At 34.8% G+C, this 72,089-nt stretch overlaps 3 protein-coding genes, 2 long non-coding RNA genes and 2 pseudogenes across 5 annotated transcripts in view; 2 read left to right on the forward strand and 5 right to left on the reverse strand.

Annotated features, from left to right (window-relative positions):
* Window positions 1-6,772: 6,772 nt before the first annotated feature.
* On the reverse strand, window positions 6,773-16,641 carry LOC120214417. Its single transcript, XR_005524863.1, has 3 exons — window positions 16,530-16,641; window positions 14,956-14,961; window positions 6,773-6,785 (listed from the first exon to the last, which is right to left on the reverse strand). It is a non-coding gene; the product is annotated as an uncharacterized LOC120214417 (long non-coding RNA).
* A 2,189-nt stretch (window positions 16,642-18,830) lies between these two features.
* On the forward strand, window positions 18,831-20,637 carry LOC120214393 (pectate lyase-like). The gene is made up of 4 exons (XM_039212302.1): window positions 18,831-18,939; window positions 19,052-19,792; window positions 19,893-20,031; window positions 20,267-20,637. Exons 1-4 carry the CDS (start codon window positions 18,836-18,838, stop codon window positions 20,489-20,491), a joined length of 1,209 nt encoding a protein of 402 aa, XP_039068233.1. The 5' UTR covers window positions 18,831-18,835; the 3' UTR covers window positions 20,492-20,637.
* Window positions 20,638-39,926: 19,289 nt separating this feature from the next.
* LOC120214379 lies at window positions 39,927-40,499 on the reverse strand. The gene has a single exon (XM_039212287.1). The coding sequence runs from the start codon at window positions 40,397-40,399 to the stop codon at window positions 40,007-40,009; it is 393 nt and encodes a 130-aa protein (XP_039068218.1). The 5' UTR covers window positions 40,400-40,499; the 3' UTR covers window positions 39,927-40,006.
* An 18,705-nt stretch (window positions 40,500-59,204) lies between these two features.
* LOC120214363 lies at window positions 59,205-64,951 on the forward strand (annotated as a pseudogene).
* A 1,926-nt stretch (window positions 64,952-66,877) lies between these two features.
* Window positions 66,878-67,902, reverse strand: LOC120214364 (annotated as a pseudogene).
* LOC120214394 (heterogeneous nuclear ribonucleoprotein 1-like) overlaps window positions 67,865-72,089 on the reverse strand; it is a 7,619-nt gene continuing 3,394 nt past the window's right edge. Inside the window, exons 2-3 of the mRNA XM_039212303.1 lie at window positions 68,303-68,466; window positions 67,865-68,180 (exon numbers count right to left, since the gene is read on the reverse strand). Of these exons, the coding sequence (XP_039068234.1) occupies window positions 68,013-68,180; window positions 68,303-68,413 (279 nt within the window). The 5' untranslated portion in view covers window positions 68,414-68,466 and the 3' untranslated portion in view covers window positions 67,865-68,012. The remainder of the gene's footprint in view (window positions 68,181-68,302; window positions 68,467-72,089) is intronic.
* Window positions 69,881-72,089, reverse strand: part of LOC120214395 — a 2,280-nt gene continuing 71 nt past the window's right edge. Inside the window, exons 1-4 of the long non-coding RNA XR_005524860.1 lie at window positions 71,763-72,089; window positions 71,065-71,141; window positions 70,649-70,755; window positions 69,881-70,134 (exon numbers count right to left, since the gene is read on the reverse strand). The exon at window positions 71,763-72,089 is cut by the window's right edge and continues 71 nt beyond it. This is a non-coding gene — a long non-coding RNA (uncharacterized LOC120214395). The remainder of the gene's footprint in view (window positions 70,135-70,648; window positions 70,756-71,064; window positions 71,142-71,762) is intronic.

The raw sequence follows: 72,089 nt of genomic DNA on the forward strand, positions 1-72,089 counted from the left end.
GAGGGCGAAGTCTTTCATGGGTAATCTCGTGCATTCTCCAACTTCTAGAAGAATATTGAGATTTTAATCTCATTCGAGAAGACACTTTGATTTTCATGAATGTTTCTAAAAATTCGGAACTTACAACTCTTTAAAACATATCAAAAATTTTTAATATCTAAGAAAATTTAGAAATATTCCTCAAAGTTCGAAAAATCCCATGATTATTATTATTTTTATAAAAAGATCAAAGATATGTTATCTCATTAGATGACCTCGAAACCTCCAACATCTAAAAATATATTAAAACACCGATTAATTCGAGACCATACCCCCTTTTGAAATATTGTGACAAAATTACTATATATATATATATAAGGTTTATTATTTAGGATATGTTATAATATTAAAAAAATTACAAAATAGGGCACACACACTTTTATTTTGGAATCTACGTTTTCTACAGTACATGGAACTCATCACGTTAAGATGACGAGTTCCAATAAAATATTTTTTAAACTTTTTACATCTATGTGATAAATTTTAATAAAAAAATTTTATTGAAAATCATCACATCGAGGAGATGAGTTTGAATTAAAAAAATATTTTGTATAACTCGTCATGTCAAAACTGTCGTAGATCCCAAAATAAACTTCTATTTGCCCTATTTTCCTAAATAATTTACCCGTTTTCCCTATTGGGCCAAAAGCCCCGTATAATTTGAGTTAAACTAGGAATCAACGGGTTTTTTTTTTCCCAATACCCATTTGGGTTTTTATTTAGAGTTATAGGGCACCCAACTTTTTTATTTTGTGGAATACAACAAATGCTAAGTGACGAGTTCCCTTGGATATTATTTTTTAAATGGATCCCGATGAGTGGGCCCCACGTGAGCATTAAATAATTTAAATTTTTAAAATTTAAAAAAAAATAATAACAGAACTCGTCACCTCGAATTCAAAAAATATAGCCGTTTATAATTGTTAGTCAACGGGCAACAACAACAGTTAGTTGAATCCCTTAGGTGTTTATAAGCGTTGGGATTGCGGTTATAAATAAGGGTTTGGGGTTTTAGTTTTTTACCATCCACTGTTTCGAAAAAAATTAAGCAACATTCTTACTTTTGAGAAAATCCCAAAAATGGCTTCACGAGAAGAAATGTTACGCCTCGATAATGTTCATGTTTCGTCGATCGAACTCTGGCCAAAAAAAATAGAACATTTGTTAATGCGGGATGACATTGGGAGATCCGCATCAGCGGATGATGATATTTTCAGCAATCCGATATATTTTCAGCCATATTTGTATGTGGCTTTAAGGAGTACCCAACGTTGAATGCGGCTCTGATCGAACGTTGGTGGCCCGAGATGCGCACATTTCATTTCCCTAGTAGTGAAGTGATAATTACTTTGGAAGATTTCACTTACCAACTCGGTGTTCTTGTGAATTGTGCCCCCTTCGTGAGACAGAACAATTACAACCCAATGATGTTGGTCTACGAAGTTTTGGGAAAACTACCATCATCCGAGGTCGTTGATGGCTATGATGTGGTTGAAGTTCGAATTTCAAGTGATTTCCGACTACCGAGGATGAGATTATTTTTACGTCCTGAGCATATCTTCTCCAACTGATCGGATGGTATTATTACCGGATAAATCTGACATTTGGCGCACATTCAGTACCTGCGATTATTAAGTGACTTAGTTGAGTGTCTCAATACCAGTTGGGGCTCGACGATTTTAGCCTTTTTGTACTGGGAGCTTTTCAAGGCTGTAATTGTCAAGCGAGGTCGAAAAATTGATGTAGTAGGTTGTCTAATATTACTACAATCTTGGGCTTGGTACCGATTCCCATTCTTAACGATAATTACACAGCCCTAGTTGAGTTTCCTCTGGTGGAAGGTAATATTGCAAGACTGTAATTTTTTTGACGTCATATTGGTTCCCTATATTGACGACGAGATCTATAGGTTATTGCCACTGAGATTTTTTAGGGGCTCAATTTATTGTGTCGTGACGCTGTATTACATTTTGCGATTGTTGAGTGGCATGTCGCTAATAGAGTATTGCGACAATTTGGGTCGCATCAGTCGATTTTTACGCAAATCGTTGATATGAACGCCCTCCATGGAATTGATATGCGTGGGAAACATACCGAAAATTGGCCGGAGAAGCACATTTACTACATTGAGCAATGGTATCAATGTCACCTATCGATCCCCCAAGTTATGAGATTACACCGCTAGACCTAGATTTCGACCATTCTCCCTATCTCTGAAATTACGAAGCAAATGGGAAACCATATCCCATGACAGCGCAAGAGAGGGAAGAATGAGACAACACCAGGCTAGATTTACCAAGTCCAAAAAAAATCATTGTCGTTTCTTCTACTACTTCAGCATCTGCAGCTGAAGATTACTATTATGTATCTCAAGCTAGTTTCGGTTTCTATCCTACATATCATACTTCAACCAAGACTCAACCGACTTGGGTCGGAGGTTCATAGGATGCAATGCAACACACTCAACATCTTCGACAGAACATGCGGGTGAGGATGAATAAGATCATATTGTATAAGGTCAACAACGTAGCAGCCAAGTTGATTCAATAATGACAATGATGGCGTCAAATACCATAAGGCCCTCATCATATTTTGAAGATGGATCTCAGAGTGTGTTAAGTACACCTCTTTTTGAACAACGAAACCAAGATGAAGATGATGACGACGACTATCAAGGCCGATGACCCTAGCATACTCGACGAGCCCCGCGCTATTATCATTTGACCACTCATCGGCATCGTCGGGAACTTAGAAAATATAAATAAATTTTCTTTCTAAAATTTTTTGTAAACAAATTATTTTTTACAATTATTAATTTACTTTGTATTTATTTTTTAAAATGCAATTACTATTTTTCTTTGTAACTATTTTTTTAAAATTTTTATCCGATGGAATTCATCACCTCAAAGTGATGACGAATTCCATGATGACCGTTGCCCAACCTTGTTTTTCCCCGGTGACTAACACCTATAAATGATTACTTTTTTTTAATTTGATTTAAAAAAAATTAAATTACTTTTATATTTTTAAAAAATATATGTGTGGTCCAATCATCTATGTCCATTAAAAAAAAATATCATAGGAAACTCGTCACCTAGTGATACTGTAGAAAATGTCTTATTCTCCAAACCTATTGGGCCAATTAATTTACCCGCATGAGGTATTGTGCAAAAAAAAAACACACCAGGAATCAACAACCTTGAATTTAAAGACTCCCATTCTCAAGATGGACTTCTTGAGCCAGTACATAATTTTTCATAAAAGGTTAAACTACATAACGGGCCCTTGTATCATAAGTATTGTGAGTAATTTAATATTGCTTTTGAAAATTGTGGTAAAAATAATTTTTAGATTGTTTGATTTAAGATTTTTTATGTTAAGATTGTTATCAAAATAAACTTTTAAAAATATATATATATATATTAGATATTGTTTTAAAATATAATAAAATAAATGATATAAACGAGACAAATGAATAATTTTGTTCCAATTTATTTCTGACCTGAAAGTAGTTTTCAACCAGCTAAAAAACTTTAAAAGGTACATGTTAATCTGAAAGTAGTTTTCAACACAAATTTATATTACAATGTGTGTAAATAAATATGCCTAATTAATATGTTAGTTGCTTTTTATTTATCGTTAATCTGAATATAAATCCTAATCCTAATTCTAAGATGATAATACATGCAACTCTCCATTCTAAACTCCAAACTCTAATTCTAAATATTGAATCTAGACACTTGCTCTACTATTATTATAGCTTAATTTTATTTAATAATTAACATAAAAGTGAGATAATTAGGTGTAAAATATTGTGAAATAATATATAATTAATCAAGATTTAAAAAATTTATCTCGGATGTTTATTTATCTTATAAATTTTATACATTGTAATGAAATGTTAGATTCTTAAAATATTATCGGAAATTCTAATCCTAATGTTATGAATATGGATGAAAAAAATCTCAATTAGATTCAAAAAATTAACTCAGCTCGACTTGAATTTTATACACTTGAATCGACTCAAAAAATTCAAATAAAATTTAAATGGTGAAGTATGACTCGTTAACTTGACTAACTTGAAATTTCTTAACTTGATTCAATTCGTCTCCATCAAATACTTACCCATAATTCTTTCTATCTCTAATTCCTCGTTAATTTTAAATATATTTTTGACAAAATATGAATCACATATTCTTCTGCCATGATAAAATATCTACGATGCATTAATTCCTGTTTTTAACATAAATTTACTATTTTTGCAATTTATTCCCTCATTTTTTTGTATTTTATTCATTTTTTAGTTTATATTGTAATTTCCTTTTGCAAACTCTTTCTATCATTAATTCTTTGACTTTTTTATTATGATTAATATTTTATCATCAAAATATTTTATTAAAAAATAAAATTATAAATATATTTTATAATGTTAAATGTAATTTGATTTATTAAATAATATTGTAATGTGAAAGGGAATATAAAGAAATATATGTTAATACGTTATATGAGATCTATTCATATGTTTATACACTCCTCATCGAAACAGGTTCGACGAAGCAACACTATTGGTGGTAGATCAAAACGTGTCCTCCATTCTGTCCTGACAGAATCTCCATTAACGTTAATGGAAAAAGTTGTCCAGTTAAGTTGAGCATTGAGATTTTCGAAGGTGATCGTGTCTTCATTGACGGTCGATCACCAGCTGAGAGGGTAGGGGAACAGGACAATTGTGTGGCGGTCGGTGTGCCCAGTATTGAAGAAACAATTAATGTAGAGGTGGACAACATGGATAATAGTGACAATCATTTTTCGGCTTTTATTCCTTGTCAAGCGGCGAATAGATAATGATGATGAGCATGTTTAGCCAGAGGAGAGGAATGATCAGCTGGTGTTGATTGTATCTAGTAGTGTAGGCCTTTTTGAAGTCCCAATTTTTGCTGGCTCTGGGCCGTCCATTATGTCTGGCCAAGATGACGGTGGCTTGACGGGGGGAGGGGGGGGTATTGGTGAGCATTTATCGCCTAGTATGGGTCCAGACATATGAAATAGTTCCAGGCTTCTTGATGTTCCTATTGGAGTCTAATTGTGTCGACAGATTGTCTACTGACGATATGGATAGGCCCAATCCTAATTCACAGCATAATAGGTTTCTATGTGCGAGCCCAAGTCTATTGGACAGCCAAAATGTCAGGGATAGCTTTGGTCTTAACATCGAAAATCTGAGTACGAAAAAAGCAAAGTCAAATGGTAAAAAAAAATAACTAAATGCTAAAAAGGGTAAGAAAAAGCGTAGGATCAGAGGTAACCCTGAATTAGGGAAGAAGGTGGTTATTCCATCAAAAAATGTTTTAATCGCCGATAAAACTTTCTCTTTGGTCTGTGCATGCTGTTGAAGCTAAGAATACCTTTGATTTTGGATTAAAGATTGGTGTCTGTTGAAGTATGAATGTATGTGTGCATACGTGGTAGGTAGCAACAGCTAATGCACGTGTGAACTATGAGTTAATTAGTTGTTATTTAGGTTAGTCAAGCTGTTAGAGGTTGGTTACGAGTCTGTTAATTGAGTCTGGTAAAGCTGGTATACAAGTTATCATGTATAAAAGGCTGGTGTACTACCTTGGTGAATAACAAGTTCAGTTACTTCACTTAGTATTCTGTTAGTCTTGAGTGTAAACTACAACATGGTATCAGATGCTGGTGATATGGTGGCGTGGTGAAGGTCTGCTCGTGGACGGCTGAGCATACGCTGGTGATATGATGCCTCCGGTCTCTCCACTTCCTAGTGGTGCTGTAAGCAGTTTCGATTGATTGGGACTTACTACGAAAGGGGGTTCACCAACAAACGATTGAGCGTTGTTCTTGATGATCGAAATTTTATTGTTGTGGAAACAACAAGTGTTGTTAACGGTGAGGTGCCATCGACTTGAGAAGCTGCTTTCTGGCTCGATTGCCCCTCTGCCTGCAACGGTTGTGCTCGATGATGGCACAATAGCTGAGAATGAGGATTATGAGGTTTTCGTGGCACAAGACAGTGCCTTGGCCTCGTGGTTGTTATCTACGGTTAATCCGTCCTTGCTGCCACAACTAGTGGGGGCAGAAACGGCTGCGCAAGTGTGGAACACTATAAACAAGATCTTTGCATGTAAATCAACGACGGCGGTGATGAATCTGCACTATCAACTAAAAGCAGTTCATCAGGGTGAATTAGGGATGCGCATGTACATATCTCAAGTTAAAGAGATATGTGATGCGTTGGCATCGTGTGGCAGCACGATGTCCGATCTTGAATGGCTTGTCAGCAGAGTATAGGCCGGTTGTAACGGTGCTGTCGGCTAGTCGTGATGCGTTGACGTTGGAAGGAGTAGTCTCGGTGCTTATTGATGCTGAGACTCAACAGAAAAACTTCACTCGCTTTGATAGTGTTGCTATTGCTGCTAATGTGGTGCAGGTAAAGAATGCCGTGGGTGATAGGTATGATCGATACGCTCGTCAAGACAGACAAGCACACAACCTATAACAATCAAGCTGGCCATGGTCAAGGGCGTGCCAAGGTCCAGTGTCAACTGTGTGGGAAAATGGCCACCTTGTCAACCGATGCTGGTACAGGTTTGACAAGTCATTTTCTGGTATAGATGAACCGGATGCGATAAGCTCGATCAAGGAGTGGTTGCCTACAACTAATATTGTGTCACTATACTTCCAATGCTTGTGCTTGTACAAGTAAGCCAAGTGCAAGTCCAGGAGGTCTGGAGAATCAAGACCGACTCAGACCACTTGCCAATGTAGCCGTAACAAGTTCTTCTCCTACCTCGTGGTTTGTAGATTCAGGAGCTACTCACCACGTTACTTCTGATGATGTTGAGGTTTTGGATGGATCAGATTACACAAGTGCTGATAAGCTAACTATAGGCAATGGTGATGGTCTTTCAATTGCTAAAGTTGGTCGAACTTCGGTTCACACTGCATCTTTGTCTTTAATACTAAGGTGGCATTTGGTTCGTTAGAATGTTTCTGATGGAATTGGAATCTGTGAAGGAATTGAAATCTGTGAAGGAATTGGAATCTGTCAGGAATTGGAATCCAATTCCATATTCTGTTTGGTTGGCAGGAAATTGAATTGGAATCCAATTCCATATTCTGTTTGGTTCGCAGACATGTCAGATGAATTTGATTTTAGTAATGTAAAATGACGAGATTGTCCTTCTTATTTTTTTTTGCTTAATTTTAGTTTGTTTTATAAATTATATGTAGTAATATTTTATAAAAATTATAAAAATATTAAATTTTAATTTTATTGATTGATTATTCATTTCAATAAATTATAAAAATCATGCTAATAAACATCATAAGTTAAAATCATCCCAATTAGGGAAGACCATGGGTCCCGTTGGGTCGGGTTTTTGGTCCACCCGACCAGACCCGAGAACAAGGGAACCTTCATCAGAGACCCGACCCGACCAAAATAAAGTTTCACCCGACCCGACCCGAAATAATAAAAAAAGTATTTTTATTCAATAAAAACAGACTTAATTGAAAAAAATTATATATAGAGGAGTATTATTGCAATTATTCATAAATATTTAAAGTAAAATTATATATTTTTTGGGTCGGGTAGGGTCGGGTATTTTTCACCCTAAACCCGACCCGACCCGACCCGAATATCATACTTAAAAAAACTGACCTGACCAAAATAAAGTTTCACCCGACCCGACCCGAATATATAAATTAGAAACCCGACCCGAAATAATAAAAAAATTATTTTTATTCAATAAAAAAATGACTTAATTGAAAAAAAATTATATATAGAGGGGTATTATTGTAATTATTACTAAATATATAATGTAAAATTATATATATTTTCGGGTCGGGTATTTTTCACCCTAAACCCGAACTTGACCCGACCAGAATATCACACTTAAAAAAACCAACCCGACCCGACCCGAATATATGAATTAGAAACCCGACCCGAAATAATAAAAAAATATTTTTATTCAATATATGAATAAGATAGCAAAAGATTGATGAGGGTAGTATGGTCAAATTTCAATTCCCTCCAACAAGGGAATTAAATTCCATCATAGAATGGATGAAATTCACTTTCCCTCATTTGATGGAAAGTTGAAGTCATGAGGGATTCCAATTCCCTTTGAAAACTTGAACCAAACATGGAAAAGTGGTGGAATTGGATTCCAATTCCCCCTAATTCCAAGAAATTCCTGCGAACCAAACGCCACCTAAGTAACTTATTACATGTGCCTTGAATAACTAAGAAATTAATATATGTGTCCAAGCTTGCTAGGGACAACAGAGTATTTTTGGAATTTCATGCTTGTTACTGTGTGGTTCAGGATGAAAAGTCGGGTGTTGTACTATTGCGAGGGAGAGAAGTTGGTGGCTTATATGAGTTTGATGATTTTCTGGCTCGGCGTGATAGAGATGTTGAAGCAAATTTGGCTCATAAGTCTAGTAGTAGCAGTAGTCAACATGTATTGTGGCATGATCGTTTAGGTCATCCGTCTCATAAGGTGTTGTTGCAAGTTTGTAAACACTGTAACATTTCTTTGCCAAGTAATATGAATAAAGAATTGCTTCATATATGTGTTCCATGCCATATGGGTAAGAGCCACAAGCTTCAGTTCAGTATGTCTGAAACTTAGTATGAAAACCCGTTTTAACTAGTTTTTATTGACCTATGGGGTCCGGGGCATATTGAGTCGAATGGATTTAAGTACTATGTGTCGTTTGTAGACGTGTGTTCGAGACACACCTGGGTGTACTTGCTGAAAGAAAAAGGGCAGGCAGTTCGAGCATTTCAGTTGTTTTAACAATTAGTGCGTACACAATTTGGTCAGGTGATTAAAGCGGTGCAGAGTGACTGGGGAGGTGAGTTTCGCTCCCTCTCAGCTGTGCTTACTCGGTGTGGGATTCAATATCGAGCGACGTTTCTACACACATCCCAGTAAAATGGGGTTGTGGAGAGAAAACACAGACATATCTTTGAGATAGCATTGACACTACTAGCTCGAGCCTCTCTACCCTTGAAGTTCTGGTCATTTACGGTTGTAACAGCTGCAAATTTGATTAATAGACTGCCAACTAAGGTGCTTCGAGGACATACGCCGTTTGAGAAATTGTTTGGGAAACCACCAACGTATGATCACCTAAGGGTGTTTGGCTGTAGGTGCTTTCCTCACTTACGGTTATTTCAACCCTATAAGCTTGCGTACAGGTCACTATCGTGTGTGTTCCTAGGCTACATTGTAAGTCATCGAGGATATCAATGCTTAACGCCTGACGGACGAGTTTATATGTCTCGCCATGTAGTCTTTGATGAGCAGGTGTTTCCGTTTGCTGAACATGTGGATAAGAAAAGGTTGACTGGGTTAGAGAGTTTTGGTACTGGGGTGTCACTGATGGTGGTCCCTGGTACTTAACGTTTCTGTGGTCGTGCCTCGCAGGTGTGTGTAAGGAGTAGTCAGGCTGGTCGTGATGGAACTGGGCATACACCAGTGTGCAGTGGGGTAGTGCCTGAAATTGCCTCCAGTAGCAGTATTGATCGGTCTAGCCAGAATGTTGCTACTAGTACAGGTGAGAGTGTGGCCAATGTAATGCCAGGATAGGTAGAGCAGCCTTATGAGTTGTTGATGGGTGAGTCGGTTTAAGCTGATGTATCTGGACAGTGTGAAGGTGGCACAGCGCGTTCAGTTGTTGGCAATGAACACCCGATGATCACTCACAGTAAACGAGGTATTTTCAATCTGAAAGTGCTCGTCACATAGGTTAAAGGAAGTGCTAGTGAGCCATGCACGATTAGTCAGGCTCTTAGAGAACCAAAGTGGAAAGAGGCTGTACTTGCTGAATATGATGCTCTAGTAAGGAGTGGCACGTGGGTGCTTGAACCTTTACCAGAAGGAAGAGAAACGGTTGGGTGTAAATGGCTATTCAAGATTAAGTATAATGCTGATAGATCCGTTCTGAGGCATAAAGCTCGGTTGGTGGCACGAGGGTATTCACATGTATCGGGTTGTGACTTCACTGATACATTCAGTCCGGTAGTAAAAGCCACCACGGTGAATGTTGTACTGTCACTGGCAGTGACTCGTGGCTGGAGCTTGAGGCAGGTGGACGTGAATAACGCTTTCCTCAATGGTGAACTTGGTGAAGAAGTCTACATGGTACAACCACCAGGCTTTGAACAAGTGGCGAGTGATGGCACTCGGCTAGTTTGTAAGTTGAAAAAGGCGTTGTATGGGTTGCGTCAGGCGCCACGAATGTGGTATGCAAAGCTGCATCGTTTCTTGCTAGAGTTGGGATTCTGTGGTACATCAGCTGATACATCATTGTTCGTGCGACAAATTGGTGGAATTCGTACGTTGATCTTGGTGTATGTGGATGATATTATAATTACAGGAGAGTCGAGTGGTGATATTGATGAGGTTGTTGGGCTGCTTGGTAAGAAATTTTCTTTGAAGGACCTGGGTGAACTTGGTTACTTCCTTGGTGTTGAGGTCAGTAGGTCGGCTGATCGACTAGTTTTGAGTCAGCGCAAGTTCATTTGCGAGTTGCTGGAGCAAACATGAATGCTTAGTGCTAAACCAGTACCAACGCCAATGGTAGTCTCGCCTAAGCTAACATGTGACGCTGGAAAGTTGTTTACAGATGCGTGCATGTACAGAAGTGTTGTTGGTTCCCTACTGTATCTGAGTCATACGAGACCAGATATAGCATTCAGTGTTAGTAGAGTGGCCCAGTATATGCATCGACCCTGTGATGGTCACTGGCTTGCTGTGAAACGGATCTTGCGATATTTAAGTGGAACAGTTGACTATGGCTTGGTGTTTCGACCGGCTTCTGTGTCCGAATCCTATTGCTTGACTGCGTTTGCTGATGCCGATTGGGCTAGCAACGTTGATGACCGCAGATCAGTCTCGGGCTCGTGCGTATTCCTTGGGTGTAACTTGGTGTTGTGGAGTGCTAGGAGATAGAAAATTGTGGCTCGCTCGACTACAGAGGCCGAGTATCGCAGCATTACTGATACAGTAGCTGAGGTAGTCTGGATTCGGTCTTTACTTTTTTATATGGGTAAAACGGCTACTACAGCTCCTATAGTCTGGAGTGACAATACAAGTGATGTTTCCATGAGCGCTAATCCGGTGTTTCATGCTCGATCGACACATATAGAGTTGGACATACATTTTGTACGCGAAAAGGTGGCTTGTGGAGTAATTCAAGTAAACTACGTACCTGCGGAGCAACAGGTTGTTGATGGGATGACAAAACCCTTACCAAAATCTGCTCATGCATTGTTTCGACAACAACTGCAGGTGGCAGAGAAGGAGAGAGTTGAGAAGGACGGGGAGAATGTTGAAGTATGAATGTATGTGTGCATACGTGGTAGGTAGCAGCAGCTAATGCACGTGTGAACTATGAGTTAGTTAGTTGTTATTCAGGTTAGTCAAGCTGTTAGAGGTTGGTTACAAGTCTGTTAATTGAGTCTGGTAAAGTTGGTATACAAGTTATCATGTATAAAAGGCTGGTGTACTACCTTGGTGAATAACAAGTTCAGTTACTTCACTTAGTATTCTGTTAGTCTTGAGTGTAAACTACAACAGGGTCAAGTTTGATGCCCCTGAACATGCAGTTGTGGAAAGGTTAGAGGCAATCAATGATCGTGAACAAGAATAATGTGTCAGGTGAGTTCGTTTTCGTTTGTGTTTGTCCTCATTATTTTAAATGAATGGTTCAATTACCACTTGGAACGTAAGAGGGTTAGGGACATCAGAAAAAGTGAGGGCTGTTAGTCGAACAATTTTGGCGAGCAAAGCTAGAGTTGTTCTTATTTAGGAATCGAAGCTACAAGAAGTTTATTCGTGGGTAGTGAACCGTTTAGGTGGGTCGAGATTAAGTGAATCCGCTTTGTATCATCTGATGGGGCATCGAGGGGCTTAATATCGCTTTGGGATCCCAAATTCATTGAGGTCGATAGGAAAGTTTTGCAGAAGAGGCTCATAGTTTTGGAGGTCGTATTCGTACATCAAACATGAAAGTTGCTTTGTTCAATGTGTATGCCCCTAACGAAATAAGTCAAAGGCAAGAATTCTTCAATTTGTTGAATGACATTATCGTACAACTTGGGATTCTTGTCAATATTGGGGGGCTTTAACTCTGTCAAGTTGGAAGTGGAAAAAAGGGGAGTCCTGCCAATTCGTCTTCAATGCGGGAATTTTATTGATTTGCTATCCAGGAGTCAATTTACTTGGTTTCGGGGGGACGATTCTGTCACGACAAACAGATTAGATATGTTTCTTATTTCACCAGAAGTTATGCTCTGTTATCCTAAGCTTTCTCAATCTACAATGCCTCGTAGTCTCTCGGATCATAACCCCGTGGTTATCAAAGAAGAATCTATGGTTTGAGCTCGATGTCCATTTAAATGGTTTTCCCATTAGGCGAATGATGAAGGATTATGTGAATTGGTTAAATTAGGCAGTGATAAATGTCGAAGAAAAGGCTCGTGTTTCCTTTTGAGAGAGTTGAATGGGGCGGCCAAGTTGTGGGCGTCCGTGGCGAATTCTAAGGATGAGGTATCTATCATAGAGATAGAAAGAAAGATCGAAGCCCTTGAAGTAGTGTTATCATCCTGGGTTGCCGATGAGGTTAGATCTCTTAAAGGGAAGCTATGGTCAATGTATAGGATAGTAGAAAGAGAGTGGCTGTAGAAATCCATACTAAAGCGGTTCAAAGAGGGTGATAAAAACAAATATTCTTTCGTATATTTACCGCTTTAAGAGGTAGTATCAATCATATTTCTCTTATCAGAGTTGGGAATTCGGTGTTGAATGACCAGAAACAAATTTTCAAAGCTTCCGTCAATCATTTTCGAGATAGTTTCAATGAAACTAATACAATCCCAATTAAAACTTTTGAAGTACAATTTTAGAAATTGGGGAGGTCTTCCAAAAGTGCCATTGCAGCACTACTTTTAGAAGAGGAAGTGTGGTCCACTATTAAGTCGTGTGATGGCATTAGGGACCCGGGGCCTGATGGTTTCAACATCAATTTCTATAAAAGGTTTTGGTCACTCCTCAAAAGCGAGATTATGGATTTTTTGGTGCATTCTACAAATGGAATTTCGATCGATAACTTTATCAATTATTCATTTATTACTCTTATTCCCAAGAAGAGTAATCTTGTTTGCTTCGACGAATTTAGACCTATCTCTGAAGTGATGGGCGGAGCTCCATTTGCCTTCACCGCTGATAAGTAGATTTTCGGTTGTTCTTTTATATCAATGAACTGATTGATGATTTGAGTAAGAGAAGAGATCATCTTTAAGGCAGACTTTGGTAAGGCATATGACTCGATGGGCTGGGATTTTTTGCTATTCATCATGAAGAAAATGGGTTTTGGTAGCAGATGGAGGAGATGGACACGTCTTTGTATTTCAACAGTCTCTATATCAATCTTGCTGAACGAAGTCTCATCAAGTTCTGTACCAAGAAATGGCTTTGTCAAGGCTGCCTTTTATCACCATTCTTGTTCAACATCATTGTAGATGCCTTGAGCGGGTTAATCAATAAAGTGTTTGTGCATATTAAGAGTGTTTTGGTGGGGTTTAGTGATCTTCGTGTTTCACATCTACAATTTGAAGATGACTTGATTGTGTTCTCTGAGGTTAATTTGGATCAAGCCAGAAATATTAAGACTTGTTCGAGTGTTTGAAGCCGCCTCGGGATTAAAACTCAACTCGAATAAGTCTAAACTTTTTGGAATAAATATGGAGGACAATTGTATTTAGAAGTGGTTGGATATTGTTAGGTGTGGTTAGGATCGTTTTCCTACAAAGTATCTCAGTCTCTCTTTAAGTCAATTGAGGGTTCGGTGGAGATTTGGAGACGCATTTTGGATAAATTCCAATCTATGCTCGATGGGTGAAGGGGAATCTTTTATCCTTTGGGGGGCGTATCACATTGGTTCAATTAGTCCTAGTTAAGTTATCGGTATACTATCTGTCGTTGTTTCAAATGCTGGCAGTTGTCACCTAAAAGCTTAATAAAATCATTGCCTAAGGAGCAATGATTAAGCGGAAGAGTGTATGTTTTCCTAAGGAGCAAGGTGGATTGGGCTTCTTTTATTTAAGTTTGAAAAATCGCACACTTTTGAATAAATGGTTGTGGAGGTTTGGGTGCGAACCAGATCATGGAGGAAGTATTAGAGGCAAAGTGTAGATTAGATCATTTTTTACCGATTCCGAAGATAGTTCAATTGAAAAAGCTTCACGTTTGTTGCATAATTTCTCATCTCCGCTAAATAATCCAGTTGTTTTGTTTGCAACAATGTTAGTGTGTCGTGGGGATAGAAGATTCATTGAATTTTGGGAAGATCATTGGACTGAGGTTCCATCTTTAAAAATGTCATTCCCCAGGATCTTTGGCGTGGGAGTTAAGAAAAAGGGTAAGGTGGCTGATTTTGGCTCATTTTCTAACGGGTCCTGGTCTTGGAATATAGAGGTAAGAAAGGCCTTTTTTGATTGGGAACATAGTATTGGGGAAGAGTTCTTGATTGTGATTAATAAAGCAATGGTCAGTCATTTTGACGAGGATCGATTGGGTTGGTTTGGCTCGCCTAATGTATTTTGTTCCTCTAATAGTTACTGATTGTATGCTGTTAGTAGCACCTCAGGTTCGGATAGCTGTTGGAAATTGGTTTGGGTAAATTTAGTGGCCTAAGGTCGAGGCGTTTGTTGGAAGGAGGTGTGGCATAGAATCTCAATCGTTGTTGAACTATTTAAACTAGGAGTCTCGATTCCCACTACTCTATGTGTGTTTTACCTTAAGGAGCAGAAACTGTTACACATTTGTTTTGCCACTTTAAGTTCGTGTGGAGGATTTGAAAAGATGGTGTCATTGGTAGAACATCTTTCTCGTTTGTCCTGACAATATGAAGGACTTTCTTACAATTTGGGAAGGTTAACCTATTAAAGATTCACGTAAATCGATTTGGAGGATAGCTTTCTTCAGAGTCGTTTAGACTATTTGGTTAAGTTGGAATAATTCTTTCTTTAACGGGAAAAGTTTTTCCGAAGTTCAGTTTTGAATTGGCTCTGATGAGGATTGACTTCTGGTGCAAGAGTGTAAAAATGAAGTTCTAGAAAAATAAGACATTTTAATTTCTCAACTTGAATAAATTAGATACAATACGGTTATATTATACACGTATTGATTAAGAGTCCTAGATAAGTTAGAGGTTATCTTATCTACAAAATAGGTTTCTAGAATTGGTGTTAAAGTAGAACTCTAATAAGTACATCTAAACGTAATATACTCACACTCCCCCTCAAGGCGGGGAGTAGGTGTTATAGAGACCCAACTTGAATGTAATCTCGTCGAAATTGATCCTTGAAAACGCCTTAGCCAAGACATCGACTAGTTGGTCTTTTGAAGAGACATAATTTAGTTTTACTGTTATGTCATTCACCTTTCCAACAATGAAGTATTTGTCGATTTTCACATGTTTGGTTCTGTCGTGACATATTGGATTTTTTTGCAATAGTTATAGTTGATTTACTCTCACTTTGAAGCTCAAAGTAGGTTCTGTCGCAAACCTCTAGCTCAGTCAAGAGTCTTTGTAACCAAATGCCTTCACAGATTCCAAGTGCCATCACCCTATATTCTGCTTCAATACTACTCCTGGAAACTACATGTTTCTTGCTTCTTTATGTCACCAAGTTTCCACACACAAACGAACAATAACTTGTAGTCGATCTCCTATTTGTTAATTCTTCAACCTAACTTGAATATGAGAAAATTTTGATTGTTTTATCTTTGTGTTTTCTAAAAATTAACCATTTCCTGGTGTCATCTTTAAATACCTCAGAATTCGATATACTGCCTCCAAATGTTCTCTAGGATCATTCATGTACAGGCTTACAATACTAACCGAAAAAGCTATGTCCAGTCTAGTAAGTGACATATAGATGAGCTTGCCTACTAACCTTTCGTATTGCTTCTTATTTACTGGACTTCCATATTTCTTTAACATGAAATTTAATTTCATGGGAGTTTTCAAAGGCTTACAACCATTAAACCCAGTTTCAGATAGTAGGTTCATAATGTATTTTCTTTGGATTATGACAATCCCCCTTCTTTCGATCTTGCCACTTCAATGCCTAAGAAATATATCAAGGTCCTTAAATCCTTGGTTTCAAATTCTCTTTCTAGTAACGTCTTCAATTTCTTGATTTCTCCTAAGTCATCATCTGTGATGATGATATCATCAACATAGACAATTAAGATTGCCTTTTCTTGTTTGGAGCAATCTTCACAAACAGAGTGTGATCAGATTAACATTGCTTGCAGTTGTCTTTCAAAAGTACATTCGTGAATCTATCGAGCCAAGCCTGAGGAGAATATTTTAGCCCATATAATGACTTCAACAACTTGCATACTTGTTGATTTCCAGATTGCATATGTACCCTTGGTGGAATTCACATATAAACCTCATCTTCAAGATTGCCATTGAGAAATGCATTCTTGACATCAAGTTGATGAAGTATCCGATCATTATTTACTGCTAAGGATAACAATACTCTTATAGTGTTGACTTTTGTAATAGGAGCAAAAATCTCTTGATAGTCTACTCCATGAGTATGAATGAACCTCTTTGCCACAAGTCTAGCCATATACCGCCCAATGTTGTTATCTGCCTTGTATTTGACTGTAAAGACCCATTTGCTGTCAGTTGATTTCTTGTCTTTAGGAAGATCAACAATATCCCATGTTTTTATTGTTTTCAAGAGCCGAGAGTTCTTCTTCTACCGCCTTCTTCTATTCAGGACTTTTTAAAGCTTCTTCTATGGTATCTAGAATGTGAATGTTGTCGATCTTAGATGTAAATGTCTTAAAACCAGACATTAGTTTATGATAAGCAACAAATTTATTAACAGGATGAGTTATACGCCTTCTTACTCCCTTTCTTTGAGCAATCAGTAGCTCACTAGTATCAACCAAAACATCCAAATTACTCTGATCACCCCTTTTCACCTTCCAAGGAATTTAAGCCTGGTTTTGTCTCTTGACAATGCATCAGCGGTGTGGGGACCATTGAGGTATGTTTGGGTCGTCTTTTGTATGTAAGAAGATTGGTTTGGGAAATAAATGGTGACACATATGTATTTGGTGTTTGGGTTGAATCCATTGGGTTAATGATTGGTGTAGGTTTTTCGTATCAGGTATGGTGGTGGTATTAGGTGGTGTTTGATTAGTTGTTTCAGGTGATGGATGAGTTTTGATAGGTTCATTAGGAGAGATATTAATAGGTAGTTCAACAGTAGGAGAGAGGTTGATGGGTAGTTCAGTATGGACCGAAAAAACTGAAATTCACACTCACTCTCCCCTGGATTTAGACTTAGAGAAAAAAGGTTTATGTTCAAGGAAGATAACATCCATCGAAGAAAATACTTTCTTGGTAGAAGAAGAGTAACACCAATAACCCTTTTGATAGGTTCATTCGGTCACCCTATTTTGTTGTGGTGTATCGACACAACGAGTGAGATGAACAATTCATTTTTCCCGAAAGAAAGACAAACCCCAACGAGTGAGAAAAATATTCACTATCATTATCAGACTTAAGAAAGACCTCAACGAGTGAGAAAAGTCTATGTGGTACGAGAAAAATTTTAAAAGAACATTTAAATGCTAAAATATGACTGGTCGACTGAAATAATTCAAAAGTTTTGATATGACTTAATTCGACCGAATACTCATTCCTAATTATGAATGAATTACCACATAATAAATTTCTACAATATTCCGTTTAATTAAATTAATCAATAGATGATATATATAAAATATTAAAATATCAACTATTGCGGTCAAAATTTTATTCCATTACGCATATATTAACTCTACGATGGTGATGATAAAGTCGATAAGATACTTTGCTGATATTACGGAACAATGAGAAAAGGGGAACATCATTTTCACATATTTCTCATTAGCTAGCTTGTTATAACATGTTTGCAAGTCAATAAAAGACGTCCAAATTTCCAAATTCTCAAGAAATGTAGGACAAAACATGTTCCATTAATCTAGTATGGATCTACAAATTATGGACCTATACTAACAAGCAAAATTAAAATTTAGATTATACATCACTGAGCACATTTGGCTAGTTGGTCAAACCGATCATCTTTGTTCCTTCATATTTTTCTTAGATTATGAGTTTTGGATCTGTTAGAAGCACTTTGCTTCTTTTCCCTAGAGTTATATCTTATGTTCCCTCTAAGTAGGATTAAGATTAAATTTCGAATTTGTCATAAAAAATTATTATACATTATTGTCTATTTTAATATAATTTATCCTGTATAAAATTTAAAATTAGAATTAATTAAATTATTTCAGTGATAAAGATCTCTGAATGAATATCTATATCTGTAGAATATGTGTACATTCATTGTAAATTGACTAATAAAATTTTGAATATATACTATTTTATAATTACTCAAAATTAATTAACAATTTAAAGTTTTTCTACTAAATCCAACCGTTTACAAAGTAACGGCAAGGAGGTATTCAATGAAATTGACTTTCATGATGAGATATTTGACTTTGTTGAGGCTTGATTAACTATTTAAACTGCCAATACGACTCCCCAAGACTTGAAAAAAAAACATACCCTGAAATTACGAGTGATTTGGACCCACTTGGTTCGATTAATCACGCCATACGTCCCGGCTTTTACCCTTTAAATAAACCATCCACCATGGAACTATGCGTATCCTCCCACTATATCCCAAATGGCACTTTCATTCATCTTTCTCTTAGTTTCCCTCCTGCGTCCAAATCTTTCTTCTTCCTCGCCAGTTCAAGACCCTGAGTTTGTTGTCGATGAAGTTCAGAAGTAATTCATATATATATATATATATATATATATATATATACATACACATATTCTTGTAATGTATATGTATTTTATAAGATTAATGTATACTTTGTAATGTATTCATTTTCAGGAGTATCAATGCTTCGAGGAGGAACTTGGGTTACTTGTCTTGTGGAACAGGGAACCCTATTGATGATTGTTGGAGGTGTGACCCGAACTGGGAGAGGAACCGTCAAAGGTTAGCCGATTGTGCCATCGGATTCGGGAAGAATGCTATGGGAGGCAAGAACGGTCAAATCTACGTTGTTACCGACTCCGGCAATGATGACCCTGTGAACCCTAGGCCGGGTACATTGAGGCATGCGGCGATCCAGGACGAGCCGTTGTGGATCATTTTCAAGAGGGATATGGTGATTACGTTGAAAGAGGAGTTGGTGATGAACTCTTTCAAGACCATCGATGGTCGAGGCGCGAACGTTCATATTTCGGGAGGACCGTGCATCACCGTCCATTATGCGTCGAACATCATCATCCACGGCATCAACATTCATGATTGTAAGCCAGGACAGAGTGCGATTATAAGAGACTCTCCGCAACATGCGGGGCATTGGAGACAATCGGACGGTGACGGTATTGTCGTCTTCAACAGCAAGCATGTATGGATCGATCATTGTTCGTTGTCGAGTTGCAATGATGGGCTCATCGATGTCATCCATGGATCCACGGCCGTGACCATATCGAACAACTACATGACCCATCATGATAAAGTAATGCTTCTGGGCCACAATGATGCCTATACTCAGGACAAAAACATGCAAGTCACTGTTGCCTTTAACCATTTCGGGGAAGGACTAGTTCAAAGAATGCCAAGGTCAGTGTTAAACTTTCGATTTTTCAATTAAAAAGAATGGTTCAATTATATTGAACCGGTCGGTCCGGTTTTTAAATGTATATATTATTCTAAATTGCAGGTGTAGACACGGATTTTTCCACGTGGTGAACAATGACTATACTCATTGGGAAATGTACGCAATTGGTGGGAGTGCAAACCCTACTATCAACAGCCAAGGAAATAGATTTCTAGCACCCAACGATAGATCAAAGAAAGAGGTAATTTCCAGTTACACTCGTACACACACACACGATGGACCGAGAGGGACGGCTAGGGATGTCGTATTTGGAAATGTCAAATTATCATATGCTTTACATATATTTTTATATATTTTGTTAATAATATATTTTCATTGTTTAAAATTTTATAAGTTCAATCTTTAACATAAAATCATACATTTGCTCCGGTATATACAATGGTTTGAGATCATGAAAATGTAATGGTTTTGTGTAGGTGACGAAGCATGAGGATGCACCGGAGAGCGAGTGGAGAGGGTGGAACTGGAGATCCGAGGGGGACATGATGTTAAACGGAGCGTTTTTCAGGCAAACCGGGCATGCAGGTGCATCTTCGACCTTTGCTAGGGCTTCCAGCCTAAGTGCTAGGCCATCTTCACTTGTGGCTACTATAACGGTCACTGCTGGTGCACTCAACTGTAGGAAGGGCTCCCACTGCTAGCTTTGAAAGCTTTATGACTAGCGGTTTAAGAAGAATTTTTATTTCTAGTTTTCCTTGTTTTTGGCTTAATTTTAAAGATGATTAAGAATGTAATGAGACGACAACCAATGCATGTTGCCTGAAATTAAATCCTATCGTTAATTTGTACCAGTTCACTGTATGATGGACCATAGCATGCAACTGCAGTTTAGCGTTGATTTTATGTAAGCCCATATATATGTCTAAAGAAAACCCTTTTTTCATGATACTGTCTTTATTATTTGTTTATTTTTCATAAAGGAGAAAGATGAGAAATTGTTTCGGATCACATTTAGAATCTAAGGAAATCTGAGTTAAAATACTTTTTAGATCCGCTACTACTATCATTGAATCAAATAATGTTTTGGCTATAATATTTATCTATAAAAATATATTTCCTTTGATCACTTATAAAATGTTTTTGGTAAATAAAAAGTGAAACAAAAGCATTAATTATAATGGAGGAAAAGGGAAAGTATTCATATAAAATGTTGTGAACGTTTGGAATTTTTGTGGCCGCAAAAAGGTTATTGCTTTTGAGGTACCAAAAAGGACATGCGAACAAACCCGATTTAAGTTGATTAATCACAATTAATGCATTTTCAATAAAAAAATTAATTAAATAGAATGTTATTATCAATTTTGAAATATTCCTCTTAATTAGATCTCATCGTATCCGTAACAAAAAGTATTTTTATATAAATTTATGAAAAATTATGTAATAAATGATTATATAAAATAATAATAATAATAATATGTATATACAAATTCATCAATCTTGGTTTGATTTTAATTAATATTTTATTTATTTTATTCAAATATATTATACATTGGTATGAAAGGACAAAAACATTTTCCTAATAATATTCTTTTGTTTAATCATAAGTTTTCGGTTTATTAATAGATCATTTCAAATTGAATATTATAGATATTCAACATTAAATTAGATTATCGTTCCTTCTAACTTACTCAAACTATTACTTAACAAAGAATACGAGCAAGAAACCTCGGGGTATCCTCTCTTGACTCTCCGTCGATTGTTTGCCTTTCGTCTGGGCGGTGGTACCGCCCTCGCTGCTTCTCGCTCCCATACGACTGCTTCTCTCAAGATCTCTAAAGCCCAAGATAGTGACGTTGGATCCTATTTTTACAGTCCTTTGAACAAGGGTTTGCGCGGTTCCGACATGGTGTTTTTGGGGATTAGGGTTCGTCGGTTTTCGTTCCCTATTTTGCTACTCGATTGATTGGGTGCTCTTTTCCAGTTTGGTGAGATCGACTATTTATTTTCCAGCTGTGATTTTATTCCTGCTTCTTTTTGATAGCGGTTTCGTGTTTGAGTTCTGGTTTACTTTCGGATTAGTTTCAAAGTATTGAGATGCCGCGTGGGCTTTTATTTAGCTTGTGAGTCTGATTGTGATAGTTATTTCTGCATTCTAGCTGTTTGAGTAAATTCCATAAAGAACCAGTCTATTGCTCGGTTTAAAAATGTCAGTATATGGGATAGTGATGTTGTCTTTCGTCGGATTCTGTTTCTTTGGTTATGGATATGTTATCATACTTTACATTGGCAAGGTTCTTGGCTGATTTTGGGTTGCTTTGGTGAGACTCTGTGTGTGTTTTTTCATAGAAGAGGTGTCGAGTAGGCCCTAGGTTTGTTTCCGTAAATGATCCTGGTTCGGAAAATGATGTTCTAAAGGATTTTGCGTCTCAAGAATTGCTTAAGTTTGGTGAGTGGTTGTCAGGGGCTGTGGAGGTTGAAGGGTCTGGTCTTGAGGTTTTTTCGGGGTTTAAGAGGAGCTGGAGTAGTTTGATAAATAGTTTTTTAGTGTTAGGATTTTAGTAGGCTGTTTTTTAGTCTGTTTTGCTTTGGTTCAAGGTTTATTGGTTGACATGTTACTTTCTGGTGGATTTCTTCATCTCACCGTTTTCTGTTTGGTGGGTGTGGTTGTATAACGGCCTGTGTTTTGATGGGTGGTGTCGTTCTTGTGCTTTGGGGATCTGCCGTTTTTGAATGCGTGTTGTTTCTGCAGCTGTTTTGTGGTTGCTTTTGCAAGTTATATGTTCCCTGGTGTTGCTTTTTGATGTTGTCCTCTGTCCTCTCTGGTGTTTGCGTAATGCATTGTGTGATCATTGTTGCCACTCCGGCCGGTGGTGGAGCGGCGGATACAACATAAGTCGGTGATGCATTGTTTTCCTGGTTGCAGGAGGGTTCTGCTGCAGTTGCTGGTTTCGAGGTAAACTTTATTGGATAAAGTTTCATTGTAACATTAATAAAAAAAGTGATGATGGTGCCCTGAAAAGCTGCTATCCGCATGGTGTTCTTGTTGTGGAAATGAGGTGGCTAGGTAATAGTTTAGTCGCTGTGCCCATATTGTCGTTTGATGGGCTGTCGGTTGTTGCGGATTTGAGTGGAGCTTGCTGTTAGGCGACAAATTTGCAGAGTGTTCCTATCTGCAAGTTTCTGTTATCAAGGAAGCACGGGGACGGCAAACTTGTGCCGTTTCACGTACCCGATACGTCCCCGGTACGGGGACGACACGGGGATGGCTGGGGTACGTACCGGGGACGTGCCACGGTGGCAGGGTACGGCTGAACGACGCCGGGGACATTTCACCGAGTTTTGGGGACGTTTCGGGGACGGCATTTTCGATTTTTTCGACGTCGGAGGAGGTGGTGTCGAGGCTGTTGTTTGACTTGGCTACGTCTTTAGATTCTTGCCAAATCCATGCTCAGATGCGTTAGCCCCACACCGCATTCAACACCGGCCCTCTCAACTCATTCATCCCCCTTTGTATATAAGTTCTATAAGTTGAAAATCTCCATATAAACGATCCCTTTTGCACCCTGATTTTCTTCCTCCCCCTTCCCCTACTCGTTTCATTCATTGCTTTACACAGCTTACAGCCATGGTTTCTCACCTACTCAACACTATCCGTAATGTAGTTGGGGTCACAAGTATGTTGGTTTACCATACAACGATGTTTCCTTGAAACCCGCCTGAAAAGTAAACTAATGTGGGTTTTGTTCTACTTCTTCACAGGGAACATTATATCACTCTTCCTCTTCTTGTCTCCTGTGTAAGCTTCGCCTGACTTTTGTTTCCCTGTGTTTAGTTGATTACATTATCTTTAATCTCCTTTTGATTGCAGGCCAACTTTTGCTCAAATTTGGAAGAAAAATTCAGTGGAGCAGTTCTCGCCAGCCCCGTATCTAGCAACCTTAATAAACTGCATGGTTTGGGTCATTTACGGGCTGCCTATGGTTCACCCCAACAGCACTCTGGTTGTTACCAATTCGGCTAAAGCAGTAGCGTAGCTGGAAGCCGTTGTGGCCGACATTCTCGCTTGATGAGTCGAATCTAGAGAGCCAGTTAATCTCAAAGTTGTTAACAATATTTGATTTGAGTTTATATTTTTCTAGACTTAATATTATAGTTTGAGTCTTAAGATTTTACATTTTAATATTATGATTTTATTATGGATTTTATTATTCTAGAATTAATATTATGGTTTGAATATTGAAATTTGACATTTTAATATTGTTGTTTGTTTATGGATTTTACTGTTATAAATTTAATATTGTTGTTTGAGTCTTGATATTTGACATTATTTATGATTTTTTATATATATTTATAATTTTAAAATTATTTTATATGTCGTACCTTTGTCGTCCATGTACCCTGTATTTTTTAAAATTGCCGTTTCCCGTCCCCGTATCCGTCCCCGTATCCGTCCCCGTATCCGTATCCGTGCAACATAGTCTGTTATCGATGGGAGTCTTTTTCTTCTTTTCCAGATGTGTTGGGATAGCTGGATATTCAAAATTTGTTGCAGATTTACCTTGTGTCAAGGGTCTATTCTTGATTGAAGTCAGAGTTTCATCTCGGACATTGCAAGATTAAGGTCGATTGCATCGTGAACCTGCCTGCAGTGGCAGTGGTGTTGGGTGAACATATCTTCTTGAGTATGGGTGATTACTTCTTGAGTGAATGGAAGAGCCGTTGATGTTTCATATTTATCTTTGCCTCCATCTGAGTCTGTCAATTTCAGCAAGTGTGGCTTTCCACGTCTCTGGGCTAGTGATCGTTCAAGCTCTGGTTGCGGGTGATGTTTGTTTGATGTGTTGGGCTGGAGTTTGGTTTGTGTGATGTTTCAGCTGTGTTTTTTATTTGGATTATTAACACCTCAAGGCACACACATTTTCTTTCGTTTAAGATTAGGGAGGTTTTTTAATGAGGTCCTTGAGGTGGTGTACTTTGTAACCGTTCTTAATACAAAGTATCTTCTTTCAAAAAAAAAATATTATAGATATTCATTATGGGAGGTAATCCCTTCCAATTCAGTTTTTTCTATTTGTAATATTAGGATTCAAACTACTAACTTTAAGAAATTTAATACATTATCCCGCTAAATCAATTAATTGTTGGTGATAATATTGTTTTCAGTTCCTCATAATAAATTTACTTTATATAAAAATATACTTTAAGAATAAACTTAAAATATCATGATCCCAATAAGAAAGATTGAAAATATTAAACTAAAAGTTGAATCGATTAAACTTATGATTTTTTATTCAAATAACTGAATTGAGAGATTCAATTAAATCAATCAATGGGATATTATTTTGTCAAACATGTGAGGAACTAGTTTTCGTGTGTGAAACAAATAATGGTTTATAGGGAGAACATGTTGAAAGAAAAAGAAGAGGCTCCCAACTTTTTGGCCGTAAATCATGGAGAAACTGGTACATCCCCGCAATGTCATCGTGAGGCTGCATTCTCCCATGCATTGCAATTAAAGTTCCTCAAACTCTCAAAACTATCCAACAGTCGAATGCCAATGTAATTATGTTATTATCAGGCGTGTAAACTTTGACTCGAATTTAAAAATTCGATCCAACCAAATGATCTTGGTATTATTGTTATTCTTTGAGATATCGGGTTCGAGCACTAGAAATATGAGGGATACGAGCATTCAATACCAAACGATTGAGAGTTATATAAAAGTCTCTTGTAGGTTTGTAATTCACAACCTTCGAAACATAAATAATTTAACCTTACCCAAAAGGATCCGCAAAGTATTGACATTGTTGAACCACTGATCTCGATAAACTTAATAGGGAAATGACTTTATTATTGTCACTCCACTAGACTAACCTAGCCAAAGTCAGTCTATTTTAACAAATATCGTGACTTTCAGTGATAATTAGATATCTCTACACTATATATGCAACACTCTATATTCAGACACGAAATATGACTCGAGAAACCTGAATATTAAACAATCACATTAAACAAACAATCATATATATTAAACGAATATATACAAACCCTAACCATATATATTAAACGAAAAGTAGAAAAAATTAAACAAACAATCATACTTATTCACACAGCGGAACATAACATACATCATACACGCGTTTGTATTTAAAACATTTGCAATAGGACCTGACCTCTTGCGGCGTTTGTTAATGTAAAACGCGGCTAATAATTGCGGCTAATAATTGCGGCGTTTGTTTTAATGGCCCTTCTTGTGGCATTTTTTTGCACCGCAAGGGGTTTTAGCGGAACTTTAAAACTCCGCTATAGAACTAAAAAAACGACTCTATAACCTATTTTTCTATAGTGCCTTTACAATATAGGGGTGTGCATTTTCGGATAAGAATATTATCCGATCCGAAATTTCGGATCACTAAAATTACGATACATATCCGATCCGAAAAAATCAGATATCTGAATTTTCAGCTTGGATATCCGGATATCTAATCCAAATATAAATTTTAATTTGATAAAATTTTAATTTTTAAATTTCATATTTTAATGCAAATTAATGATACAATTTCCAATTTTTTTAGTGAAAAGCACAATTAATTTCTTTCATGATACAAGAAAAATGATTTTATAGATATATTTTCCATTTTAATTCTTTGAAAATCTTAAATGTGTTTCATAATAATAAAGCATTTCCATATACTGTTTCATAATATTAATTAATGAATTCATTGTAAACTCTTATAAAAACAGAATGTAAGAGAATGACATTTCAGCATTAATTGGGGAGTTGGGTGTGGAGTGTGGACTGTAGACTACTCGAACTGGATTGAAATTTCAGGCTTGGGGCGCTGGGCGGGCTAGGATTGTTGGGTTACCTGGTTAAATTTTTTTCTATGGGTTTAATTTTTTATTGGGTTTTCAGATAATCAGGAAGTCAATTTTAGATGATCCGTATTTGATCTAATTATTTGATTTTTTTTCAGATATCGGATCCAAATTATATGAAAATTAAAAAATAAATCGGATATTTGGATTTTCAGATCGGATCAACAGATCTGATTGGTCAGATCGGATTTTTTTGCACACCCCTACTTTACAATACATGCTAAAATTAAACATAAATTTCTAGAATAAAGTGGAATATTAATCATTATCAAATATGAATTTGTCATGATTAAATTTACAATGGAATCAGACTTCAATTAGGCAATCGATTGTACAAGCATAATTTAAAGACTATAGAAATTGTCACCACAGATAGAAAACTTGCTAGTGATGCTCAATCCCACGTAGAGTCGGAAATACATTGGGATTGGATATTTAAAGCTTTCATTTTCCACTCCCTTGTTGAGTGATAGAGAATAAGAGGGGTTTCTCGCACACCGCCGTTGCCTTCCGTCCGTCTTGGCTTGTGCTTGTGGACGTGGTCGAGGCCCTGACGTGAAACCTATAAATAGAGAAGCTTTATAAGCTTCTCAACTCAGCCAACTCACTCAAACAACTCTCAACTCTCTCAAAGCTTTCTAAGCTTCTGATTCTTTTCGGTAAGAGCAGTACCACCAGCAGTCCACTCTGGTTCTAGGTGTACGGTATTCAGAGCGACTGTGTTAACCTCAGGGACGATCCACCTATTGGAGTGATTACACACATCGAGGCGATTTCATTTATAAGGCAGTGGTTTTAACCACGACACGATTTCAGTTGATTGGATTATTTATTTTTGTTTATTTTTCCAGTCAGTGCTAACAGTGTGATTTTGCAGTAAATATTTCCAACAATTTAGAAACAAATTCATATTGTAAATATGAAATCACCTTTGAGCAATTTGATTCCCAACTTTTCCAAGCTCGACGCACTCAATGGAAAGAATTACCGGTGGTGGTCCCAACGGATACTGATATTTTTTGAGTAACTTGACCTGTATTACGTGTTGCTCAATCTACCACCTACCATGCCGCCGACCACCTCAGTTACATTAGATGTACTGATACGAGTTTGTCAATTGTCGCCTTAGCCACTACTTCTGCGGATACCGTTACCACCGAGAAATACGAGAAGAACAATAAGATGGTGCGAGGACACCTTCTCAGCCACATGTCTAACAAATTGTTTGATATGTTACTTAAGGAAAGAAGTGCCAACGATCTGGACACTCTGGAGAAGAAGTATGGTGCTGACGATGCGAGCATAAAGAAATACGTTGTCGGCAAATGACTAAAATTCTAGATGACAGATGATAAGCCTTTAATGGATCAAGTCCATGACTACGAGAATCTAGTCGCTGATATCATTGCCAAAGGAAGGAAAATGTGTGAAGTACTCCAGGAAAATGTCCTCATCGAAAAGTTTCCCAAGTCCTGGTCCGACTACCATGACTCTCTCAAGCATAAGAAGACAAATATTTTACTTGAAGAACTGGTGGGCCACATAGAAATCGAGGAGGCCAACCGTTTAAAGGATAAGGTTTCAAGTTCCTTTAGTAATATGTCTTTTAAACCAAACTTGGTTGGAACTGGTGGTGTCTCAGGGTATAAGTTCAAAAAGACCATGAAACGAGGGAATCCAAACAAAAAGATGAAACCTCATAAGGGCACCAATTTCAAGAAACTGGGAAAGACCAAAACGGATGGAAAAACACTCAAGTACTAAGTTTGTGGTCTAGCCGGCCACAAAGCTTATCAATGCCAACATCATCGTTCTCTAGGATGACAATAAGCCACAGATGCATGTTGCGGAGAATAATGATGACATCATTGTTGTGGTAGTTTCTGAAGTCAACATAATGGGGAACAGTTCTGAGTGGGTGGTAGATACTAGCACTTCCAAACACTTTTGCGTAAGGTAGGATTTTTCACCGAGTTCGATGATGGGAACGGAGGTGAACGAGTGTACATGGGGAACTCTAGTAGTTCTGAAGTTCTGGGAAAAGGCAAGGTTTTACTCAAGCTGACTTCCGGTAAAACTTTAGCCTTAAATAATGTTCTATATGTACCTGCCTTGCAAAAATTTAATAAGTAGTGGGCTTCTGAATAAGGCAGGCGTTAAGTTAGTTTTTGAGCCATATAAACTTGTACTTTCTCAAAATGGTGATTATGTAGGGAAAGGTTTTTTAAACCGGGGTTTATTTGTCATAGAAACTTAACTTAATGAAAATAAAGCTACCACTTCTACTTATATGGTTGAATCTGTTGATATGTGGCATGCTAGATTAGGACACATTAGCATTCATGCTTTAAAGAAATTGATGAAAATGAATGTTATGCCTAAACTAGACATAACTAGCTTTAAAAAATATGAAATTTGTGTATAAGCCAAGCATGCTAAACCTCACTTTAAGATTGTTTCTAAGAGAAATACTGAATTTCTAGAACTCACTCATACTGATCTAGCAAACTTTAGAAACACTGAAAGTAAAGGAAGAAAACACTACTACATGACTTTTTTAGATGATTACTCGAGATGCAAAAAAGTTTATCTCCTTAGAACTAAAGATGAGGCTGAAAACTTCTTTCTTATTTATAAAGTAGAAGTTGAGAATCAATTAGATAGGATAATCAAACAACTTAGATATGATAGAAGTTGTGAATACAAATCAATTTTTTTAAAAAAAGGTGTGTGAGAAGACATAATTCATGAAACTTCAGCCCCTTATTTTCCCCAACAAAACGATATAACCAAACGAAAAAAATAGAACTTTAAAAAAGATGATAAACTCATTGTTGATAAGTTCTGGGTTATCTGACAACATGTAGGGGAAGCCATTCTATCGACAAATCATATTTTGAACCGAGTACCTTATAAGAAATTAGATTATACCCATACGAATTGTTGAAATGATACTCGCCAAATCTGAAATACCTAAAAGTATGGGGGTATCTAGTTAAAGTGGGGTTACCAGATTTTAAGAAGTCTACCGTCAGACCTAAAACCATTGATGCAGTGTTCATAGGGTATGCTACAAACAACACCGCATACAAATTCATGATTTTATAAGACATTTGTATTTATGAGTCGAGAGATGTCGTTTTCTTCGAAAATTATTTTCCCTTAAAGAAATCTAGATTGAATGAAGAAACACACTGTAACATCCCAAATATCGGGTCAGTGACTAAATTGTAAGAATTCAAAACTTAGTGGTCTAATTGGAATAACATGAAAAGGTCAAGGATTTATTGTGAAATTTTGTTTAGAACTTGATATAAAAATTGGATTATTGGAAGGGCATCATGGTCTTTTCACAAGAAGGATTTTTATCTTCCCTTTTTAAAAGATATAAAACACGTGGAAAATGAAGAAAGGAAAAAAAGAAAAGAAAAGTCATAAACCTTGTTATAATTTTCCTCGTTGATGAGAGCTCCAGTTTTAAAGGTAAGTGATTGCAAGCTGTTTGTCTGTTTAAATTTTGGTTTGGTTTTGAATATTTGGGGGTTATATAAGCTTAAGGAAATATTCTGGTTGATTAAAACTAAGGGAGTAGTGAAATAATGATGAATTTGTAAAGTAGGGTTTTAAATGAATTGTTGATATGGTTTAATTTTTGAATTTCTATTGATAAATTTGACTTGTCAAGGGTCTAATTAAGGAGTAAGAAATATTAGAAATGATTAAGAAATGTTTTGAAAATATGGTATGATTTTGAGATGCAAGTGTTCTAGTTTTGAGATGCAAGTGTTCTAGTGAGATTTTGGATGTTTAGGAGTAGTAAATTGAGAAAAGTTGGTTTTGATGAATGAACTTGAGTTTAAAGGCATAAAGAGAGATAAAAGTAGGAGATTTAGGTAAGGTTTGGTTAAATTTTGAATAAAATGGTAATTTATGGGCAAGAGTATCAGTATTGGATGAACAACCAATACTTCAAGGCAAAATCAGTTTGAGTTCAAGGATCATTATCGATACTGATTGAGGGAGGTATCGATACTGAAAGGGGAGTATCGATACCAAGAGTAAGGTATTGATACCATTATCAGGTTTGAAATCCCAGAATGTCGAAATGGTATCAGTATCGAAGTGGGTATCGATACCATAAAAGAGAAGTATCAGTATTGTAATGGGAGTACCGATACTAATGCGCCTAAATGATAAACTAAGTGTTTCTTTCAACATAAGTTATATTGTGTGGTTATAAGAGATATGAATTGTGATATTCATTGTCGATTGTTCTTGTGTAGACATCAAACAAAGACAAGTTACATAAACTTTGACGTTATAAGTTATCGATCAAAAGTGATAATGATTCGTTTAGGAATTCAGTGAGGCAAAGGTGAGTGCAATTCATTTGTTTATATTCGATTCGAGGGCGGCTTGTGATAAGCCAACCTCATAGTTTTCGATTGAAAACCTTTTAATTTCTTTTATGTTATATTTTTACAATGTTTTATTCAAGTTCTATTATTTAAGCTATGTTTGATGATTATGTGTAAATGATTATGAAAATGTGACATATGTATACAAAAATACTCGATGTGAAAGTGCCTATGTGAACAAGATATCCTTTTAATAATGAAATGATAAATAATTATATGGTTAAAAGCCCAAGGTATATGTATGCGGATTAGAGGCATAGTTGGCATGCCAAGAGTCGAGGGTTTTATGTGGTTATTCGGGACAAAACTATGTGGTCCTTCGGGACAAATATGTGGCATTTTGGTGCAAATTATGATAGTTGTGGTGACAATATTAGTGCACAACCTTAATGTACTCAAACACCTATAGTTCTCAGTAATATACATTGGGCCATTAAAAACAAAGTTATATGAACCTAACAATGAATAAAATAATCTATTATTGTTATGAAAAGCAATTTGAATCCCTTATGAAATGTTTTATGAAATGAATAAGAATTTTTGTTTATAAAGTTTTATATGACTCATATTTGCCTCACTAAGTCAACAACTTAGCGCGTGCTTGTTTCACAAGTAGGTTTAAAGAAATCATAGGATTGAGGTTAGACGAGGATATCATACTCTAGCGAAGATCAGATCAGAACAATTTAAATGTAGGTTTCTTGTAAATTGTAAATTGTAAATTGTTAACATGTACTACAAATTAAATTGAAATGCTCTGATCTATTTTGTAAACTTATACTTTGTATTTATGTAAATTATTATGTGTTTATTTGAATATTAATGTGAGTTTTTATTATTTGCTTTAATTCTAGGGTTTCATCATTTTAATACGAATAAAAGTTTAAATTTTCCTTTACTTTTTAATAGTCAATGATTTGAAAAATCAATGTGACACATCGGATTCGTATCTGGGTCGGGTACGTATTAGGGTGTTACATATGCATAGAAAGCATTTCATCCACTTCTTCTAGTGTACCTACTAGGTCTTCTAAAGAAATCATTTTCGAGCCTAGAAGAAGTAAGAGACAAAGAGTTGAAACTTCTTTTGGACCAGATTTCATAACTTCCTTTATTTCTAAGATAAATGATTTAGAATCTCTTTCAGATCCTATAGCTCAAATATTTATATTAGATGAGGATCCTAAAACTTATAAGGAAGCTATACGATCTATCAATGCTATTTTCTGAAAAAATGAATTAATGATGAACTATAATCGAGAATGTCTAATTATACTTGATAATTGGTTAGCTTGCCTAGAGGATTTAAACCAATCAACAACAATGGGTTTTCCAGAAGAAACTTAGACCAGATGGTTTGATCAAACGGTACAAGGCAAGGCTAGTAGTAAAAGGGTTCAATCAAAGTTTGGTTTAGACTTCTTCTACACTTACTCTCCCATTGCAAAAATGTCAACGATCCATGCATTATTTGCAGTAACTTCCATTAACAAGTTGAAAGTATATCAAATAGATGTAAAGACTGCATTTCTGAATGAGGATCTAGATGATGAGATATATATAGAGAAACCCCTTGGTTTTGAGGTGTCTTGTATGGAAGACAAAGTATGTAGAATCAAAAGTCACTTTACGGCCTCAAGTAAGCTCCTAAAGTTACAAGAAATTTCATAAAACTATCCTTAGTTTTGGTTTTTTGTTGAATGTTCAGATGCATTCGTGTATTCTAGAATGTTTTATGTTGATCGCGTTATCATAAGTAAGTATGTAGAATCAAAAGTCACTTTACGGCCTCAAGTAAGCTCCTAAACAGTTATACAAGAAATTTCATTTGTATGTTTATGACATGTTAATTTCCAGTACTAACATTGAGTCCATTAACAAAAAAAAAAAGATTTATTGTCTACTAAATTTGAGATGACCAGTTTGGGAGAAGTCGATGTAATTTTAGGAGTCAAACTTATCAAAACTGAAAAGGGTTTTTCTTTGAGTCAAACACACTATATTGAGAAAGTGTTAAAGAAATTTGTTAGTTTCAACGTTATCCTTGTTTGATCTTCTTATGAACTTAGCATACATCTCCTTAAGAATAAAGGAAGTAACGTTTCCCAAACTAAATATGCTAAAGTGATCGGGAGTCTAATGTTCTTAATGAACTATACTTGGCCTGATATTACCTATGATGTGAGAAGACTTAGTAGATATACCCATAATCAGAGTGGTGAACATTGGTTTTCTCTCAGGAACTTACTCTAGTATCTTAAGGGTATAATAGATTGGAAACTTGAGTTTGTTGGCTATCATGCGATACTGGAAGAATATTGTGACGCCAACTAGGTTTTGACAATGATGAGGTTAATTCTACGAGTGGGTATGTTTTTACTTTGGGTGGAGCAACAATCTCGTGGAAATTAACGAAGCAGATTTGTATTGTTCATTCTATCATGGAGTCAGAGTTTATAGCTCTTGATCTAGCCGGACAAGAAGCCGAGTGACTCAGAAAATTATTAGCAGAAATTCCTTTGTGGATAAGATCGACTCCAATTTCTTTACTATGTGATTCTTAAGCTTTGATTAGTGTGGCTAAGAACCAAGCTTACAATGGTAAGATGAGGAACATTCACATAAGACATAAATATGTTAGAATCATAATAAGGAATGGAGTTCTCTCTTTAGAGTATGTGAAGTCAGAAAGGAACCTAGTAGATCCGTTTACCGAAGGGTTAAGTCGAAAATTGGTCCTAGATTCGTCGAGGGGATGAGTTTAAAAACCATTGGTTGTGGAATTCATGGATGATACCCAACTTAGTTATCTAAGTTTAATGTGGTCAAACAAAACCATCAAAAGACTCATAATGTATATTTCTCCCTGCCTATCCCTATGACGAATAATGTACATACCCAGGTTGAGCTTAATTGCTCTTAATAAATTCATAGCCCAGGCTTTGGGTAGTCTTAGTAAGAAAGACTTGATGAATTTACCGACTTTGGATGAATATATATTTTTAATAAGTTTATAACCCAAAGTTGAGTGGGTAGTCCTAATTGATAAGGACATGATAACATACCGCTAGAAAAGGTTGAGTTTTATATAAACTCTTAATGAATTCAAATCCAAAAGTATGGATGGTCCTGGTGAGAAGGACTTATTAAATTCACCGATTAATGAGGTTGAATATTTATTCTTAATGACTTCTTATCCTAGAGTTTGGGTGGTTCATTTATAATGAACTTGAAGAAAGTCACCGTACCATCTGTAAGGTTGAACTGTTGTATAAGTTCTTAATTATTTCATAGCCCTATTAAGGGTGGTTTATGTAGAGACAAACCTGATGAAATAACCTACGTAAGTGAGAAGGGTTAGCCTCTTTCTATGAAAAATGATAGGCCGTTTTTCTAGTACACTTACTAGAATCCTGAGGTAAGATGGCTAATATATACTTTTGTCTGTGTATATATATATATATAAATATATCTTACACATAGAGGACTCATGTGGATGAAGGGGTTAGTTGTGTGTTATGAGTTTACCCATATCTTAGAAAGTTCAAGACTAGTTTCACTTATCTAAGAGAATGATCTCTCATCATCACTATGTATTAGTTCAAGATACGTTCACTAGTCTTAAGCAACTAGTTTCGCTATTGCTCTTCTGGAAAGATTGTTTATGAGTTTAGAAGAATTCTTTCTTATTAGTGAGGGAATTTTAGTAATGCTCAATCCCATATTGAGTGGGAAATACATTGATATTGGGTATTTAAGGCTTTCATTCTCCATTCCTTTGTTGAGTGATAGAGAACAAAGGGACTTCTCGCACACCGTCATCACTGTCGTCGATATATCTTGGCTTGGCTCGTGCTCGTGCTTGAGCTCGAGGTCGAGCTCGTGGAATGTAGTAATACGTGTCTTAAACGCATCCGCGTGGTTGCTATCGTTCTAGTGAAAATTCATAAGGAATTTTTTGAGCATAAAAAGATTTGTGAAAGAATAGTATTCTGATATTTATAGGCTGCTCATTTTATATTTTCAGAGAATAACAGCGGAACAGTTAAATTCTGAAATTAAACATGTGTAATGTTGCATGTATCTGGAGTTACAAACGACTAGAAATTAAACTAAGAATCTGGACTATTTTTAGGCCAGGTTCGTTTACTTAATTCAGTTTTTACAACAGAGTTTAAATTAAACAATTAAATTAGAAATAAATCTGATACATGTTGGACCATTTTTGCCCTGATGTGAAGCCTATAAATGGAGAGCTTCATAAGCTTCTCAATTGACCCAATTCACTCAAACAACTCTAAACTCTCTCAAAGCTTTCTAATTCTTTTCGGCAAGGAGCAGTCCACTCTAGTTCCGGATGTACAATATTTGGAGCGACCACGGGGACGATATGCCTATTGGAGAGATTATACGTCGGGGCGAATTTGTTTCTAAGGTAGTGTTTTAACCACAACACGGTTTCAGATGATCAAATTATTTATTTTTGTTTATTTTTCAAGTGAATACTAACAGTGTGATTTTGTAGTCAATATTTCCAACAAAATTCTCAACAACAACATACGAAGCACGAACGCCACAATCCGCAGAATAAACAGAATAAATTTGAAAGATTATCAACAAATATAGAGGAGTGCAGTGAATAAATACGTTCCTATGGCTAGTGGCTCGCGAAGCCTACTTACAAATGTCAAAAGAGTCCGACGCCATATAGCAGACGATGCATGTTGTAAGAACTGCGGACATGTTTGGGAAGACGTAGACCACATAGTACGACACTGCCCATCTACGAGTTCGTTATGGTTATCACTCATTAGAAGATAGAAGAAGATGGAATTCTTTACCCTAAGTTTGAAGGATTGACTGATTTTAAATCTTACCAAATCGGGGATATCTGAAAAGGAAGGAGAACACTGGAATGTCCTATTTGGGACTATCGTTTGGAACCTCTGGAATCAAAGAAACAAACATATTTTCGAACCAGAGAACGTTGAAAGGGAAACGGTGCTAGAACGCATCTGACGACTAGTTGCAGAATCAATCTGAGCAGTGAACGAGGAAAAGAAGGAACGACATGAAAGAGGAATATTAACACGCAAAGAAACTTGTTGGAAGCTATACCCCCTAAAGGATAGATGAGAATGAATACGGATGCCATAAGAGACGGCATAAGCGGGCTCGCTGCATGCGGGGGAGTTTTGAGAAACGATAAAGGTCAATGGAGGATGGGATTCCATAAGGTAATTGGATCATGTTCAGTCCTAGAAGCAGAGTTATGGGAATTCCTAGAAGGGCTTAAGAGTGCATGGGAGTTGGGAGTGGAAGAACTAATAGTCGAAACGGATAATAAAGACGCATGGCAAATCATGAAAAAGAAGACTCGAATGGAGGTTGAACTAACGATGAGATACCATATCAAAGAGATGATTCAAAGAAGCTGGGAGATTCGATTTACTCATGTACACCGGGAAGGTAACAAGATAGCGGATGAAATAATAAAGTTAGCACGAAATGGAGATGAACGAATATGCATGGTTCAATCACTACCTGAAGAACTGAAACAATTGCTGGATGCAGGACATTTTAAGTCATTAGTTTAGGCAGATTTTTTCTTTTATTACAAAAAAAGAGAGACTGAAATGTAAATACTTTAAAACTCGGGATACAACAGAAAACATCAAATTGAAGGTTATATTATATAATTAGTGTTATTAAAGAGTGACAAAACAAATCTAAAGTAAATACGACTTAAAATCAATGTTTAATTACAAAATCATGTACATGATTTCATGGATCATCATAGGACTTATGGAACACTTTAATTAAGAAAAACATGTTTTAGGTCAATTTGAATACATTTCAAAGTTCATGGATCATCATAAGACTTAAGGAACACTTTAGGAAATTATTTTCGGGAAAACTTAACAAACAAGTGGAAAATAATTTACACAATATTATCCAAACACCACATAATGATTTCTGGAATTTGTTTCTAGAAAATGTATTTTATTTTTTAGAATTCATTTTTAAGAAATTGTTTTCAGTTTATCAAGCATACCCTGATGAGGTTGGAACATGGATCTCTGTTACATGGACACATGCTTTGATTTTTACCTAACAAATTTGGCTCGTACCTCCCGAACCGAGACCCAATATAGAGCCATGATAATCTAAAATTGATCTGAAACTCGAAACAAATCGATTCGAACCAAAACGACCCGAATTATATTTTAACCGAAATCAACCCGAACCGAAAACAATCCAAACCGAAAACAACCCGAAACGAAAGTAACCAAACCGAAATCAATCCGAACCAAAAAATCTAACCCGTTCTGAACTGAACTTTAATCCGATTTTAACCCGATAATTGAGTCTAAGTGAACAAATAATTTATTTCTTTATTATTAATTATTATTATTATTATTATTATCTATTTTTACTAATTAGATAAATAGTAGAATGATATATTTTTTATTCTCATTTTATATTGTATAATTAGTTAATTACCACATTTAGTAATAGTTTAATATTTCAATATAACTTTTATTGTGTTAAATGACCATCTCAATATCCAATAACTTCTAAATCATTCCAAAATAATATAAAAAATTAAATTGAAATAAGTAAATATATATATATTATGTATTTTTTAAATATGATAAATGATAATCGGTTATAACAAAAGCAAAAAATTGTTGAGGGTTAATACTACAATCAATCTTAAAATTTATTATGATTTATAAAGTTAATTTTATACTTCCAAATATTCTAATTTGATTTAATTCATTTAAACTAAAACTTTTAGTCCCGAATTTATGATGTGACAATATATAGTCACATAAATTTTCTAAATTACAAGTTATAAGAGCAAAACCGATGATTAAAACGACAAAGAGTGAAGACGGTTGACCTAAACGAAACAACCAAAGTTGACTGAATTGAACTAAAAATCTAAAGGTTGATCTGAACCAAAATCAACCTGAATTGACTTGAAAATCTAAAGGTTGATCTGAACCGAAACCAACCAAAATTGACCCGAAAATCTAAAGCTTGGGCCGAACCGAAACCAACTGATCCGATATTGACCCGACTAGAGAACCAACCGATCCGAGATTAACCCAACTAGAAAATCAACCGACCTGATTTGACCGACCCGAACTGAATTTCCATTGACCCAAACTATAATCGAACTCGATATGACCCGAATCAAACCAAATCCAAACCAAATGCAATCTTAACCCGAAATAACTCGATCTGAAACAACTCGACTCAAACTCGATCCGAATGACCCGGTTACCGTCTCTACTTTAACTGATTTTATCTTGAAGACCACATGAGTTGCCAAGTGGCACAAATAAATGACACGTATTATACATTTCATGAATTGACTTTTCGAACTTCAATTTCCCATCTTCCAACCCGACTTGTCGCAGGATTCATTCATTCTTTTGCTGCTTCCCTCTCACGTCCATACTCCAACCGGCAACTTGTATGCTTTGGTTTATGGATAAAGTATACAAATGGTAATCGGTTATACGATATTGTTTTGTTGAGTTTCTCAACTATTAAAAATTATAAAATGATCTTTTAATTATAGTGTGTTGTTTTGTTAAGTCATTCGATAATTAAAAGTTACAAAATGATCATTTGACTATTTATATGTTCTAAACTTGTCATTTTCATTAAAAAAAACTGTAAAAGTCTGAGCTGGACGCTAACCTGTTTATTAGGATATGATAAAATATGATAATAGAATCTAAACGACTATATAGTTGACACAGTTCTAAAATCCTAATAAGTAGATTAACGTTCAACTTAGAATTCTGTCAATTTTTTAACAGAAAATAATGAGTTTGTAAGATATGAATATTCGAATGATCATTTTATAACTTTTAATAATAAAAAATAATAATTTAATCCCTAAATCTTTTCGATCATTGAATCTGATAATTATTCTCAAATTTATCTCCTTAGCCGACGTAAGTCTCAAAACTTGACAATTTGTTAAACTTGTCTCTAAACTTAGATTGATCCTTAATGAAATCCAAATTTACGGACCAAGTTAAAATTCTTTGGTCAATTTCCTAAACTAATGTGAATAAAAAATGTTTAATTAATGATCAATATTTCAGATTGTAAGAGAAACTGTAGACATTTTAAATAGGATGAAGAGGTAATTTAGCAGATTCGGGAATGTGTTAAACTTAGACTTTTAGGGAAGATTTCAGCTGATCAGTGGTAAGTACATAGGGATTAAATTAAGAAGAAGAGGGTATATTTAACATACTATTCTTGTAATTGACAATTTTAATTTGATTTGGAATATATTACACAAATTCACCTAAAATTTCAAAGGATAGAATTAAGAAAAAAATATCAAAATTATAGATTAAATGTTATTTCCTTTTTCTGTTTATAACACAAAATCATACACAATTCTCATTCCATACTACCGACACCGGGTTTTCTAACTTATTGGAATTAAGGGCGGATGGGTACAAGGGTTAGAGAACTTTGCATTACAATTTTTAACTTTTTGTAAATTTTACATGAGTCCTTCCAAAATTGTTAAAAGTTACCAGAAAAACTTAAAATTTTTAAATATTTTTAATTGAATCGCTTAACTTATTAAAATTTTAATTAAATCTTCAAAAATATTCAATTAAGTCTTCAAACTATTTCATCATCAAGATTTGCCACTAATAAAAACATCTTATCATTTTTAATTTGAAATTAAAACAATTCTGAATCCAAATATAACATGCAAAATTAATAATTACATTTGGATCATGAATGAACCATGCCAAATAATATTTTAATTTATACTAATGAAATTAACATAAAAAAATTTCATATTTTTCCCACAAATCCCTTTGTGTATACTTGAATCTTAAATAGTAACACAGATCAAACCCTAAAACATCAAGCAACTCCAGAGAGGGAATACCTAGAAGGAGGCAAGGTTGTTAGAGCAAACCCCTCACAAGGTTTCCCTAAGCAACCTTTCATGGTTGATGGGTTCACTTGAATGAACATGTAATTCCCAGCGAAAAGATCACCGAAATGAGCTTGACTCTCCTTCAACCTCTTCACCAGCTTCCCAAACGAAACCCTAGCAACCCTCAGTTTCCTCCTCAAATACCTCCTCAGGCTTGGAACCTTAACTCTGAATCTCTTGATCTTAACTGATACGCTTCTGAGCCTCGGCCATGGCCTTGATCTCCCTGGAAACCAATCGGCTTCATGCTCATCATGGGCTCCTTCTTCATGCTTCAGTCTCTGGTAAGAAAACCTGGTAGATAAGCCTGAGGCCATTCCCAATGCTTTTACTTTGGGGATCTTGGAAAAGCCGAATGATTGGAAACAAGGGTGGGTAGCTTCAGCTAGTGCCTTCCAATTAAGGTTGTGATAACTCCATTGAAATGTAGATGGTTAGTTGGTTTTGCTCTAACAGTTGGACTGCATTAAATGCAAAGGGTAGGTTAGTGGTTTTGGTTCATCATTTTTTCAAGGGTAAATTATAAATTTCATTAGTTAGTTTTCTCACTTTTATTTTGGGTCATTAAAATGTAGGAAATTTCAATTTGCACAAATTTTTTTTTTATTTTGATTACTTAGTTCTTAAATCATAAATGAGAGGTTGACATATTTGTCACGTGTTCTTAAATCATATGGTAAAATTTATGTGTCATCCATGTTATTTTTTTTATTTTTTCCCTTCAAATGTGAAAGTTTTTACAATTTCATCTTTGTGTCACGTTGATGCTACAATTATCATTCTCTGATGTCTTCTTCGACCTTTCAAGATATCGACGAATTCAACTCATTGTCTCCTACCAATTTATTAGTTTAGATTATACCTAAATCACTTTAAAATTCATAAAATCTTGAACAATCATGTTCTATAATATCCATCATTCGATCAACATGGAATCAAAATATACAATTTACTTTTTCCACCGCCTTCCAACTATTGGCATTTGAAAGAAAATGTTTCGTGACCGAGAAATCAAAGAAAATTTGAAACTAAATTTTTTTCACAAAAAGGGAAAAAAATTCTAAGACAATTTTATAATTTAAAAAAAATAGTGTTAATTTTAACGACATAGTCACCAAAATAAGAGTGAATAAAAAATTTAATAAGTAAATTAAAATATTTTAAATTTTAATGATCAATATAAAAGTGAAAATAAAGTTTTTTATTAAGTAAGGTGATTACAAAGTAGTACATGTTCTAAATACTCTTAATCATTTGACAATGAACACTCATTAAGCCTGTTGCAGTCGCTGGTACTCGAACCATTACTTCTAGGAATAACAACGATTCCTTTAACCACTGAGATAAGTTGATTCGTGCAAAACTGAAAAAAAAATTGAGTGATAAATTTTTTGAAATTTATCATTTTTTTTAGTTGGAATGAGCCCAAAAGACCGTTACATCAATTGGGAATTAACTTAAATAGGGGACCACGTAAATTTTTATGGTAACAATTTGTAATAAATTAGCAAAAGATTAAAAAATCAACAAATATTCATCTAAAGATTTGATAAATTTGATAAGACCATCAATAATCATGCTTATTTGCATCGGATCACTTGGAAATCAACTATCCAAACTCTCTCATAACTTTGGACGTTAGAATTTTCGTAGCTCTATCAATCAACTGAAAATGTATCAAGAGGAGATTAATTGGCCTTTCAAAAATTTTAGGGATTATGAAGAGAAAGGATAGAAAATTTGCATAACAATTTATAGTGGTTTGACTTCTAAACTAAGTCTACATCCACTACCTTAGCTCTACACTAAGGATTTCTAACAAATTCACTAATTTGTTCTTTCTTTTCTAAGCTCAAGAGTAACATTTACAAATCTCTATCTTTTCAATGGATAAAATAGAACCAAAACACCTTTTACAAAAAGATAAAAAGATTGTAAACAAGAAACCCTCACAAGGTAGTGTTTACACAATTAAGCTCACTAAAACACTTTATGTACAAGAGAAAAGGAAAAATAAGATTGAAAGAGCTTTTCTCTTGATGTGGATTGCTTGGATAGGTGTTGTAACCTTCTTCAAGTGTCTTCAACTTCTTTTTATACGTTGCAATGTGTTTGTGATTGTTTATAGCCGTTGTGGATGTTTTGTAGCCGTTGGGGACTTAACTGTTGCAAAATAAAATTGCCCAGACTAGAGAGTATCGGTACTCGGGCTGGGAGTATTAGTATTGCACTAATAAAAACTAGCCATTTTTTGACCATTGGTTGGAGTATAGATAATAGGGTTTACGGTATCCATACTACTATACAGTAGTATCGATACTCCTTTGAGTACCGGTACCAATTTTTCCTACTATAATTTGAACACGTTTAAAAAACAATAGGCAATATCGGTACTGCCATGAGAGTATTGATACTTCTCTTACCTCCGGTATCGATACTGCAAGAACAATATCGATACTGTTTATGTGGTGACGATATTTTCTCGCGAAAACAAGTGTCGTTATTTTCTAAATCTCGTCTTGAAAAAGTAGGTGTTTATCTTCTTACGTAAGATAAAACACAATTATGAGGAGTCGCCACCAATCATTTATCGAGGTGTGATTGGTCACTAAAAATGATATGTTATTTTAATAAAATTTGATAAAAATATTATTAAAACAACACAAAAAGGGTCTACTTACCAGAAAATGAGTTCGGGAGTCGATTATATGTGGGGAAGGATTAACACCCCCACAACGCCCAAAATTGGTACCTTTGTTTATTAATTAATTGTCTTTGCAGTAAAAATTTATAAATCTGAGTTTAATTTAATTTATGATCCCTGTAATAAACATCAGGGATATTATTTTGTACCAACAATCATTTAAAATACATTCCTAATAAGTTAAGGAAATATTTTTATGATTCATTGTATAAAATAATATAACCCGAATACATATATAAAATATTAAAATTATAGGAATTAAATTGTAAAATATCAAAGTTAGTGGACACAATTCGAAATATTATGAAATATAGGTACTAACTGTGTAATTAAGACCTTAAATAATAATCAGGATTAAAATATAAGAGACTAAATAAGCTATTTTACCTAAAATATATATAAACATGGCAGAGACTAAAAAGAAATAAAATAAAATGTTAATGCCAAATTGAAATGCATAGAAACATGATTTCAATGACTAAATAGTAAGACTTACAAAGTATAGGGACCACGTGTAATTTACTATGCAAAAAATTATGCAGATGTCCCTCCCTTAAATAGCGTAGTTTCGGGGAGGGTATAAAATCACCGGTCGGCCACCGTCTGCCAACGCTGACAGTCATCGTCAGTCACCAGAAAACATAAAAAACTATTCGAATACTCATCTCAACCCCACAAACACTAATCCGACCTTGTTTTCAATCGAAAACTATCATATCGAAGTAGATCTACATATTTTACCTTCGAAAAATATTTTCTCCAATAACGTTTATAGCTTCTGATGACGAGTGAGGCTTCAAGGGTAAGGCTCTTCTTCTTTTCTTTTCTTTTTGTTTTCGTTGTTTGTGTTGGTTGTTGTGGATCTTTGCTTGCTGTGTTTGTATGGCTGTCGTCTCTCTCTCTGTATCTGTCTTTGTCTCCCGTTTCGTTTCTCCGTCTTTGTCTCTCGTTATTGTCCTTTTTTGCAGGTAAGTCGAGGCTTTTTATAGGCCTCGGAGTACATCTCTTGGACCGGTCACAATAATGAAACCCGGTGAGTCACTGGATCTACGGTGGTGACTCACCCTAGGGTTGATGAAGTGTGTGTCTATCTTTCATCTTCTGGAGTCTTCTGGTGAGGCGGTGGTAGCGTCAGAGTGGAGCACTTGGAGGCGACGACTGGAATAACCCTAGGGTGGTAATGATACCCTAGGGTTTCTGCTGGATCAATATGGGCCGTTGATCTTTATCCAGATCTAACAGTTGAGGTTTGTAGGCAGCTGAAGAGTTGAGATGAACACCCTAGAAGGGTTCGGATCCTTCCAGGTCGTCTGGGCCATATCTGGATTTGCTGGACTTCTCTTTGGGTTTGGGCCTCCGGGTCCTTGTAAATCAATTGAGTCTCCGGGTTCTTGTAAATCAATTGGGCCTCCTAACTTGTAAATCAATAGGGCCTCCAAACTTGTAATCGAGCCTTTGGATTTTGCTTTGTAACTGGGCCCAATTCATTTATTTAGGCTTGTAATAATTTAATAAGAATAATAATAGTAATAATAAATAAAAGTAATAATAGTAATAATAATAATGTACTAATAATATGTAAACTCAGACAAAAATGACTGTCGACACTTACCAAGAAAATCAGTTTTGTGTTCAAATTCAAGTTTTATGGACTTTAAATTATTTTCGAAAGGTTTTAATAAATTCAATCAAGTCCAAAAACATTTTACCCTTAAGTTTGTAATATCAAAATAGGTTTAACAATCTCACCTTTTTGATATAAAATAAAACATTTGAAAAAGCTTTTGACATAACTCCCCCTTAATAGAACATTTAATGAAAAAGAGAGATATTTTGGAAAACATTAAAGCTCACCCTTTTTCATTTTTGAAATTGAATATTTCAAATTTATACTTCTCATCCTTTTTGTTATATCAAAAATAATTCAAACATTGAGGTTCAAAATTACAATGGAGAGTAAGTAAAATTTTTTAACATAAAGTCTTTTGAAAAATCAAAGCTCCCCCAATAAAAACATTCCAAAGAAAAAAATTACTTTAAAAACTTGAGACTTAAAAACTATTGAATTTCAACAAATGTGAACAAACATGTTAGTAATACATGAAACTCAATAAATCCAAGTCTATTATACTTTATGCAATATTAGCATGAGACATTAAAGTTATAATACATAAAGCTTTCTAAAAATGTTATGTATTTGAAAAATTGATATCAATTGTTAGAGAGATATCATTTGCAATAAAAAGTGTATGCATAAACATTTAGGTTTAAGGTCAAAAATAAAAGTTTGTAAAAACATTAAAAATAATTGACCAAAAATTATTATGAAGAACAAAAATTTATAAAAAATCATTAAAAATTTAAAATGTTCTAAAAAATCATTAAAACTTTAAAATGTTCACCATAACATATTTTAACATACATGAAATTGAAAAACAACATATGATCATTTATGTTCAAAATCTCATGCATTAATAGAACAAATAAGCAACCAATTAAAAAAAGCATAGAGGTTACCCATTCCTCGTCATGTGTGATTGGAGCATTTAAATTTCTTCACTTTTGTCACGATTGCTCCCACTCACCTACAAGAGACATTTATTTGGATTTTGGTATCCAAATTGCTTTGGATCCTTGATTGTTAGTGCTAATGCCTCTTGTTCCCTTAGGAACCCATATTTCCCTAATTTTAAAAGGTTTTCGAAGTTTTAAAAGACAAGTATGTTCCACGTGACCATGAAAATGACAATGTGTGTATTTTTTTCTTTTTAAACAAGATGAATTGTTTTGAAAAATTAATTCCTTTTCTTTCGTTAAGCTTTCAAGTTTAACTTTCAAATCAAAATTTTCTTTTTCTAAATCATTTATTTTGATTTTTGAAAACTCAAAATCATTTTTCAAAATTCATTTTGTTTTTCAAAATCAAAATTTTCTTTCAAAACCAAATTATTTTCATTTTTAAAATTTGAAATTAATTTCTTATATTTGGAATTCATGGTCTCAAATTCTAAATACAACTCATCATAGGCATCTTGTAACTATTTTAATGAATAAGAATTTAAATCATTAGAGTTAAAGTTACCATTGAATCTTCTTTGATGGCCATAAGACATAAGTTGGCTACCTCATCTTTATCATCGGAGTTGTCTTTATCACTCCAAGCAGCCACAAATGCCTTCTTTTTTTTTGATCTCTTTTTCTTTAGAATGGAATATTCATATTTGACATGCTTCGTTCTTTGGCACTCAAAGCACATCGGGGGACTTTTTTTCTTGCTCGATTTATGCTTCTTATCTTCTTTAGATGTCATAAATCGTTTAAATATTTTAAAGAGCTTGGTCATCTCTTCATCTTTATCCGCCTCCTCACTTGAGTTTTGATTACTCTCGTTAGTGGATTGAATGCGATTATCACATTATTCTTTTTCTTGTTCTTCTCTTCTCTTCTCTTCTTATTCTTCTTCTTTCTCATTCTTTTGGAGTTTGAACTCATGAGTGAGTTATGAACCAATGTGCTCATCGAGGGTGTATAACTCCAAATCATTGGCTTCTTCAATGTCAGTTGTTTTGTCTTCCCAAGACGTAGGCATTGAGGCAAGTATTTTTCTCACTACTTCTTTATTGGGATAAACCTTCCTAAAGTTCTTCAAATCATTTATGATTGAAGTGAACCTATCAGACATCGTCATAATGTCATCATTGGACTTCATCTTAAAGTTCTCGTAGTTAAGAGTGAGAATGTCAATCTTGGACTTCTTCACTTGGCTTTTTCATTCACGAGTCACCTCCAACTTATCTCATATCTCCTTAGCATATGAAGATACACTATTATACTCATCCCAACCAAGTGCACAATAGAGAATGTGCATAGCTTTGGCATTGAGTTGGGTGAGCTTCTTGTCTTCAATGGTCTACTACGACTGGTTTTTTATAGAGGTAAGAGAACTGTCAACGATTGCATCCCAAACCTCAAGATAAGTGGCTTGAATGAACAAACTCATCCTTTTCTTCCAATAGGAGTAGTTGGCACCATTGGTGTAAAGTGGCCTAGTGATGGACTATAAATCCTCGAGATAGTACGCGTCGGATGTCAAAGTTATCCTATCGGTTGAATAGGAGTTTAATAGAGAGCTTTAAGGATCTTTACAAGGTTGTTAAACCGTCAATTGTGACCCACTATGATGCCAATTGTTAGGATTTTTGTAGCTCTATCAAACAATCGAAAATGTACCAAGAGGGAGTGAAGTGACCTTTTAAAGATTTTAGGGATTATAAAGAGAAATGATAGGAAATTTGTATAATGGCCCATGGTGGTGAACCTTCTCGACTAAGAGCACACACTGTAACACCCTAGACCAGTACGACACACAGTCGACCAATGTATGATGCCACACGGAACCACCGAAATGGCTAACCAACTTTAACTTATTTTCTCTTACTTTAAAATAACCATAAAATAAATTGAAATATAATAAAACATCTTTTCACTGAGGAGGTCCAAAATAAAATATTTACACTTCAAAAATATTACAGACCAACTTGACTGAATCTATGACTCAACTAGAATATAATGTTTACAAATATAAATGCCCAAATAAAAACTCTGAGATGTACATCTGATCTGCATTGGACTGGTCTAGACCTTGGTCTATTTACTGCTTCCCAACTACTTGATCTACCAACCCGCCTAGCCACATTAATGGCTAAAACATACTAACTGTAATTCAATGAAAGGCTTAAACATTCAAGCCTACTGATATAAGATCTATTGCTATCTATTCTACCATGTGTTCTATTCTACTAGCTCACTCCTTGAGTGTTGGACCTTTCACCCAAGCAAGTATGCTTTAAAAATATTTTAGTGAGTATTCTCGAATACTCACTCTCTATGCTATGGTAGACATCATGGTACGGCTGAGGGTTTTGTATCTCAAAGCTCACACAACCCTCTTGTTTATCCTGGATATGGCCCCCGAAAATCTCTACATCAGAAACCATACCTCTCACTAACCCACCCTTTCTTCTAAAGAGTGTTAAGGCCTCGGTAAGCATAGTTAGTCAAAAGGGCCTCGACCCTACCTAAGGATATATGTACTAAATCTATATTGTCCACTTTGTTATATTTTCTAAAGAAACTCAGGTGTCATGTTATTTTTCTAGAGCATTCAAACAAAGTTAGTCTTATTTCACCATACTTTATTATTGTTTATACGTTTAAAATTAACATTAATAAAAGTTCTCACTTGTAGTCTTATTTGAGAGAAACTATAAGCTTTTGGAAACCTCACTTACCTCTATATTTTCTCTAGACTAAAGCCCTTTTCTCAACCTTGGTATCAATATTGGCCTTACAATATTGATACCCTTGCTTACCTATACACTTACTCGTGTTTTAAAGCTCAAAGCATACCCTTGGTATCGATACTGGCCTTACAGTGTCAATAACTTCTCTATAGTATCAATACATTCTCTACAATATCAATACCCTTCCTAATGTATCGATACCCCTACAGTTATTTCATCTATTTTAACCCAACTTCAAACATCTTCTATAGCACTTATTCTAGTTTTTTACACCTATTCGATCCTATTTATGGTCATACTATGGGTCTAGGGCCTTTCGACAATGTTTTGACCAAAACAAATTAAAAGTATCGATACTAGCCCATGAGTATCGATGCTTCTGCAAAAGTTTTGATACTTTATATAAGTATCGATAGTTTTAAACATTATATTCTACCTAGTTTCGAAACGTTTTGGGAGTTTAAAAACTATGACCCAAAGTTTCGATACTCTTGAAAGAGTATCAATACTCTTGCCCAGAAACTCATGAATCTACCCAAAAAAAGATATTATCCCTATAGTATCAATACTCTACCTGCAGAAGTCATAAAACAAGTAATAAAAATTCTATTTTTCAATCCCAAAGAGTCTAGTGAGGTCCCCATACATTCTTTAAAGTCTTATGTGATTACAAGGAGCATAAATAAGGCTTTATACTATGCTTATAACATCAAAAGAACAATTTATCTAGAATTTGCTAAACATGCTTTGAACTTAACTTTCTAACACATATTAACTTTCCATGATCTACACTTGGTATGAGAAATCTATAAGTGTTACCTTACTGCCTTGGCTGCTAAAACACCTCTTGAATCAACTAGGATTCACCCTACCTTCAAGAAAAACTCATTCTGAAAACTAATTCTAAAACTTACAAAATGAAGCTTAAAACAAAGCTTGAAGGATGGAGAGAAACATTCTTACCTTAGCTACAACAAACTAAACTTGAATCCTTAAAACTTTGCACTTAAGAAAGGAAAAAAGAAAAGATAAAATGATGAAGAAGAAGAAAAGAGTGTTTGAAGAGAAAATGGTGGGGTGGTTCACTTAAACATGATATAAAAAGGAGAGGATTTTCAACTTTAAAACAATAAGGGAAAAGCTGTACTATTAGCCCATCTATTTTCTCTTACATAAAACACCAATCACCAATCACCTAAAACTTTTGGGCCCAACACAAGACCACTAACATAAAATTAATTTATCTATTTTATAAGGTTATTTGGGCTCAAGTTTGGGTCTAGGGTTAACCCGAACTACTAACCCAGGATTCGGGGTGTTCCACACATATACACAAGCATCATAAATTGATTTGAGTTGATTTATTGCTATCTTGATATTTGAAGGTGATTAGCAGAAAATTGCTAAGGTTCTGAGGTGACAAGTACAAAGCAAGTGTAAGAGAGATGATGCCTAATTGTTGTGAAAAAATTGTTGTCATGCTCTGCTTGCGGACAAGTAAACACTTAAGTTTAGGGGTGTGATAACTCTCCAACAGAGTTATATTTTTATATCATTTTTAGTTAGGTTAAGTTTTCATTCTAGCATATTTAAGATCATATTTAGATTTTTAGAATATTTTACATAATTTGCATAGTAGGAGTGAGTTGTAGTACGTATACTGATTTTAATGTTTTTTTCTTCAAAACTGATGTTGTGACATTGTTAATACTGTAGTTGTTGCTATACATTGATGTTGGACTGGATTGTTGCAATGATTCTACAGCACTACTGATTCAAAAGGTGGTTGGAGAAATTTTAGGAATTGATAAAGCTAAGGGATTAAAGGCTGGAATTTGAATTTAAAAATGAATTTTTCATAAGAATGGGAATTTTTCTATTGGTGGAAAGTTTAATTATGATGTGCTATAAATTTAACTTTTTCTATACATTTTTCCCATCTTGGAAAAACCCTGGCCACCTTTTATTTTTCTCATACCATCACCATGGCCGCCTAATCAATTCGTCGGGGAGTGTACCAACAGTATGGAGCAATGGCGATCAATCGGGGTTCGAGCATTAATTTGGTTTCTTTTTTCTGAGAATGGAATATTCTTTAATTAGTTTGAATATTTTATTGTTTTTATATGTTATTTGGATTTGAACATAAGGTGTTCGATTAAATGCCTACTTTATGATTTTTGCTTTGAATAATATTTTTATGAGCTGATTTCTTTTTAATGGATGTTTTAAGAGATAATTTCATCTTAATGTGTGTTATTCTTGGTTGATTTTTGAGATAAGAATTATTGAGATTGCATATTACTTTCGCTTCAGCATTGGTGATTATGAAAGTAAACTAAATCATATAGAGATGTATGATGTCGAGTGTTATGCTTCATTAACTGTTAATCTATGGTATTGATGAGAGTTAATTACATTTGGTAGAGTGTTTAATTATTGAGAGAGGATTAATTTGTTAATCACCGCATAACTCATAATTATATTAACACAACATAATCATATTATAAGCTACCAGATAACAACTACATTCTTTGGTCCATTCGTCTCATTGCTCCATTGCTCGCTATAGCATTCACATGCTTTTATCATTATGATTTTATTACTTTTTTGTCTTTCTATTACCTTCTTAAAATACATATTACTTATATTTTCTTTTGCTAACAACAACTCTTTTGTAACATACACTCCATGTGGTTTCGACATCCGAAGCTTTTATAGCTTCCACTTTATTACTTAAACGATACGTTTAGTTGCATGATTGTTATAGCATCTTAAGTAACATCAATAATCCTTTGGAATAATCTTTTTTTGTCTTGAATTTTTAAACCTGAATTTTTTGCCTTTATCCAACCCAAACCTTAGCCCCATTAATTCCATTTTAAAGACCTCTTGACTATTGCATCATGTTCATACTTAGTAATGGAGATTAGATTTAGTTATAAGTCTATGGTAATGCTTTGATTAGTTAGGCTTGAGGTATTCTTTTACCCAAAACACTTGAGCGGAATGAGTGAACCATTGTGAGGTATTAAGTCTTGCTTCTTTAAGATTAACGGATAATTGGAATGCCATGCTTTGCTATTGCTTGCTTTTAATTGTTCCTTTTGTTTGATTGCTCTTGAATTTTATCAATTTCTATGATTTTGATTTACTTGGAAGTCTTGGGAATTTTGTGGAATTGAGATGTCAACTTGAGATTTTGATTCATTGATTGAGAAATGCTTGAGGACAAGCATTGAATAAGTGAGTGGAAATTTGATGAGTGATTTAAATAGTTATTATTTTATTCTTAATTACTCCTTGTTCGTCAATTTATGTTGCTAAGTTGGGTATTTTATGTTATTTTCTGTGCATGACATTGGATTCCAGAAACTATGCCAAAAAGATGAATTTTTGAAGCTTTTGTTTTTCTGGAGTCGAGGTTGGACTAGTGGGCATGACTTGAGGCATGAATCCGCTGAAATGGCAACTAGTCAATACCTTCTAGAAGTTCCAGTCAGCATTTTCGTGCAAGCAGAATACTCAACCGCAATTTCTAGCTTGAAGTTAGGAATTATCTTTATTTTTGGGATTTTATTAAAACAATTAAGGGAATTATCTTTTGTGATTTTTAGGGAATTATCTTTTATAATTTTTAGGAATTATTTTGAGCATTTTTAGGGTTTTAGGATGTTATAAATACCCTTTTGGGGTAAGCTTCAAATATATCTTCCACCTTTGTGTTTTTTACTTTGTTCTTGTTTACTTTAGTTTCATAAAATTTCTTCTTCTTCTTTATTTTTGTTCTTTTATTTATTTAAAAATGCTAAGCATGATATCTATCATGCTTAGCTAAGTTTTTCATAGCCAAAGGTTGAAGCAATGACTTAATTTTGATCGTGAGAATTGAAAAGCACCTAATACCCTTCGAGTTACATTCTTAGTTTTCTGGAATCAAAGATCGATAATCAACCATAATTTTAAGATCAAAACATTTTCTTTTCAAAAAGTGCACGTTGGATTGATAGTGTTTGGATTAATAGTTGGGAGGAAGGATCGGCTTGTAGCATATTTGACTTCTTGTGAACACGCTTAGCTAAGATAACGATTGTCGTGATTAGTCCACAAAGGACTTACAATCAAATATTGTTTTGGATTGTCGGTTCAATTGAGAGAAAAATAAGTTATATGGGTTGGGTCCTATAGACTGTAACATGCATGAATCCGAAGCTAAGATCTATTTCGATGATCGATGGAATTTGAGGCAAAGCGAAAGCCTGAGGCTAATTTTTCAATTAGATTTTTAATTCAAATTTATCTTCTTTTAATTTTACTTTCCTTGTTTTTCAATCAAACAAACCCCCCACTTTTACTTCTTTGCAAATTCACGCCTAGCCTTAAAACAAGATCAATTCATCAGCAATTACGATATTCCATGTGGATCGACCCTTACTTTTTCTATTATACTTATTTCTATTTTATTTTTATTGAGGTTAAGGCATATTTTATTTGACACCATAACGACGCGTTGTCAGTTCACGTTAGGGTTTTCTTTTGTAAGCATTAGGGTTCTACCTTACTATGAAAATGAAAATGTGAGGTTTTAAAACTGTAATTTTAATTAATATAAACTCAAGGTTTTCCATTTTTATTGAAGATATAGAATGTCTTTTATTTTATATTTTTTAGTGTTAGTTTTGTAGTCACATTTTTAACTAACATTTATTTATTTATTTTCACAACTATTTTTTGTATAATAGTTTTTATTATTTAACGAGTAATTCAATTTATTTGATAGTTAAAAGCAGATGACTAGTCATTGTAATTAATCTATCTAATGTTTTACACTAAATTCTAAAAATGAATACAAACGTCAAACACAGATAAACACCACTAATGAGCGGCATAAATGATTATTTTTTAATATTTAAAAATATGAAGGATCCAAAGTGTAATTTACCGTTTTCGAGAATAAATTTCAATTAGCAGTTTGTTCATCTTTCAAAATCAGTTGGGCTAAAACAAGGAGATATTGATATCGTGATTCCAACTTATGTCGCATAGTGTTAAACCTGTGAGAATTGCAAATCCAGGCAGACCGACTTATGCTTAAAATTCCCATCGACTTCCGATGTGGATAGAAATTCATTTTTTAAAAGCGTAAATTACGCTTCAGGTCTCTCGTTTTTTGAAAAATAATTATATATATTGGTTTAATCATTGGCGGTACATATCGATTAATGTCATTTACCGTAAAGTCATCCACTCAGTTTTTAATTATATGGATAAAGTATATAAATGGTCCTATGATTATAGGATATTGTTATGTTTAGTCCTCTCACTATTAGAAGTTACTAAATAGTCCATTGAGTATAAGATGCTACTTTGTTGAGTCCCTCGGTTATGAAAATTTATAAAATAGTCACTCGATTGTTCATATGTTCCAAACTCATCCTTTCATTCTAAAAATTGACGGTCGTTTGAGCTGGACATTAACATATTGACTAAGATATGATAAAATAAGATCCTAAAAACGTTTGAGTTGTATAGTCAATAAAAATTTCGGGATCATATTTTATCATATCACGGTAAGTAGGTTAACGTCTAATATAGAGAATCATCAATTTTTAACCAAAAAAATATTAATTTAAAATATATAAATAGTCGGGTGATCATTTGTAACTTTTAATAATCGATGGACTCAATAAAGCAATGATCTATATTTAGGAGATTATTTTTTAACTTTTAATAATCTTGAAATTAAATAAAACAGTTCCCTATAATTAAAAAATCTTTTATATACTTTATCCTTATTATATTTAATTTTATTTATTAAATAAAATTGCTAAATATTATTAATGAAAAATGGGATAGTACTAGTAGCATATGTTTAAAAGTAATTTGAAGCTATCAAGTGGTATCAATGATTGAAGGAAGTGTTATTCTTTTTAGATTTTAGGTTTGAACATTTATATTTACAAGATTTATATACATTATCAATAATTTAAAAAATTAAATAAATATTACCTTATAATTATCTCATATTATCTAAAACAATTCTAATTAAAAACCATACTATAAATAAAATCTCCTTTTTTTCAATATTTCGCTTTTGCATTCAAATATTACTCATATTTTGTTTCCTTTTTGTCTATATTAATAAAAAGTAAAACACCAATGATTTAATCATAAAGTTCTTTTGAATTAATTGATGGTTTGTTGAGGTTTCATGGGGTTATAAATAAATTCCTCTTTGTTGGGGAAAGATCGAAAAACCACCAAACGGCTACAATCGAGGTGAAGAATAAAAGAAATTGTTAAAGCCTTACTGGGTTTCGTTTTTCTAGATTTTCCCTGCTTTAAAATTTTGAACTTCTTCCTTTATTTAAAAGAAATCATTACTTATTTTGAATTTTTTTATATAAAATTGTAGTGATTAGAAAGTAATCATATTTGGCGTGGATTTCTAGTCATGTTTGATAGTTACCATAGTTTCAAGAAGTCATAATGTCTTTTACGACAACGTTTGTGGACAAGTATATTTTCTTTCTTGTTATGACTCTGTTCTCTAGTTTTAGTTTTGTTTCTGCTTCAAATGGTTTGTTCATTGATCAATGGGTGTTTTCTTTTTCCTTCTATTTGTTTATAATTGAAGGTATAGTTCCCCCTATCATATTTTCTTAGGAAAATATTTCCTGTTTTGTTTTGATTTCTTGGGAAATAATCTCTTTTAAAGGATTGACATTTCTTTTGCTTTGTTTAAGTAACTAATTGCCAATGTATTTGCAATGTATAGGAAAATTATTGCTTTTTTATATATAAACACGATAATTGAAATTCAATAGTATGAGTTATACGATATAGATAACATAAATAAGGCTTATCTTGTATTTAATTTAATAGTTTAAATTAATCCTAATTCTTAGATGTTGTATAGAAAAGGATAACTACAATGTAGTTTAGTTCTCAAAAAAAGACTTACTCTTAGACTTTGTATATAACAAACTTATAATTACCAGAAAATCAATCAATTGAGAGTTTCTTCTCTTTTCTAGATTCATAATTATCAACATGGTATCAGAGCTAGGTTAGCGATTTCTATTTTGTTTTACCCTAGTATTCGTCAACCATTAATTCTTCTTCTTGTGATGGGAAAGCTTCAAAATAACATCACCAGTGTGATGCTCAAGGGAATTATGCTTTGTCAATTAGTTTACAGGGAAGTTCGTTTAGTAAGAAACAAATTGAGGAATTGCAACAGTTCTTTGGTCAACTACATCTCCCTTCCACATCTGCTCATGTATTTTACCCTCCTGCAAGTAGTGTTTCCTTTGCTACCTTGGTTAACAAATCTGGCACTCCTACATGGATTGTGGATTCTGGTGCAAGTGATCATATGTCAGGTTATCTTCGACTCTTTCACTCTTTCCACGGTGACCTGTAAATCTCTCTGATTCAAACAACATATGGGTCTCTTTCGAGTGTTGTCAGTTATGGGTCCGTTCGGATAAATTTGGACATTCTTTTAACATGTTCTTTATGTGCCAGATCTCGCTTGCAATCTTATTTCCATATCAAGTTGTCAAATAATTTATGTTGTACTACCATATTTGACTTTGATCTTTTTAAATTTCAGTATTCAAGCTCGGGGAAGGTGATTGAGAGTGCTAATCTTTGTGGGGGCCTTTATCTACTTTTGGCGACCATACCCTTCTAGCACCATGCTTCCTCCAGTTTTATGTCACAATCTTCTTTGTTGGACACTTCAACGAATATTATGTTATTGCATTTTCGTTTAGGATATCATAGTTTCTTTTATCTTGTAAAATTGTTTCCACATATATTTGTCAATAAAAGTCCTAAAACTTTTTCATGTGATATTTGTCCTCTTATAAAACAAAAAAAAACATTTATCTACCTTCTCTATACAAACCGTCCAAACTATTTGCCATGATTTGTAGTGATATTTGGGATTCATCTCGGGTAGAAATTTTAAGTGGGTTTTGGTTGTTTATTTCCTTTATCGATGATCAAACTCGTACTACTTGAACTTTTTTTTATGAAAACTAAATCCTAGGCTAGTGATATCTTTAAATAGTTTCATAAGATGGTTAAAACTCAATTTCATATTTCTATCCAAATTTTTCATTCCGACAATGGTAATGAGTATTTTACTGAACTCTTAGGTTCTTTCTTTCAAGACAAAAAGATTCTTCATCTCGCTTTGTGTGTCAATCCACCTTAACAAATTGGGGTAGCTGAGCAAAAAAACATGTATATTCTTGAGGTTATTTTGTCTCTTTTGTTTTCTATATATGTTCCTCGTTATTTTTTGGGATGTTCTTATAACTGCCACACGCTTAATTAATCGTCTACCCAGTAAATCATTATAATTTCAGTGTCAACGAGAGGTTTGCCTTCAATTTGTTTCATAATTTTAAACCTATGGCTTCTTCTTTACCTCTTCGAGCCTTTGGATGTACTGTGTTTGTCATTAACAATGTCCTTTTTTGGTCCAAGTTAGATCCTCGAGCATTTCAATGTGTGTTTCTTGGTTATTCGTCCACTCGAAAGGGTTTTTAGTTATTGTCCTCAAACTAAGAAATTATATTTTACAATAGATGTCAATTTCTTTGAAAGAAAAACTCCCTTTTTCCATCAAATTGAAATTCAAGGGGAGTCATATAATGAATTTTAGTTTTTCACTCATAACCCTTGTTACTTGATCAGTGACAATCTTATTTTGATCGACCAGAAGGACCGAACTAGTCCAACCATCCAACAAAATTGAACCAGCAAGACCAATCAGCATTGTCAAACCCACCAGAACAAAAAATTTACTGAATCAGCCAACTAAAACACTTACCTCAGCATAATCAATAGCCTGATTCGCCTTAAATACCTTAATCCAAAAACATCAAATTGCTTATTTACAAGAGAAAAAAAAACCAATTTCTGAGCATATTCATGAACCTCTACCTGAGCCTCCCACACATCATGAACATATTCATGAATCAAAACCGAGCGTGAATACATCGGGAGATGAAGGAGGTAATCAGATTTCTTCTAATGAGTTAAATGCTTTGATTGATAATAGTGATTTATCAATTGCTCAAAGGAAAATAGTTAAGAGATGCATGAATTATTCAATTAATAGATTTGTTACAAATGGAAAGTTAACGCCTTTTTTTTAAGAATTTTACAGCCAATGTAGATAGTATTATCATTCCATGTACGGTGAAAGAAACGTTAAAGGATCCAAAGTGGACAAAGGTTGGCAGAGGAACTGATAGATCTGGAAAACAGTGATACTTGGGTTATAGTTGATCTTCTGAAAGACAAAAAACCATTCTGCTGTAAGTGGTTATTTACTATGAAATACATGAGGATGACAATATTGAGAGATATAGGGCGAGACTAGTGGCGAAAGGATTTACTTAGTCCTATGGAATTCATTACAAAGGAACATTTGCTCCTATGGAAAAACAAAACACTGTGAGAGGACTACTATAATTAGCAATCAATGAAAATTTGGTACTTCATCAGTTGGACATCAAAAAAGACTTCCTATGGCTTAACCTGGATGAGAAAGTATATATGCGATTTTCACCAGGTGTGAAGAGTATTACATGAAAAGTATGCAGATTACTAAAGTCCTTATATGGACTTAAACAGTCTCCAAGGGCATGGTTTGACAGATTCACAAAGGTGATTATTCAGAATGGTTACAAGTACTGTCAATCAGATCATGCGTTGTTTGTCAAAATAACTTCAAACAAGAAGAATGTGATTTTGATTGTCTATGTGAATGATATTATCCTAAGAGGTGATAATTCCATAGAGATAGAAAAATTGAAGAAGCTATTGGCGAGGGAATTTGAAACGAAAGACTTGGGTAATTTGTGGTATATCCTAGGCATGGAAGTTGCAAGGTTGAAATAATGGATAATTATAAATAAAATGAAGTACATTCTAGATCTACTATCAAAAACAGGAATGAAAGGATGTAAGCCGGTAGAAACTCCCATAGAAATGAATCTTAAGTTAAGAAGGGAATAATTGGGAAGTCTTGCAAACAAATAATAGTACCAAAGACTAGTAGGTAAATTAAATTATTTATCACTTACTATAACTAATATAGTTTTTCTTGTCAATATTGTGAGTCAATATATGAATGATCCGAGAGAAGAACATTTAGAGGTCATTAACCAAATTCTAAGATACTTGAAAATGACACCGGGACATGGGTTAATTTTTAGGAGAAGTAAGGATAAAACAGTGAAAATTTTCTAGTATTCAAGTTGGGCAAGAGAATTAACCTATAGAAGGTCTACAACCAGTTATTGTTCGCTTGTTTGGTGAAACTTGGTTACTTGGAGAAGTAAAAAAATAGGTTGTTGTTTCTCAAAATAGCGCGGAAGCAGATTATAGAGTAATGACACTCGGAATTTGTGAGGGAATTTGGTTACAAAGATTGTTAACTGAGTTGGGGTTATGTAACAAATTATTTTGAACTTCAGAGTGATAGTAAATATGCAATAAGTATTGCAAATAATCCAATTCATCATGACTGAACAAAACATATAGAGATTGATAGACATTTTATCTCTGAAAAGGTGAATGGTGGATCAATAAGGCTCAACTATGTTCCTACTAGGAATCAGTTGGTGGATATTCACACCAAGGCACTTCCAAGAACTACCTTTCATAAGATCACATCCAAGCTAGGTCTTTTCAATATTTACTCCCCAGTTTGAGGGGGAGTGTGAGTTATATGATATAGATAGCATAGATAAGTCTTATCATGTATTTAATTTAGTAGTTTAAATTAATCTTAATTTTTATCATGTTGTATAGATAAGGATAACTACAAGGTAGTTTAGTTCTAACAAAATATTTACTCCTAGGCTTTGTATATAGCAGACTTATCTGAAAACCTATCAATTGAGAGTTTTTTCTCTTTTCTAGATTCATAAGTATCAACAAATAGTCCTAGATTTCATGTATGTATGCGCATATATAATATGTTTATGATGTGTAAAGTAGTCATAATTGGTGTTACTATGGGAATATGATGCAATTCTTATGTATTTTTCTTATTATATTGAATGAAGATTGTAAAATGCTTTAGTTATGTGCTTAACTTGGATATCTTTAAGGTTTTTCATTTTTAATTGGCAACAAGCGTCTCATGCGGCATCGACCATATTGAGATTGTGGTGTATGATGTGGTGGTACGATATCAGGACTTATATTTTCTTGTTTGTAGTTATCCCACTGTTGATCTTCGGCTTATATTTGCATGGATAGAAAGTTACCTATTTCTAAGACCGCTATGGGAATCTCCTATTCATTTTATCGTACTCCCTCACTATTATCATGACAATGCCACGATGGATACTCTCTGACATCTTCACGGGTGGAAAGTTCGTGAGTACCCTCGATGAGTATTTGATGCGGTGTTGTTCAGCAATGAGATAGATATGCTCACGATCTATTGGAATGCATTGTATCCGTATATTACGCAGTTTGTATTTCTCGAGTCCAACTAAACGTTTACTAGCTTACCAAATCCATTGATGTTTGCTTTCAACAGGGAAAAATTTATTCATTGTTTAGAGAGCTTAAAGCTCTTGAACTAAGATAATGCAATTAAGAACAAATTATTTCTTTCTTATCTTTTAACACCATCCTTTACATGCATTATATAGCCATCACTCATACAGTTACAAGACTACTAACACTCTAACTAACTAACAAACTAATTGCTGCAACTCCAATGCAGATATTAACTGCACCTGCAGCTAGCAACGATCCATGTACGAGCACCAACAACCAGCCATGCACGAGCGTATTAGCATACTAATTCAACATTCTTCATCATTTCTCTTCTCTCATGCTTCTCAACACAACTTCACACATAACTTTGCACGAAACTCTTCAAAGGCACTTCGAGCCAATGGTTTGGTTAGTCTATCAGCAATCTGATGAGCAGCAAGCATATAATTGACAGGCATCTGCTTTGTTGCAACCTTCTCGAGCACAAAGTGTATGTCAAGATCAAGGTGCTTGGTGTGAGCATGATAGACAGGGTTTGTACTCATAGCCATAACACTAGTGATGTCACACAATATGACTGGCTCTTTTTTATGACAGACACTAAGTTCTGTAAGCAAGGCTCCAACCCAGACCACATCTACTGTAGTGTCAACAACACTCTTATACTCGGTTTCCATTGTAGAATGAGATACAGACTTCTGCTTTCTCGAGCTCCAAGCAACTAGATTTTTCCTAACAAAAACACTATATCCAGATGTTGATCTTCTGTCATCAAGGTTACCACCCCAATCTGCATCTGCAAAGGTAGCCACCTTTACTTCAGTTCCAGTAGCAGTGAACACCAGACCAAAGTTCACTGTACCAACCAAATAACGCAAGATTCATTTAACTGCAATAATATGTGACTGTCGTAGAGCATGCATGAACTGTGCAACTTTGTTTACACAAAATGAAATATCAAGCCTTGTGTGGCACACATACAACAATCCTCCAACAATGTTGCAATAGTTATGTGCATCAGCAATAGGTTCTCCATCATCACAACGCAACTTGGTGGCTGCTACCATGGGAGTTGGTGTTGAAGTTGCTTTCAACATGTTAGCTTCCTCAAGGAGTTCCATGATAAACTTATTTTGTGACAATGCAAGATACTCACTGGTTCATTTGACTTCAATGCCCAGAAAATATAAAAGTTGACCTAAATCCTTCAGCGAGAACTTGTCACTTAGAAATCGAACTATTTCATCTACCTCAACACTCGAATGGCCTGTGATGATTATATCATCAACATATACCAGCAAATATATGTAGTGCATACCCTATTTCTTGATAAACAAGTACACATCATATCGTAACTCTTTAAATACAATACTCAACAGGTTGTCTCGCAGCTTGGTATGCCAACTCCTAGGTGTCTGCCTCAAACCGTATAGTGCCTTTTTCAACGACACACCAGCTTACTTACATCAGGAGTAGTTTCTTCAAAACCTGGTGGTTGTTGATTGAAGACCACCTCCTGAAGATCACTATTCAAAAATGCATTGTTCACATATACTTTTCTTAGGGTCCAGTTGTTAGTCACTACTAATGAAAGAATGACATTTAAGGTGGTGAACTTAACCACATGGCTGAATGTGTCTCTAAAGTCATAACCAGGAATTTGTGAGAATCCTTTAGCAATTAGTCGTGCCTTGTAATGGTGGATCGAGCCATCAGGGTTTTTCTTAAGTCTGAATAACCATTTATAGCCTACCACCTTCATTCCTTCTGGTAGCTTAGTGAGCTCCCAAGTCTCATTACATTGTATAACATTGTATTCCTCATAAACTGATGCCTTTCATTATGAAGACTTAAGTGCTTCATGCACACTGCATGGAATATTTTCAACAACAGATCCGATATATACTTTGGGTTTAAACACCCCGCATTTGCTCCGAGTCATCATGGGGTGAGTGTTACCACAACTTGCCTCTATTTCAGCACCACCATTTATGGATAAGCTATACATATGTTGTTCTGAGCCCATTTGATGCTCTTCACTTCTATAGGTATTGACTTAGGCAGCCTCAGTTTCCTCCATATCACGATTATCACCTATCAGTTGCAAGCTACCTGATAGACTACTGCTGCTGGCACCCGAGGACATTATGTTGTTTTCAGGTTATGAAGACCTGAACCTGGTGACATCAGTGACCAGCTCAAGCGATCGAGATGGCTTTCCACTCGAGGCTGTAGAAGTACACCTTCCAGAACTATCTATAAAAGGAAATACATCCTCATTAAACACATGTCTGGAAACATAAACATGCCCATTACTTGCTAAACACCGAAACCCTTTGTGATGCGTGTTATATCCTAAGAAAGTACACAACTGGGACCTAAATTCAAGCTTGTGATGCTATAATGGTCTAAGATGTGGAAAACATCTGCATCCAAACACCCGCAACCCACTGTAATCTGGTATTTTTCCATACAACATCTCAAATGAGGATTTATCATGCAGCACCTTTGATGAAAAATTTATTAACGAGATGCACAGTGGTCTGAATGGAATAAGACCAGAACTTAATGGGCATGAAGGCTTGAGCAAGAAGAACTAGAGCCATTTCAACAAGATGTCTATGCTTTCGTTCCACCACTCCATTTTGTTCAGAAGTATGGGGACAAGTAAGGCGGTGAAAAACTCCAGCTTTGCTTAATTCATCTATCAGAGGTCGAAACTCTCCTCCCCAATCGATTTGAAGAGCTTTAATTGTTCCACCGAACTGTGTAGCAATCAGCTTCTAGAATAACTGAAATGCAGTTACAACCCCATCTTTTGACTTTAGCAAGTATAACCATGTAAACCGAGTGACATCATCAAGAAAGGACACATAAAAACTAAAACCAAATATGTGGAGGTTCCCATAGATCAAAAATAAACAACCTAGAATGGTTCATTATATACGCTGTCTGATCAAGGAAAGGGAAACTTGTGGCTTTTACCCAAATAACAAGCAACATAATTCTTATTAACATCATGAAAGGTCTTTACATCAATTTGTTTACAAATTTTAACAAGAGTATCATAAGTAGAATGACCAAGTCTTATGTGCTAGATCTCTGATGTTGTGGAAGATGCCATGGCAACCTGCACTTCAGCTACACCATTTCTGTGTCGAGAATTACTACTTTTGAAAGTATACAATCCATCACACTCTTCACCTCGCAGTAACACATCCTTAGTGACTTCATCTCGAACATACACACGTTTTGGCATAAAACTCAAGAAACAAGCTTATCCCTAGCAAGCTTGGAAACAGAAAGTAGATTCTTAGTTATTGAATGAATATGGAAAATGTTACTTAAGGACAAGGTTCGTGATAAAGCAGGTAGCTCAACCTTGCCAACCATACGAACGGGTAGGGAATCACCATTTCTTACCATCAACTTACCAGGATTGTTACAATTCGAGTGATGAGTGATCGAGGCTGCATTGGAGGTAACATGGTGCGTTGCACCAGAGTCAATCACCCATTGATCTTGACCAGTAGACATTGCATGTGCCTGACTTTGCCCAGCATTCATGTTATCATCACGATATGTTCCATTATGATTACAGTAAGTGTATGCATTGTCATTGTTCCCATTTGCAGCATAATAAGCTTTTGAGGATTCAAAGCCAGAAGCATGATCATCAATCGTTATGCCAGAGAAGTCCTCATTGAATTTGTGCCAACACTGACTGACAAGATGTCCATTCTTGCCACATAAATGGAACTGAACTCTAGGTCATCCTCTTTCTCAGCCACTAGACCTCCCACGCGAGTATGATGAATGATTGGATTGATACTGTTGCTTTTCCCGATTCTTGTGAAAGCCATACTCAACCTTCCCTTGTGCAAAATTGGCACTAACAGACGGAGATTTAGGCTGGTAATCAAAACCCTCAAGTTGTGTTTCAACATCAATAAGCATGGTATAGATGTTGTCAAGTGACAGCGTGTCATGCATAGCAGATATTACTACTATGAAGGGCTGATATTCCCTTCTAAGGCCTTTAAGAATGCTCGCAACATGTTCAGATACTGAAACTGGACTTCCACAATAGTTCAATGAATCAACAACCTCTTTTACTTTTGTGAGATAAGTTCTCATGCTATCTCCTCCTTTCTTGAGAGATTGAAGCTTGTAATGTAAGCTCATTACAGCAGTGGTAGAACGATTGGAAAAGAATTGCAAGATTTTGTTTCATACATGAGTAGATGTTTCAGCACCAATAAATTGAGGGAGTAAGTGAGGACTGGCCGTTGACAGCAACCAAGAAGCCAACGCACTATCTTGAGCCAAGAACTCCTCATATTCTTCATTGACAATTGCAACTCCTTCTTCACCAACCACCGTTTCTAGAGGAGGCAACATCGTTCCAGTCAACATTCGCTCAAGACGGTGGCTCCTCACAGTGAGTAACACTTGTTGTTTCCAAAGCAGGAAGTTTGTTTCATCAAGAACCACGTTCACCCTTTTCTTGGTGAATACTTTGGTGTTTCTTGATGAAAACTCTGATGTGGCTGTAGATGAAACACTTTGATCCATAGCAACACGAACAACGAAAGCAAACCCTAGGATATAACAGCGAATGATACCATGTTGAGAGAACTTAAAGCTCTTGAACTAAGAGAATGCAATTTAGAAAAAAATGCTTTCTTTCTTATCTTTTAACACCATCCTTTACATGCATTATATAGCCATCACTCATACGGTTACAAGACTACTAACACTCTAACTAACTAACAAACTAACTGTTGCAACTCCAAGAGCATATATCAGCTGCACCTACAGCTAGCAACAATCCTTGCACGAGCACCAGCAACCAGCCATGCACGAGCGTACTAGCATACTTCTTCAACATACTTCAACATTCATCGAGCCTCGCTTATGGGACCATTGATGGGAGATTCAAGAAAAGCGAAAATCCTTTTGTCGTGGAGGCATATCAGAGGGCTGCATTGGACCGGCTCCTCAGATTTGCAGTTATAGAAGATGAGGATTTATTGATAATGTCTGATGTCGATGAGATCCCCAGTGTGCATACCATTAATTTGTTGAGATGGTGTGATGATATACCACATACACTTCATCTTCAGCTGAGTAATTATTTATACTCTTTCTGGAGAGCCTCGGTTCACAGATACAAGACGAGGAAAACCGTATATGCTCATTTTCGTCAATTTGATCTCCTCTTAGAAGATGCACAGCCACACCGATTGAGTGAGATTCGCTCACTCGATTTTCCAAACGATATTATTTCGAACATTATCTCAAATCACACTAAGACATAGGGATACCAACAGGACATTTATATTTCACCCGAATGAAACTAAGCCAGTTGTCATTTTTCCGGACCAATAAACTGAAAGAAGTTTCACAAGGAAAGCTTTATTTTGAGTGGTAACAATACGAAAACCCAAACCTCGTTTCGCAATAGGAGTTTTATTCCATTTAACAAGATGTACCCCCCAATCCTCGAGATATCACCCCAGACGAAACGCAGATAAGATGTTCAATATCCAACGCACATGCTTCGGAATCATCACAGTCTGCATGGTATAAGTAGGAATCGCAAAAAGCATAGCTCTGGCTAAAGTAATGCGACCCGCCAAAGATAAACAAGGAGCCTTCCAGCCACAGTTTACGTTCGATCATCTGCACTAAATAATGGTACAAAACTGAAGTAACTCGATAATGCAATAGAGGGACCCCAAGATGTTACATTTTCTAGCAACATATTAATAATCTTTTATAATTGTAATGATTCTTTAGATTTTGATGGGAGAAAGAATTAACGGGAATAAATAGGAGTTGACAGAGGTGGTCACTCTTTTTAAAATTTTTAGATTTTATATAATTTACGTATTTTTATATTTTTTATTAATAATTTATTTTTATTTATAAAATTTTATAAATTCAACCCTAACTTAAAATACTTCGTTTGTTATTGTTATCATCTTAATTATTGATGGAATAAACTATAAAGATCATCATTCAGCTTTCTTCTTATTCTTATTTTGATCACTCAAGTTTAAAAAAATTTTAATTCTATAATTGAATTTTATATATTGATTTTTTTTAATCACTCCTCCATTATTTGTTTTTGTTGCCCACCAGTTCCAAGACTTCGCCCTAGCTAATCTAGATTTACAAGGGTCGTTCATCTGGTTTTGGTGGATGAGTCTCCTAGCTGGAATTTTATGCATACACAAGAACTCAAACTTGAGACCTTACTTAAACAATATTAAGTTGTTTACCACTTAAACTAGTGATGAACGCATGATTTTAAGTTAGGAGGCGAACCTAAAATTATAAATTTTTAGGGGGTGAAACCATATTTTCAATAGAAAATAAATAGAAAAAATCTAAAATATATGATAATTTTAAATTTTTAAAGAGACTACGGCCTCTACCCGCTCCCCCTGAGTCCATCCCTAACTTGAACCAGCCTCGTTAATTTATTAACGGAGTGATAACGTGAGATTTTGACTCAAATTTAGTTCTATTTTATTTGACTTTTCAACATTCTATTTTTCCCCCCAACGCCATTGGTATCCACTGCTCTCATCATTTCCTTACACTCCTACTAACTTTAACTCTCACCATTGGAAATGTACTTCCAATAGCCTTTAGAGGTCAACAAACTCTTCCGACTATTACACTTCATAGACATGTATCGAGTTCACTAGTTCTCCCGTCGTTATAATTATTGTCAACTTTATTGTCAACAATTAAAGATAATTTAAAAGTATTTTTTAAAATGATAATTATTTTTAAAAGAATAATTTTTATGTCGATACCCCATTATTATATCATTTAAATGTTAACGAGACAAATATTTCTAAGTAATAGATTAAATGTTATTAATAATTAAAATAAAAAATAAAATGTTAAAATTTTAGATATTTTAAAATTTATTAACAAAATTAATTGATAAACTAAAATTCGAAATTACTCTTTAATAATAAAATTATATCCTGATTAAAAAGTCAAAAAAAATCAAGATCATATTACATTTAAGAAAAATTATTGATTTTTGTATGACCGTTTTGCCTATAAGAAAACAATATTGATTTCCAAAATAAAAAAAAATACAGAGAACTAATACACTAATTATTATTATTTTTTTGGAAATTAATTTCACAGCTTGAAGAGTTTGCATTCTAATGTCAATCGAAAAAGATGAAATCGGAGCACTTAGCTCTCACAATTCAGCTTTAAATTAAAATTTTAAGGGTAAAGTGGATAATCAAATCCTTGAATTCTGAAATCTAAGAAAAATTAAAAAATACTAAAATGATACAAATTGAGACAACATTTTGTAACTTCTCCCCAATAGAGTTTTTTCTCCGAGTCAGCCCATCTTCCATAGGGGTGGTATCGACCGCTACTTGCATCGCTATATCCCCCTCGACTTCCGTAGAAGGAACTTCCACCTGCACCACCACTGTAGCTGCCACCAAGGCCAGTATCATAGCTACTACCATATCCACCACCCGCAGCTCCAGCACCATATCCCCGTAAAACTCACCAGGCCCTCCGTAGCCGCTTCCCATGTCATATCCTCTATTGAAATTTCCTCCATAACGACCCGAGTATCCAAGGGACGGCTCTTCCCTGAAAGGCCCTACACCATCATAACCTCCATAACCACCAAAATCGCCTCCACTAAATGCCCCATAAACACCACTTGATCTATTGTAACCACCACTACCAAATCCACCACCTCCATATCTACCATAGCCATCTCTGAATCCGCCACCATATGCAGTCCTAGAATCATTATGTCGCTTAGATAGAGGTGGGAGCGGGTTCGATTTCCTCGGCTCTGCCCTTTTTATCTCCACCTACCAACAAAGGGACACATCATGAGACTCAGTTTAGTGTTTCTAAAATTTAACATAACAAAATGGATTCTCTAAATTCACCTTACTCGTTTTCTGTAAGGGTAAAAAGAACTACAGCTAATATAATTAAGGTCTGAAAGTAAACTCTTGTCAAAGAAAAATGGTACGCGTTCATGGAAATGCCATCATTTGGTAACATCTAAAAGTGAAAAAGATGATAGCCCATAAAGACGATAAGGTATTTCATGAAACATCAATTCAATGGGCAATCTACATACCTGACCTCCGGCAAAGTAAATCTTGTTTCCCTTCTCCAAGAGATCATCAACCACTTGTTCCATTTCAAAAATAATGAACCCAAAACCACGGGAACGATTGGTGGCACGATCCCGCATGATTTGGTGTTCTCTGACTTCTCCATATTGTGTAAAGTAGTCCTTGAACTCATCTGTCAATTTGCACCAAATAGATTAACATTTACGTGAAATATCTACGATGAATCAAGTTATTCTGGACAAACGGAGTGAAGCTTTAATGTTATATGCATTAAAGAAAGGAAGATATTGGTATCATCTTCGGATACAGTTGAAGGAATTCCACCTACAAAAATCTTCCTAGTCTTGAAATCTTTACTTCCAGTGGCTCCTTTTGGTATTGTTCTCTTAATCTCTACCTAAAAGGACAAAAACCGAGCCAAAGAGAAGTAATTCAAGTCAAAAACAAAGCAGCATACACCAGACTATAGTAAGGAAACATAACAATAAATAAAACATTCAGACTAAAGCGGATTCTTACTTGCTTCCCATTAATAACATGAGTGTCCTCAATGACTTTATCAACCACAGAACGTTCTGCATAAGTCACAAACCCGAACCCACGAGGCTGTCCCGTTTTTCGGTCCTTCATTATCACAGAATCCTTAATTTCACCATATTTACCAAAATGCTCAAGAAATTGTGCTGCAGAAAATACGTAAAACAACCAAATTGGAATATACTACAGGAAAAGCAATTCGTGCTATAATCATATTCAAGGAGATTAATAAAAATCTCCAACAAACAAGCTAAAGAACTAATCAGAACTTGTCTCTCTCATTAAACCTCCTACAAAAATTTTGCTGCAAATTTCCAAATATCGAATATAAATTACAAATCACTTTAAAAGTATTCATGCTAAAAGGGGCCTTTCAAAGAAATAGATACCTCTAAACATATCAATATAATCCTACATAAGTCTAAAGAAAAAGAGAAAAGAAGAACCCTAATTCTTCCTCTTTCCCTTTTATTTTAAAATGATATAAATTCCAAACTTATAAAAAATAAACTAAAAAATGGGTATATCATTTCAATTAACACTACAAGAAATTTCGATTGTTTCAACAAAATTATTTATCACTAAAAGTACTAAATTTGTCATGATATATTTATTTTGACTAATTTTATTTGTTACCATGTTTGTTAGAACAACCTTGTCATGTAAAGTATATTGTGACAAATTTTTGTTCATTACCATTTTATAGTATTTATTGTAACAATAAAATTTTGTTACTATAATTAACTTATCGTAATAAAATATTTGTCACAATCAATTAACCATTACGTCACGAAAACTACATTTTGTCATAACTAACTTATATTTTAACATCAAATATAAAGAGTTTTTGTGACGAAAATAAATACGGTAACAAAAAAGTATTTGTCAAGGTTTCTATTTTGTCACTACATGTAAAATACAGAGACAAAATATTTGTTAAAATAAAATATTTATTTTATCATAAAAAGTAAATTTTGTCACAATTAACTTAAATTATGACATCAAATAAAAAAAAATTTCGTGACAAAAAGACATGTTACAACAAAATTTAATTTCTCACTACTTTTATTTCATCACTAAATAATTTCTATAAATTTTTTATGTGACTAAATAATTTTGTTGTAATTTGATATTGTGAAAGAATATTACTTCGTCACAATTTTTTATATTGAGAAATTAACATTTGTTATAAATTGTTATTTTGATTAAATAAATTTGTCACAATTTTTATTTTAACAAAATATTATGATGAAATAAATTTGACATAACTTTTTATTTTGAGTAAATTTACTGTGTTATTGTAACTAAATAAACTTGTTACAATTTATTATAGTTATAGTGAAAGAATGTTATTTGTCATAATTTTTTTATATTGAGAAATTAATATTTGTTATAAATTGTTATTATGACTAAACAAATTTGTCAAAAAATAACATAATTGTTATTTTGAGAAAATATTATGACGAAATAAATTTAACATAACTTTTTATTTTGATTAAATTTAATATATATTTTTATTAAATTTAATATGTTATTGTGGCTGAAATCAGAATTTTTTATCCATATATGCATTAAAAAAGAAAAGAAATCCAATACAAATTTGGGGCATTTAATGCCCAGTAATAGTCCCAACAATGACTCATGAGCAACCCAAAAATCGAGAAGCACACCAACAATCTTCCTCTCCTTGCCACGCATGCAACAGTGGTCCTTATCTGCCTTAACATCAGATGCATCCCATACTTGTGCCCATGCCCTTTGTTGCTGGTGACTATGCTCTCCCCGTACCTATAAGCAAGTTTCACACAAGCAAACTAGAAAAGAGCAGAACAAAGAGAAGCAAGTCAGAGGAAGAAAAAAAAAGTTTTTTCATTTCATTATTTGATTTTTTGTAATATTGAGGGGTTCTATAAAACCTAAAGGCATGCAAAAGGAGTAGGCTCTCCCTTGATCAAATCAGGAATCTGATATTGCCAAGTGGGTACGTACAAGCCATATAACAAGGAAATTTATACGACAACAAGCACAGAAGCTGCAAAGCCTGAGACCGAGAAAGAGAGACGGCAATTTGAGCTATGAAAGAACAATGAGAATGCAATTTTAAAGAACATTGGTGAAAAGGAAATGAACCTTCGGTATGAGAGACCAAAATGGAAAATAAAGAACCTGAAGCTTACCTTTCCACATATATTATGACAGTGTAAAAGGATCAAACTTAAGTTCTTATAAAAGACTGCATAATGGAACTCTATTTGGATGTAAATGGTAATTGGTATATATGCATGTCAGGAATAAAAATTAGTTACCATATGCTTACAAAAACCTTACCACTGAAATTGATACTTTCTTAACAGAGCTAACTGTGATATTGCATGATCATCTCCCTTGAGCCAAATCTCGCACAATGCTGCTACTAAATATGCTATTGCTATTCTCTGGGAACGGTGAAAAAGAAAAAGAGAACAATATATTATCATACAATAAATAATTAGCACTACTTATAACTGCACAACTAAATCTCAGTCTTTTTCATTCCTAAAACATTTCCACCTCAAACTTGCTGAGAAGTTTGAGAAAAAATGGACTAATGCTGTCATAAAGCACCTGAATAGCCAACTTGTAACAGTTAATTTGCTTAGCTCACTGTACATTAAGGAGAAACCAAGAAGCAACCATAGAACACCTTCATTCATTATTCAACCATTCATAAAATAAATATGGAGTGAACTTGTTAGAAAGAACACCTGCAGTATGCCCATCAATCTCATTCGATCAATATCCACCCCATATGTTAAATTCTTGATCCCATGGAAGAAGCCTCCTGTTAGTGATTAGAAATTACAGATTATGAGACAATTGTATACGAAATTAGAAAAATAAATTACCCATGTGATACATTTATCATTAGACTACTCAAACACACAGCATAATCATATCATGTTAGAGGTCTGTCATATAAGTGTTGTAAGAAAATCCATACATATATCCATCAGCCATGATATGTTGTACAGGGTTAAAGAAATAACGAGCCACCTTGTAAAAAAATTCCTAATATCAGAAGCTTCAATGCCCTCAATATTGCCTTTCTAGTTGCAGTAACTCTGCAGGACACTCTAAGAGAAAAAAATAAAACAGTTACTGCTAAACCAGTAAGATCATAGCAGTATGATGTGATATAAGAATTATTTCTGCTTTCTAACAGAGCGCATGAAAGTGGCAAGATCCATTAATCTCTTTTTTTTTTTGAGTAAACAAGATCCATTAATCTCATTTTACATGTATCGATAATGCCGCTCTCCCGATCCATTGTGTAAAATCAGGAAGCTAAGAGTTCAAATTGAAATCTATAAAAAGATGAAAACAAAACCATAAACATGAAAGCAAGCAAACGAGAATTTAGCGATGAATAAAATTCTAGAATTTTTTATCGACAGGATTTGACCTGAACTCTCCTCTCTGTACAGTATCTATCTCTTCCTTTCAAAGCCAACTAAAGAGGTGAAACGTAAACTCTTATCTTCCACAAGAATTCCAAACTCAATATAAAGTGGAAGTCATCCAACGGCAGAACTAGAAGAGTTGACCCTATTTTTTTTCTCAAATCGATTGCAGTCTCCGAAGTCCTTCTTGATCGATGGTCCACATTACCATTAGTGCCAATTAGCAACATCTTTTTTTGTTTTGGTAGGCGAGGGCGGACACACCTGCGCGGATTACAAGTGACGGTTACAAGAATGGCGGGGAAGTGAACAGTACCCGACGACATTCA

This window comes from Hibiscus syriacus, unplaced genomic scaffold (assembly GCF_006381635.1).
Source record: "Hibiscus syriacus cultivar Baekdansim isolate YM2019G1 unplaced genomic scaffold, ASM638163v2 tig00110059_pilon, whole genome shotgun sequence".
Lineage (NCBI taxonomy): Eukaryota > Viridiplantae > Streptophyta > Magnoliopsida > Malvales > Malvaceae > Hibiscus > Hibiscus syriacus.

What these genes read in the sequence shown, in the direction of transcription:
- LOC120214379 (XM_039212287.1), bottom strand. Translation starts at nt 40,399, where the DNA reads ATGGCCTCAGGCTTATCTACCAGGTTTTCTTACCAGAGACTGAAGCAT.
- LOC120214393 (XM_039212302.1), top strand. Translation starts at nt 18,836, where the DNA reads ATGGCACTTTCATTCATCTTTCTCTTAGTTTCCCTCCTGCGTCCAAAT. An exon ending in GTTGTCGATGAAGTTCAGAA is followed by an intron (nt 18,940 to 19,051) that starts GTAATTCATATA and finishes ATTCATTTTCAG; the next exon opens with GAGTATCAATGCTTCGAGGA. An exon ending in CTAGTTCAAAGAATGCCAAG is followed by an intron (nt 19,793 to 19,892) that starts GTCAGTGTTAAA and finishes TCTAAATTGCAG; the next exon opens with GTGTAGACACGGATTTTTCC.